This window comes from Schistocerca piceifrons, chromosome 2 (genome assembly GCF_021461385.2).
Source record: "Schistocerca piceifrons isolate TAMUIC-IGC-003096 chromosome 2, iqSchPice1.1, whole genome shotgun sequence".
Classification (NCBI taxonomy): Eukaryota; Metazoa; Arthropoda; class Insecta; order Orthoptera; family Acrididae; genus Schistocerca; species Schistocerca piceifrons.
Window position 1 is genome coordinate 18,315,498 of NC_060139.1, and position 72,089 is coordinate 18,387,586.

Below are 72,089 nucleotides of genomic sequence, written 5' to 3' on the forward strand. Positions count from 1 at the left end.
GGATATGATATGCTGGCGAAGCATACGCAGTAACGCTGACCAGCCACACTGCACGTCCCTGAGCGCCAACCTGTTCAAAAACGAATGGGCCAATGGTGACCGTAGGCGTGAAGCCATACCATTAGGTGGCACGTTCACCATCAAAGACGGCTATGAGAACCGGAAAATAACCGGCGTCGCCTTTATAGACTTGACAGCCGCATATGACACCGTCAACTTACGTCTGCTAATGAAGAAGCTGTATGCCATTACCAGGGACTTTAAATTCACATCTACAGTTATAAGTCTGTTAGAGAACCGTAGGTTCTCTGTGGAATTCCAAGAGATGCATAGCAGGTGGCGGGCCCAGAAAAATGGTCTCCCTGAAGGCAGCGTGCTGGCACCCTTAGTTTTTAACATATACACCAACGATCAACCACTGCCAGCTGGTACGGAAAACTATATCTACGCCGATGACCGTGCTATGGCCGTACAGGGTGACTTCTTTGAGGATGTTGAGACAAAGCTCACGGATGCGCTAGACATGCTCTGTCAGTACTACGCCGACAATCAACTCAAGCCGAACCCTAGCAAAACACAAGTTTGCGCCTTCCATCTCCGTAACAAGCAGGCATCCCGTAAGCTGCGTGTCTTCTGGAAGGACACACTCCTCGAACACTGCGTCAACCCCAAATACCTAGGAGTAACCCTAGACACGGCTCTGACGTATAAACAGCACTGTATTAACACCAAAATGAAGGTGAGCGGCAGAAATAATATTCTTCGGAAAATAACGAACTCCTCCTGGGGCGCAAAGCCAGAGGTAGTGAGGACCACAGCACCGGCAGTTTGCTTCCCAGCAGGCGAATATGCAAGCAGTGTCTGGTACAACTCTACCCACGCTAAACAGGTCGACATTGCTCTGAACGAGACCTGCAGGCTCGTCACTGGATGTCTGAAACCGACGCCAACAGACAAGCTCTACCATCTTGCTGGGATTGCACCTCCTGCAGTGCGAAGAGAAGCGGCAGCCTATAGTGAAAGAGAGAGGGCTGAGATGGCAGAGAGCCACCCCCTCCACAAAACTCAGCCAGCCACCAAACGCTTGAAATCTAGACGCAGTTTTCTCAGAGCAACCGAAGATTTTAGCGACCAACCTGGATCTAGGGTGGAGAGATGGAAGCGGTCGGGAGAAGGGCACTGGATGGAACCAAAGGAAGAATTGTCACCAGATTACGATGAGGACTGGGTGGTCTGGAGATCACTAAACAGGCTACGCATCAACACTGCACGGTCAAGAGATAACCTTCTGAAGTGGGGATGTTCTACTACATCTAACCTCTGCGACTGTGGAGAGGTGCAGACGACCCAGCACATGTATAACTGTCCTGAACGTCCTTCACACTGCACTTTAGAGGATCTGATGTTGGCAACCCCAAATGCTGTCGACGTAGCCCGCTTATGGGCCAAATGCCTATAACATTTTGTTTCTGTGCACACATATTTGTATATATATTTCATATATATTTTCATATGCTTGTAATTAATTTTTTTTCTGTGTGCTATTCATGTTTTTATATTCCTGTATCCATGGTGCTTCTGACACGAATAAAAAAAAACATCAAAGGAACTTTATGCAAAGTGACTGGAGGTGAAGATCTCCGCACACGGCATTTCTCACCTCGCCCGTCAGAGAAAAATGAGCTTCGTCTGCCCATAGGATGGTGGAAGGCCAGACGTCGTCAACTTCAATCCTTGCAAGAAAGTGGAGGGCGAAATCAACACGTCGTTGCGCGTCCTGTGCTGCAAGCTGCTGTACGATGTGGGCCTTGTACAGATACCACTTGAGAATGGTTCGACGCACCTTCCGTACAGTGGACTATGGGATGTTTAACTGTCGTGACACAGCACGCGCACTGCCATAGCAACAGCGATTTCACCAACCACCTGTGGTGCAACCGGTCGTTGGCCTCTTCCCGGAGCGACGTGCAGTTCTCCTGATGATTCTAATTTCTTCATCATGCTTCGCACAGCTGGTGGAGAAAGAAGAGCCTTCCGTAATCCTTGCATCCGGCATTATTCTCGAAGTGCAACTGCAACATCACTGTTGTTTTAATAATAGAACTTCGCCGGTAATGGCCTGCTCCTTTTGTCCAAGCTCATGTTGAGACGTCAACAAGTGCACTGCGACTGGCCAGGTGTGTGAGACTATTAATCAGGATGACTGATCACAGCATGGAACTGTACGTTGGCGCTGTGACACATGGAAATCATGCACCCCATACTCTGGACGTTAATGCTACCAAGTTCGGTACTAGTACAGTAATTAGTTTCCGTGTTATAACGTGCTAAATAGGTAAAGTTTACTTATAATAACCACCAGGTATATATGTGCGGAGTTGGTCGATAAAAGTAATATAAACTTCATTAGCCTTATTAACTTCGCTACTGTTGCCTAATTGGAGAATCCTTGACACACGCAGTATTGGTGGTAGATGTTGCTACCTTGTAAAAATTGCAGAGACCGTTCCATCTGCGCTGTAATTTGTCTAACCTTGCCTGCGCGTTCCAAATGTGCGCAGCATATAGCGTGGGATAGTTGGCCTCTATCTTCAGTTCAGTTTCTCCAGTGTCTCCGCTACGCTCACCCACGAGCCAAACAGACCTGTGTACCTCCAATATTCCCTGTTAGTCCTCTCTGGCGTGCGTCCATCACACATTAGCAATAAGCCACTGCGGGTTGACTGAGTGTTTTGTAAGCAGTCTCTTTTGTGCACTGACTGCACTTTCCCAATATTCTGCTTTACCTGCAACTAAACCTATGTGATCATTTTAAAAGAAAAAGAATGAAATTAAAAGAAAAGCCGACGCACCTCGAAGGAATTATTCAAATAGGACGAAAATCGGTAGACGTGGTGTACATGAACAGACAAATAAATGAATACAATTGGATAATTTATTCAAGGGTAAGGGTGTCACAAACTGAGCAAGTCAATAACGCACTGGTCCACCTATGGCCATTATGCAAGCAGTTATTCGGCTTGGCGTTGATTGACGGAGTTGCTGGATGATCACCTGAGGAATATCGTGTCAGATGGTGTCCATTTGGAGCATTATATCGTCAAAAGGCCGAGACGTTAGAGGACTACGCCCTTAATGCTCCAAACGTTCTTAATTGCGGAGAAAGCAAACTTGCTGGCCAAGGTAGGGTCTAGCAAGCACAAAGACAAGCGGCAGATAGTCTCGCCATGTAATTCCACTACGGCTTCCCATGAGGAGCAACAACATGGAGCGTAGAATATCGTTGACGTACCGCTGTGTGCTGAGACTGCCGCAGATTTCAACCAAAGCGGTCCTGCTATGAAATGAAATGGGATCCGACGCCATCACTCCTGCTTGTCAGGCCGTATGGCGAGCAACGATCAGGTTGGTATCCAGCCGCTATCCAGAGCGTCTCCAGACACGTCTTCGGCCTGGAATCTCATTGCCTGCAATATAAGTGTCTTCAGTGATATGTCCCGCTTCGAACTGACCCTAGATTACAGCGAATAAACCTTAGTATAATGACAAAACATGGATAACGCGTTATTCACTTGCTCAGTTTGTGGAGCTCTTTCTCTTGAAAAAATCATCCAAATTTTCTGAAATCGTAATCATTTGTTTTCCTTTACATGTACATCACAAATATCAATTTCCGTCCCATTCCGAGAATTTCTTCGTAGTGCGTCTCTTTTTTCTTTTTCGTATTGCAATGTATTTCATTTCATGACAATTGTTACGCCCATGTATTTGTTGATTTTAACTGTGTCTCCTCGATACTGTTGTCATAGGATAGTACGTTAACGCTTGTTTTGAAGTGAACGTTTATTGATATATGAACGTTTAAAGTAAGTTGTCAGGCTTAGCACCACTTTGAAATCTTATTAAGACCTGAACGAATTGCGCATGTGGGGCAGCCAGATTGGATATTTTTTCAGAGATGCTGTGAAACAATTCATTCGAAAGTGCAAGCTCTGTCTTTGTGTCAGGGTGTGTCCTTTGTAATCAACAGTTCAGTCAAGTCGTGTTATAAATTTTTATGATGTTAGGATGCTGATAATTATGGATAATTATATGTAATGCTTTTACGAATTTTAGCGGAGGCTATGCAAGTAATATTAACACTTTAAATACCCGGCTGCTGCAATGTATGGATAACGTAGAAAATGGCATGGTTTTAGATGGTTTAAATTAATCAGGACGGCAAGTTCAGCTAAAATGCAATTTTTCTGTTGAACGTATTGAAGACGTTGTGGCGAAACATGTGCTGTATCGTGTGTGAGATACAGAGGCGAGCGAGTGTACCATGTCACCACAACGCATCTGTGCGTAGCACACAAGTATGGAACCATTATTTAAGAATGAAATTGAAAATGAAAGTTGGTTTTTCAAACTTTGTCAGTATGTGCTGTAGTATATTAATTTTTAACTGTCAAATCTCAAATTTATCAGATGAATATTTTTCCCTAAATACATCGTTTGAAGAAAAAAATAAGTGGCGCTAAATAATAAGGTCAGGAACCAAAAAACTGGTCATAATGTGCAGATGTAAGTCAAAACTGGTACAGGTCTCAACGTGATTAAAGCAATATTTTGGTCAGAATCCACGTTTTTAAGAAAAATTGAAGGCGCTAAATATTAGACTTACAAATACGAAAATTTGTATGAAGCTTCAGTTCAACATAAAAATAATAGCTACGTCACCCCACTGAGCCACCTCTAATAGTATTTGAGTAATTTACTGAAAACTAAATTTGGAACAAAAGTCCGCATTTGTAGTAGATTAAGTATCTGTTATATTAATACTAGAAAGTTCTGATTACAGCACGTGATGATACCTATTAAATAATAAAGCTAAAACAAGTTTCAAGGTCTGGATGTAAATAATAACAAACACAATGTCTCTTAAATTTGTATTTCAGAGATCATTTTCTACTGTTAGTTCCATTCTAAAAATTCTAGATGGCTAAGTTTAAATACAGGAGAGCTAAAAAAAATTCTGTGATTTTAACCAACAGAACTAAATTCGTACAAAAATTACGAAAATTCAAAATTAATACACAACAGTGTTATAAAATATTATGGGTCTGAAAAAGCGGCCGTTTAGAGGATACTACCAATGCTGACAGCAGGTGTTCCCTTGGCCGTCCGCTGCGCCCGTATATTAACACGGCCTGAGAGGCAAGGTTTCACTTCGCTTTGCACACAGCCACCGTACGATCTGCGTCAGTCAAACGCCGGAGTACCTGCTGCCTCGGATGACGTCAGAGACAGGTTGTTACTAAACGTATGCTTTCAGTAATAATAGAAAGTGAACTCGAGAGGACTGTAAACAATCGTGGACAGCTTAGATTTCGTGGAAGTGTCTCTTAGTGTGCTGCCCATAATCTTAACAAACCTCGTGGCAAGTGGTGATAATTATTTTCCACTTTTGGGGCGAGTATTTTTATCAGAAGGCAGGGCTAAGGACAGTTTAATAGGAACTTACAATATAGGTCGCTTAGAATAGAGGGATTAACATAGAGAATATTACAATGTTGTGCGTGTGATACTTTATCAAATACACCTATAATTAGAAAATATCTTCACTTATAATCATACTCCTGATCCCGCGGAGCTAATAGAGAATAGAAATATTTGTTTCAGTGGGATTAACAGGAATGTTGACTTGCAGTCTGGAAACTATAGTCAGTATGTTTTCTATCGTTTTCTGGGTGACCAAAGAAACAGTTTCGAGGCCCTCGTAAAAGACGGCAAACAATATTCAAATATTTCCTCCTATTACTTTTGATTGAATATTAAATTTATTATTAACATACCACCCCACAACGTGTACATTAAATGACAAGAAAAGGCAAAATTTATGTTTGCAATGACTATAAAAGTAATTAAATTTGACGGATTATGACGAGTCGGTAGCCTTTGACTATATTCGTTGGGGCTTGTAAATATATCACACGTGGATTAGCTTCCTGCATCTTCTGCACTCAGATTCATCTCTCCATCGGCGTAATGTAGAGAGCGTTACGGTATAACGCCATCCATGTGCTGTCGGTACTTTCAACATGGTTCTTTTTGAATAGTTGATAGGTGTGAAGCACCACTTGTCAGTAATGTATTATGAAAATAACTAGCCATTGGTGGAAGACGACACGCAGCTACACAAGGAAGTGGTCCTAGCTTCTAGGACCTCAGTTTCATTGTATTCCTTGGATACCTCTGTTACTCTTCAAAGAGCAAGAGCGATGGCGATCTAGTACGACCACTGTACTGTTTCCTCATAAGGATAATTTTACAGTCGGTAACAATACCCATCTATTGCTATTGGGAATATTCAGGAGTCACCATTTCTGAACATTCCTAATAATAGGAACTCGGTATGATGTACAAGCATGCGGATACTAGCGTGGCGCGACCTCCATCCACCGTAAGAGTCATATAACTTTCCGTATTTCTTATCTTCTTTCGAGAGGAGGGAGTTGGAAATGTCTGTCATTTCACATACATTTACTTTTACATGGTTGTCCTACATTATTTGACGTAACTACCCACGTGGATTCTTCTACGACACAGCTGATTTGGTTCCTCATCTTTGTCCATTCGAAGCTAATGATTCCGACATAGACGAGATGGTTTCGTCCAGCTTCCATTTTGAGAATATTTCAGTACTGCATCACGCTATACTCATATGAGTCAGTTAGAATGTTTGATTCGATTGAGAATCAATTCCCAAACGCAACGTTTATTCTGCAGCATAATGGCGAATAAGAGAACCTTCGTGTCATGGACATAGTTTTCCTGACAGTGGTTCGAACTTAGTACATTTCCCCGTGGAGCGAAGAAGCCGTAATTCAGATATGAACAAACAATTTATGAACACAAGAAGTCAGAAAACTATGATGTAATGTGTAGCAGAATTTCACGTTTCTTCTGGTATTCAGTCTTTATGGTAAAACCTACAAACAATACCGGAATATGTGAGAAGATCGTCTTACAGAACTAAGAGACTGGCATCTAGCAACGTTTAAAAGCAGATATTTGTGAGTTACGCAAATTAATGTAATACCTTCATTATTCTGCCCCTTCTTTGTCCAGAAATGCGAAATAATTAAATAAAATATAGACAAGCAAAAATACTCCATTTCCGCGGCACGGCACTGTCGAGGTGACGAAGTAAACTAGATGATGGCTAAAGTGGAAGCATTGAATAAGAAAACCCACAGACAAAACTTTTAGACAAAGTGACACAAACGTCTTGAGAACTGCGTTGACAGGAACAATCTAATTCGACAAGATCGATGTGGTTGAGACAAGTCTTTCTCATATAGCGCTATGAATCGTGAAGGGGAAATGTAAGAACCCAAGAAGAGCCTGGAGGAGTTGTCCCCCCAGGGAACCTCTCCGGCGGCAGTGAGGAAGCCATATTCCCGTGAGGGCGGAACTTTTATTCTGTTCGCTAGAAGCAGCTACGTCGTTTCCCCGAAGTACCTTGCGGACAAATAATTTATTATATGAAGGAGCGACCTGTGCTGCTCGTTGGTCGCTGCTCTTCTTTTCTGCCATTGATCCTCGCCGACACTTGTAGCTATGAATACCAAAGCGGATAACACAATACACTTTCAGTTTGCGAATGTGACCCGCAGCAGTCGTCTGTTTTCCTCGTACATCGAGGCTGTTTCGTCATCGCATTGTGTTTGATGACTTATACTTCACAACACTATAGTGTTCCACATTATTTTTATCTTTTGTTTCATTCAGCATTCATGTCTGATTTAGGTCACGGAGCACGCAGATGCTTATCGCAGTAGCGGTTACAGCTCGACGTGTGCATTAACGATGCGTTGGGATAAACTACACGACAATAACGTAGTTCGGTTACGTATTCAGAGCATTCTCTTGTCCTTAGGGAGGGAAACTGTCCCTAAAAGGCGGAAAATCAGGAAACATCAACGGCATGAGGATTCAGAGGACAATGGAAACCACTGCTTTAAAGACACATGATGTGTACCCATAGGTCATCTGGCCCGTAACTGAAAAAGTGTCATGAGGACCTCCCCATTGGCAAAAGACTCCGAATTACTCCTGACTTCGGATCTGCAGGAGGGGACTGCCAAGGAGGAGGTGACCATGAGAAAAGACAGAGTAACCAACGAAAGGATAACATCCCTCGAGTCGGAGCGTGCAATGTCACAAGTTTAAACATGGTAGGGAAACTAGAAAATCTGAAAAATGAAATCCTAATGCTCAATCTAGGTAAAATATGGTGATCCGTGATTTGAAATGTAAAGAAAACAAGGATTTCTGATCAGACGAGTGTAAAAACCAGTAAAAAATGCTATAACGGGAGTAGGGTTTCTATGAATAGGAAGGTAGCGCAGAAAGTGAGTTACTGCGAGCAGTACTGTGATAGGGTCCTTCTCATCAGAACACATAGCAAACCATCCCCGAAATCAATATTTCAGGTATACAAGTTGTAAATAGAGGATGAAGAGATAGAGAATGCATATGAGGACATTGTCGAGATATCGTTAAGATTGTAGTAAGATTACATAATCGTCAGGCATTCCGAAAACAGATACTGCATTATAAAGCGTACCCAGGAGCAGATGTAGACTCAGATCACAATTTAGTAATCATTAAGAGCACGATACAGTTTAATATAATATTCAGGAAGAATCAAGACGGAAAAATGTGTGATACAGAAGTACTATGAAATGAAAAGATACGCTTGAAGTTCTCTCGGGATATATATGTTACGATACGGAATAGGTCAGTAACCAGTTAAATTGAAGAGGAATAGAAATTCTAAAAAGGGCAATTACAGATGTTGGACAGAAAAACATAGATACAAGGAAGGTAACTGCAAAAAAAAAAAAAAAAAAAAAATCGGCAGCAGTAGATACACTTCAGTTGAAGTACACAGATTTTCAGGGAAGCTCAGGAATACAGAAATACAAGTCGCTTATGAATGAAAAAAATTAAGTGCAGCAACCCAAGGCGAAATGGCTGCTTGAAGAATGTAAGAAGCAGAAAAAGAAATGATTGTCAGAAAGACTGACTCAACATGTAGAAAAGTCTTAACAACCTTAGGTGAAATTAAAAGCAAGGTCAATGAGAATCCCACTGATAAATGTAAAGGAGAGAGTGAAAAGGTGGAAAGAGTATATTGAAAGCCTCTATGAAGCGGACGACTTGGCTAACGACGTGATAGAAGAAAAATGAGGAGTCGATAGGCAAGATACAGGGCACCCAGTGTTACACCAGAATTTAAAAGAGATTTGGACGACTCAAGAGCAAATAAGACAGAAGGGATACATAACATTACATTAGAATTTAAATTAAACTTCATCATAATTTCTAAAATCATTTGGAGGAAGTGGCACCTAATCGGCTATACACGTTGTCGTATAGTATGTATGAGGCTAGCGATAAACATGTCAACTTATGGAAGAAAACGTTATCCACAGAATTCCGAAGCTTGCAAGGGCCGACAAGTGCGAGAAGTACCGTACAGTCAGCTCAGAAGCTCATGCATCCTATTTTGTGACAAAAATAATGTACTGAAGAATGGAAAAGAGAATTAAGAACCTGTTAGATTGCGATCAGTTTGGCTTTAGGAAAGGTAAAGGCATCAGAGAGGCAGTTCTGACGCTATACTTCCTGGTGGAAGCAAGACTGAATAAAAATCGTGAAACGCTCATTCGATTTGTCGACCGGAAAAAAGTGTTCGACAATGTAAAATGGTGCTAGATGTTCTAAATTCTAAGAAAAACAGAGTATCTGTAGAGAAAGACGGGTGATTTACAAGAACCAAGAGGGAACAGTAAGACCCAGAACTAAGGGCCAGGAAGATAGGACATTTGTTTAAACATCAGGGAATAACTTCCATGTTCTTGGGGCAACTATGGAGAGTAAACACCATAGAAGATGGGAGAGACTGGAATACTTCCAGCAAATAATTGAGGACGTATGTTGCAAGTGGTACTCTGAGACGAAAACGTTGCCAGAGGAGAGGAGCACTCTTTGAGTGGCAAAAAAGAATGGAACATTAAGTCTTTCTTAGGGTGAAAACATTACGCAGATATCCAGCCTGTAGTATCGCCACAGTAAGGGCACACTTCCATTATCACAGAAAGGGAAGTCCCACTGTTGTTAGGATAAGGTTTAACCATGGCAGTTTACCTTAGCATTTCAACAGAATTCATGTATTAAATTCCGCCAACTGAGATAATAGTTTGATGGGAGATTTTCATTTTACGACAGTCGTTCAGCGAACAACGGTTCACAGTTTTTTTTGTTTTTTGAGAATACATTTTCTTGATTACTACCTCTACATCTAATCTACATCTATACTACTTAATCCACCGTATGGCGTGTTGCGGGACGTACCACCTACCACTACTTGTAATTTGCTTTCCTGTTCGACTCGAAGATAGAACGAAGGAAAAACGACTGTTTATATGTCTCCGCATGAGCCCTAATTTTTGGTATCTTCTCTTCGTGGTCCTTACGCGAAATGTACGTTGGAAGCAACAGAATCGTTCTGCAATCAGCTTCAAATGGCGGTTCTCTAAATTTTCTCAACTGCGTTCCCTGAAAAGAACGGCGCCTTCCATCCAGGGATTTCCATTTGAGTTCCCGAAGCATCTCTGTAACACTTGCGTATTGTTCGAACCTACCACTAACAAATCTAGCAGCCCGCCTCTGAACATTGCTACTGTGTCTTCCTTTATCCGCCCTGGTATGGATCACAAACATTTGATCGCATTAGTGTCCTATATGTGATCTTTACAAATGAACAACACTTTCCTAGACCTCTCCCAATAAACCGAAATCGACAATTCTCCCCTTATTACTACAATCCTCATATGATCGTTCCATTTCTTACCGCTTTGCAACGTTTCGGCAAGATATTTAAACGACTTGACTATGTCAAGCAGCAGAATATTAATGCTGCATCCGAATAATATGGGTTCGTTTTTCCTACTCATCCGCAATAACTAAGATTTTTCTACATTTAGAGTTGGCTCCCATTCATAGCACCCTCTAGTTTGTCACTGAACTAATGGATGAACTTAAATGCAACACATCCATGAGAATGACATCATCACTATCTCGAAAGACTGCTAGCAGAGGGAGCTGACTTGAATTGCTTCTGTTATGGTACCTGTAAGTATCGCCAGTCCACTGACTGCCTTTTTATTTCCGTCTCAAAATAATGCACCTAGGGTTCGTCAACTGTAAACATCCGTGACGTGGAGGCCTCTCCATTGGCCTCAAACTGCTCTTATAGTTAAGGTGAAACGGCATCATTTTGAAATCTTGTTATTTGCTGTGAGCGTCTGTGGAACACACCGTGGGCACACCTCTGAATATCCTCGATCTCAATCATTGCACACGCCCTCCCAATGGTCACCGATAGTCCAATACTGAGTTGCGATGCGCCGATCTGCAAGAATATTGGCGTCCATTCGAGTCACCATGTCGGGAGTAGTGACTGTGGCAGGTGTCCCTAATGTGGCCGATCACGGAGTTTCGTTTTCGCACCATCTGTCGCTTCAACTCTCTTTATCCGTGCTCCAACAAACCTCGTATCTCCTGCATCATTACCAAGCATCCTTCGGGGAGCCTATAACGTCTCAGAAGGCTCGCAACACATATCATGACTATGGATAAAGGCTTTCAAGGGTCAATAGTGTGCCCGCATCTCGTGGTCGTGCGGTAGCGTTCTCGCTTCCCACGCCCGGGTTCCCGCGTTCGATTACCGGCGGGGTCAGGGATTTTCTCTGCCTCGTGATGGCTGGGTGTTGTGTGATGTCCTTAGGTTAGTTAGGTTTAAGTAGTTCTACGTTCTAGGGGACTGATGACCATAGATGTTAAGTCCCATAGTGCTCAGAGCCATTTGAACCATTTTTTTGGTCAATAGTGATCGCGGCGCTGTTCCATCAGGCGCGGTAACAGGGGAACATCATGCACTTCATCTCGGTCGCTATGCTCCACAGCACTAAAATGCTACGTTTCCCGACACTCAGTCAAAGGTACAAGGTAATAGTAGTTACATAGAAACTACTGTTAGTAAATTTGTCAATCCTAGCCTCGCCATTGACATTTCAGTCGTACTGGAGACGCCACTGATTGTCTAGATCCTTGTTCTGAAAAAAAATTATTTTAAGCGCAGTGACAACAATGTGCTGTTATGGTTTCGGACGTCATTTTCCATCTGAGAGAAGTGCTGTAATTTACACCAACCACTGAGAAAAACCTCACTGTCAATCAGCTGTCAGTGAAAATGAAATTTTTATCATTCTGGTTTTGTTATGTTCGTATTTAGAACTTACACAAATCAAAGTGTTATGCTTGCTGCTCACTTTACTTGTGATAACTCTTACAGCCTATGCCACAATGTAAGCGCATAGCCGAAATTTGTACCTAGGATAACGCTTGTAAGTTACTGACCTGAACTCAAGGTTATCTGGATGCACTGAACTTTAACAGTGAACTTATTGACAAAATTATGCTCTGAAATTGAAACTTTTTTTTTTTTACTGGGCCTGTTAAAATGTACAGCGGACGTTATCTATTCCCTGTCTGTCTTGCTTCTCGTAGAATCGTACGGTGAAGAACGTACCTGGTGCGATAAAAATGAACACATTTTGATTTCCAATGGCAGTCTGTGTAGCGTTGTATGTTGCAAACGTGTGTAACCGAAAGTTTGGGGAGTCATGGCAGGAAAGGTACGGAAATTATTGGCTTGGATACCAGAAACCGCTAACGATCTATAAATCACAACACCGTAAGTCAAATTGGAAAAAATAGTGTGGGTTGTACTTACAGACAGTATACATACACATGTGGCCGAATTGTGAGGCGTACCAAGTGTGATCACATATTAGTGAAAGTTCAAGTCTCATGCAATCATACGCTAATTAGAAATGTAAAATGCACTGAGAGAGTATAAATATCTATAAGGAAAAACGTCGGGATGCAAGGACGTCCTTGTGGGTCTCAATACGCATTGAATTATTAGATGACAAATACATATGGTGAGATTCAAGTGCAAGAACCACGAAACTCAACTAATCGAAATTTCGCGGCCATAATACGTCCAGAATGTGGCTCTTATCTCGAATGATAGTTAACGCAAAGAGTGGAGATGATTACGGAAAATACAAGCCCCACAAAACATAGCAATATACTGCCAAGTGCTTGCTATAATTTGCTTATGACAAGGCTGTAGCGACAGTAAAGTCGTACTTCCAAAAGCCTGACATTCACTCGATACATGTCCAAGAGAAATGAAATCTTTTGTCTGTAGTTCAACTGCACGAACCGCTTTTAAGGTGACTTTAAAAGGACTGGCTCGAAAACGAACTTTATAGTTTCAAACTGGTGCCCAGCATAATATAACACAACTGAGACGGAATTATAATAAAGAATATGCAAGGGCTGGAACTTTAATAGTGGCAGCTATTTATTTACACCTCGTACAAAATAGATCGTGTTTCAAAGTTTTACTGACCTTCAAAGTAGTCACAAGTATTGTGTATCACCCGTTGCCAGCAATGTGGAAGTCGTAGGATACTCTAGGCAGTGCCAGCTGTGTTGACAGTTTGAGCGGCGCGGTATAATGCCCAGCGAATTTGTAGCAGTTCTGAAGTGAATGCCGTGAAGTGCTTCCTTCAGTGTATAAATCGAGCTGAACTTAAGCCCCGAGGGCTTCAGTCAGGGGAGTGTGGTAGGTGGTATAGCACTTAGCAGACCCATCAGTCAAACAAATGGTTCAAATGGCTCAGAGCACCATGGGACTTAACATCTGAGGTCATCAGTCCCCTAGAATTTAGAACTACTTAAACCTAACTAACCTATGAACATCACACACATCCATGCCTGAGGCAGGATTCGAACCCGCGACAGGAGCGGACGCGCGGTTCCAGACTGAAGCGCCTAGAATCGCTCGGCCACACCGGCCGGCAGTCAAACAAATCAGTAACAGCTTGCGCTATATGTGCTTGAGCATTTTCCTGCAAAACAATGGTCAGGTCCTGCAGAATGTGTAACCACTTCTTTCTCTACACTGTTCATTTTTAGAACACAAACTACGATCAGCTTAGAGACAGAAGTGATTACACTTTCTGCAGGACATGCCCTTCCTTTTGCAGGACAATGCTCAAGCACGTACAGAGCAAGCTGTTACTGATTGGTTTGAATGACAGGTCTGATAAGTGAGTTCAACTCGATTTCTAAACTGAAGGAAACACTTCACGGCATTCGCTTCAGAACTGCTACAAATTCGTCGGGCAATAGACCGCGCCGCTCGAACTGTCAACACAACTGGCACTGCTAAGAGTATCCTACGACTTCCACATTGCAGGCAACGGGTTATACACAATGCTGGTGACTACTTTGAAGGTCAGTAAAACTTTGAAAAACGTATTTACTTTGTACGAGCTGTAAACAAATAGTTGCCACTATTAAAGTTCCAACCCTCGTATACTATCTAAGTTACTGGTTCTGCCTGACTTTGTGTCGGAAATGCGTAATAACAAAGGTTTCTGCTACCACCTCCACAGATCGCACCATGGTCCAGCTGACATGCTGCCAACCAGTTTTCTTTGTCTCAAGCTCTAAACACAATGTCCGCTCAAACAAAGAGTACTATCTACGTTTCCAATAACGGTGTTCCCGTCTCATGTCTTGCCGAACTTCAGCAGAGAAAACAAAAGTACTCCCCACCTGGCCTGGGCCCCAAAGACTTTCCTGCGTCAGGTATACCTCAGGTATATCGACAGTGTCAGAGTATCTTTGCTTCAACAAATACTTCGTGTGCTGGGGGTTGAAACAGTGCTGACAGCATGATGGAAATTAGGATGATAAAATTTGTTGCCGGATATACAGGCTACTCAGCCAACTTTCAAAGCACAGAGTTTGCCTTGTTGTTGTTGTTGTGGTCTTCAGTCTTGAGACTGGTTTGATGCAGCTCTCCATGCTACTCTATCCTGTGCAAGCTCCTTCATCTCCCAGCACCTACTGCAACCTACCTCTTTCTGAATCTGCTTAGTGTATTCATCTCTTGGTCTCCCTCTACTATTTTTACCTTCCACACTGCCCTCCAATGCTAAATATGTGATCCCTTGATGCCTCAGAACATGTCCTACCAACCGATCCCTTCTTCTTGTCAAGTTGTGCCACAAATTTCTCTTCTCCCCAATCCTACTCAATACCTCCTCATTAGTTACGTGATCTACCCACCTAATCTTCAACATTCTTCTGTAGCACCACATTTCGAAAGCTTCTATTCTCTTCTTTGCCTTATCATCTGAAGAATGCTTATGACGGACAAAATTTCCGACATCATACTGGAGTATTTGTGGCTCGGCTGAAAATAAGCTATATTCAAAAGAAAACAAAAATTTAAATTATGTTCTTGATCAAACATCTCTGCGATCAGGGTTAAATTACACTATATAACATTTCAACAGGGCTCTGACCCAGTAGCAACACGGAATCCTGATGAAGGCCAGTTATACACTACTGGCCATTAAAATTGCTACACCAAGAAGAAATGCAGATGTTAAACGGATATTCATTGGACAAATATATTATACTAGAACTGACATGTGATTACATTTTCATGCAATTTGGGTGCATAGATCCTGAGAAATCAGTACCCAGAACAACTTCCTCTGACCGTAAGAACGGCCTTGATACTCCTGGGCCTTGAGACAAACAGAGCTTGGATGGCGTGTACAGGTACAGCTGCCCATGCAGCTTCAACACGATACCACAGTTCATCAAGAGTAGTGACTGGCGTATTGTGACGAGCCAGTTGCTCGGCCGCTATCGACCAGACGTTTTCAGTTGGTGAGAGATCTGGAGAACGTGCAGGCCAGGGCAGCAGTCCAACATTTTCTGTATCCAGAAAGGACCGTACAGGACCTGCAGCATGCGGTCGTGCATTGTCCTGCTGAAATGTGGGGTTTCGCAGGGATCGAATGAAGGGTAGAGCCACGGGTCGTACCACATCTGAAAAGTAACGTCCATTGTTCAAAGTGCCGCCAATGCGAACAAGAGGTGACCGAGACGTGTAACCAATCGCACCCCAAACCATCACGCCGGGTGATACGCCAGTATGGCGATGGCGAATACACGCTTCCAATGTGCGTTCACCGCGATGTCACCAAACACGGATGCGACCATCATGATGCTGTAAACAGAACCTCGATTGATCCGAAAAAAACGACGTTTTGCCATTCGTGCACCCAGGTTCGTCGTTGAGTACACCATCGCAGGCGCTCCTGTCTGTGATGCAGCGTCAAGGGTAACCGCAGCCACGGTCTCCGAACTGATAGGGCATGCTGCTGCAAACGTCGTCGAACTGTTCGTGGAGATGGTTGTTGTCTTGCAAGCGTCCCCATCTGTTGACTCAGGGATCGAGACGTGGCTGCACGATCCGTTACAGCCATGCGGATAAAATGCCTGTCATCTCGACTGCTAGTGATACGAAGCCGTTGGGATCCAGCACGGCGTTCCGTATTACCCTCCTGAACCCACCGATTCCATATTCTGCTAATAGTCATTGGATCTCGACCAGCGCGAGCAGCAATGTCACGATACGATATACCGCAATCGCGATAGGCTACAATCCGACCATTATCAAAGTCGGAAAGGTGATGGTACGCATTTCTCCTCCTTACACGAGGCATCACAACATTTCACCAGGCAACGCCGGTCAACTGCTGTTTGTGTATGAGAAATCGGTTGGAAACTTTCCTCATGTCAGCACGTTGTAGTGTAGCCACCGGCGCCAACCTTGTGTGAATGCTCTGAAATGCTAATCATTTGCATATGACAGCATCTTCTTCCTGTCAGTTAAATTTCGCGTCTGTAGCCCATCATCTTTGTGGTGTAGCAATTTTAACGGCCAGTAGTTAGTAGAGGCCAAAACATTAGTCTATAAACAACAAGTCAGCGATGTCCTTTACACGGAAACATTTCACTGAACTTCAGGCACGTTTCAGGGGTATTTATGTTTTTAGCAGTGGGTGAAATTGATCCCTGATAAACACGCAATGCATCTGCATCTGGCCGTATGACATTCTGGCCTTCGACATGACGAGACACAGCACCCTATTACGAAGATCTTCGCTGTCGTCTGTCAGAAGGCCGATGACGAAGTAGAGGACATTCCCAAAGAGCTCCGGAGTGCTTTTTGTAGAGCCTCCTCTCTCCTTGGAGAGGTACAAGCACCTTCGGCAGGCAATCTGCATAAAACGCGAGCGCTCTGTCAGCCGAGTGCTCCAGGGCCGTCCTTCTGTTGCCTCATTCACTCCGACCGCCCACGGGCGCTGCACTCTCAGAGCGAACAGCAGGCTATTCTCTGGTGGGCATTACACAGATCTCTGGACACGGCTAATTCTTGTCACAGATAATGTAGCAAAATGGCAAGAACACTGCTGACGCCACAATCTCTCTGCGATAATCTCTCTTTTAATGTCGTGTATTGTTTGCTCTTAACTGAAATAAAAGGGTATTTATTGTGTTAAATAGTCTTCTGTACTGATGTTTCACGAAAATTTGGCGCTGAAACCTGAGATGGGGACAGAATTTTTTTTGTGAGAAAGCAGTACGGAAGAGGTTTTAACACAATACTTACAAGGGAACCTCCCCATCGCACCCCCCTCAGATTTAGTTATAAGTTGGCACAGTGGATAGGCCTTGAAAAACTGATCACAGATCAATCGAGAAAACAGGAAGAAGTTGTGGGGAACTATGAAAAAACGAAGCAAAATATACAAACTGAGTAGTCCATGTGCAAGATAGGCAACATGTAGGAGTACGCCGGATCAGGAGCGCCGTGGTTCCGTGGTTAGCGTGAGCAACTGCGGAAGGAGAGGTTCTTGCTTCAAATCTTCCCTAGAGTGAAATATTTACTTTCCTTATTTTTGCAAAGTTATGATCTGTCCATTCGTTCATTGACGTCTCTGTTCAGTGTAATAAGTTTAGTGTCTGTGTTTTGCGACTGCACCGCAAAACCGTGCGATTAATAGCCGAAAGGACGTGCCTGTCCAATGGAAACCGAAAACATTTGATTGCAAGGTCATGGGTCAACCGATTCCTCCACAGGAAAACACGTCTGATACATTCTATACGACACTGGTGACGGCATGTGCGTCACATGAGAGGAATATGTTGTCGACCCACCTAGCTTGTACACTTGGTGAATGGGTAAAAAGATTCTTCTACCCTGTCCAATTTAGGTTCTCTTGTGGATGTGATAATCACTCCCAAAAAAGTGTGAAAACATGAGTTTGTCACATAAACTGCAACAAATGAATGCAACAGTTTCACAGTCGCACAGTTTTCCCTGTGCTCTGTCAAAACATATGTTTTTAATCCTGCATATGTCCAAGCAAATCTGAACATGTCCTGGAATTTTGGAGAGCGAAGTTGATTATATGTGAGTGCCTGAACTTTGATAATTGTCTGAAAATAAAAAATTAAAATTTTCCCCCGAGGTAAAACTTGAACCAAGGACCTACCGTTCCACAGCTCCACACACTAACCACAGGACCACGGCGCTCATGGGTTTACATCCACCTGGATGTTACCTATCTTACACATGGACTACTCAGTTTGTATATTTTGCTTATTTCTTCATAGTTCCACACAACTTCTTCCTGTTTTCTCGATTGATCTGTGTTCAGTTTTTCAAGGCCTATCCACTGTACCAACTTATAAGTAATTCTGAGGGGGGTGCGATGGGGAGGTTCCCTTGTTAGAGCAACGAATGCAGATTCACAACAATAACAAAGCTGCGATGTCAGAGAGGTTCCATCGTTCTTGTCATTCTTCACGATCATCCCTGACACTGCCTGAACAAGTAGAGTAGTTTAATCAGCGCTTCTATATTGAGTTTTGGAAACTCCCTCGTAGCAGATAAAAAAATTTCCCAAAATTATAACACTTCAAGCAGCTTTTCCCTAAATATCTTAAGCCTACATATTCCTTTGAAATATTATTTGTTATCAGGCGCCGGCCGGAGTGGCCGAGCGGTTAAAGGCGCTACAGTCTGGAACCGCACGACCGCTACGGTCGCAGGTTCGAATCCTGCCTCGGGCATGGCTGTGTGTGATGTCCTTAGGTTAGTTAGGTTTAAGTAGTTCTAAGTTCTAGGGGACTTATGACCACAGCAGTTGAGTCCCGTAGTGCTCAGAGCCATTTGAACCATTTGTTATCAGGCTTGACACCTTGAAGAGCTGGAATTATTTGTTCAGGGCGCTATGTCAAACAAGTGTAGTACATAAACTAAAACTTTTAACTTGTAAATAAAACTAATAGCCTGAATCGAAAAATAAAAAATAGTCTGCTCTAGGGCACCATCTTTGCTTTAGTCTTGCTTTATTATTGTTCTATTGATTTACCATTACTGCACCACTTACATCTCCAGAATGAAATTTTCACTCTGCAGCGGAGTGTGCGCTGATATCAAACTTCCTGGCAGATTAAAACTGTGTATCGAACCGAGACTCGAATTCGGGACCCTTGCATTTCGCGGGCAAGTACTGAGCTTTCTGAGTTACCCAAGCAGGACTCACGCCCCGTCCTCACAGCTTTACTTCTGCCGGTACGGCTTTTCCTACCTTCCAAACTTCACAGAAGCTCTCCTGTGAACTTTGCAGAAATAGAACTCCTGGAAGAAAGGATGTTGCGGAGCCATGGCTTAGCCACAGTGGGGCGTGTTTACAGAATGAAAGTTTATAAGGTAGGAGGCGAGGTACTGGCGGAAGTTAGACTGTAAGGAGGGAACCTGAGTCGTGTTTGGGTATCTGAGGCAGTAGAGCACTTGCCCACGAGAGGCAAAGGTCCCGAGTTCAAGTCTCGTCCAGCATACCGTTTTAATCTGCCAGGAAGTTTCACTTAGATCTCACTTAACATCTCGAGAGCCCTCATCGACTAAACTATTGTGAACGTATAAATATCCGGGCCTGTGTTTTCTGCTTACACATCCTGAAGGCTCTTCGCCGCCGATCTGATATCACCTAGCATTTAATTTTAACAAATCATATCAACAACGATGCGTTTTCGGGAGAGCCAAAAAAGTTTGGAACAGCATGTATTCATAGGACATATGTTATAGCCTAAAACCCATCAAATACAAGTTTCTACTTAAACAACTAAATACAAAATGGCGTCTCCCCAGAAATGTATAATACCACGAAAGCCGATAGATATGCCACACGATTTTAAATTTGCACGTACACGTCATAGTGATGTCACGGAGAAATATCACCCCGGCGAGCCCAACGCCCCCTGCGGAAGGAAACCTGTATCGATTGATCTGAAGAAAGTGACGGCTAGTTAATATCTAGAAAACCAGTTATTTCTTATCTGAACTAAGATACCAGCGACGGCATTTCTAGTAAGACTAGGCACATCAAATACTTCCCATATTTCCGGGATAGCAATATTTTTCCCCAAACATTTCCCCACGGTTTCCATTTCCCCAAAAATACCCTCCACCTAAAAAATCCGGAGTCGCTGAGGTCAAGCGTCATGTCAAGAAATTTCGGGCTTTCCATGAGCTTTCGATTGATGCCCAATATAGTCACCCGCGTTGGTACTACACTCCTGGAAATGGAAAAAAGAACACATTGACACAGGTGTGTCAGACCCACCATACTTGCTCCGGACACTGCGAGAGGGCTGTACAAGCAATGATCACACGCACGGCACAGCGGACACACCAGAAACCGCGGTGTTGGCCGTCGAATGGCGCTAGCTGCGCAGCATTTGTGCACCGCCGCCGTCAGTGTCAGCCAGTTTGCCGTGGCATACGGAGCTCCATCGCAGTCTTTAACACTGGTAGCATGCCGCGACAGCGTGGACGTGAACCGTATGTGCAGTTGACGGACTTTGAGCGAGGGCGTGTAGTGGGCATGCGGGAGGCCGGGTGGACGTACCGCCGAATTGCTCAACACGTGGGGCGTGAGGTCTCCACAGTACATCGATGTTGTCGCCAGTGGTCGGCGGAAGGTGCACGTGCCCGTCGACCTGGGACCGGACCGCAGCGACGTACGGATGCACGCCAAGACCGTAGGATCCTACGCAGTGCCGTAGGGGACCGCACCGCCACTTCACAGCAAATTAGGGACACTGTTGCTCCTGGGGTATCGGCGAGGACCATTCGCAACCGTCTCCATGAAGCTGAGCTACGGTCCCGCACACCGTTAGGCCGTCTTCCGCTCACGCCCCAACATCGTGCAGCCCGCCTCCAGTGGTGTCGCGACAGGCGTGAATGGAGGGACGAATGGAGACGTGTCGTCTTCAGCGATGAGAGTCGCTTCTGCTTGGTGCCAATGATGGTCGTATGCGTGTTTGGCGCCGTGCAGGTGAGCGCCACAATCAGGACTGCATACGACCGAGGCACACAGGGCCAACACCCGGCATCATGGTGTGGGGAGCGATCTCCTACACTGGCCGTACACCACTGGTGATCGTCGAGGGGACACTGAATAGTGCACGGTACATCCAAACCGTCATCGAACCCATCGTTCTACCATTCCTAGACCGGCAAGGGAACTTGCTGTTCCAACAGGACAATGCACGTCCGCATGTATCCCGTGCCACCCAACGTGCTCTAGAAGGTGTAAGTCAACTGCCCTGCCCAGCAAGATCTCCGGATCTGTCCCCCATTGAGCATGTTTGGGACTGGATGAAGCGTCGTCTCACGCGGTCTGCACGTCCAGCACGAACGCTGGTCCAACTGAGGCGCCAGGTGGAAATGGCGTGGCAAGCCGTTCCACAGGACTACATCCAGCATCTCTACGATCGTCTCGATGGGAGAATAGCAGCCTGCATTGCTGCGAAAGGTGGATATACACTGTACTAGTGCCGACATTGTGCATGCTCTGTTGCCTGTGTCTATGTGCCTGTGGTTCTGTCAGTGTGATCATGTGATGTATCTGACCCCAGGAATGTGTCAATAAAGTTTCCCCTTCCTGGGACAATGAATTCACGGTGTTCTTATTTCAATTTCCAGGAGTGTATATGCGTGACGTGTCTTGTGTTATTAATGTACTATGGATTTTAATAAAAAATCTTACACAAAGTGTAATGCCTTCGAGGATGCAGTTCATATGATTAAACAGCAACTAAGAAATACATAAAATATCGCAATCGTTATTCAATCCAAGTCTCAAGTCTGATGGTACCATTTTCACGACGGGTGCTGCCACTGTAACGTACTCTCGCGACTACAGTTACTTTCAGTTCAATATAATTTATTGCGTTTATTATTCATTTTATGTCCAATTAATTTGCTTTGTTGTTTCAGCTGCATGTTATCATTATGTTTCCAAGAAGATTAAAAGCTGAAAACTTTAACCACTTGCAGTAGCATGTGAATTGGGATCGAAATGCTCATTTGCCACCCGCTTTTTAAATCGTTGTAGTCAAATGACATGCGGTTCTTCGTGGAGCTCTCGATACCGTATCGACCACAGATCTTTCACAAAGAAATTTGATACTGAAACCCAGCCACGTGGTCTCAGGCGACTTGCCACTGTTCGCGGGGCTGCCCCGCTATCCTTTTCGGAAGTTAATTAAAGTAGTGTGTAAGCCTACCGACCGATGACCTCAGAAGTTTGGTCCCATAGCAACTTACCACCACTGAAATCCAGTATCGAACCGTGGGAGCAGAAAAGGATTCAACACAACATTCGAAGCAACGAATTATTTCGGTTGGAGCGAAGAATTCTGGGTACGCTGAATGGATAACGTTACGAATACTTTGCGCTGAAGAGGTCGTGAAGACATTTATGGAGTGTACGGTAGTGGCCTGGCACGGAAGTCATCTGCAGTTTGGTCGCTCAGTATTCAGTTAATACCTACATGCCGCTACTGCGGTTTTTCTTCTTCATTCGTTTTTGCGTACACCGCTTAGGACATGTAGCCAGTAGAGTATCGCTTGTCGCTGCGTTGTAAGTACCACGTACCTGTACTGCTGATGTGTACTGCTTTCCGTTATCGGAATACTGTTGGAACTAAAGCGAAGGATTTATTGACTTATGAAAGAGTGCAAGCAAAGAGTAACGAAATTCCCACCGCTTTTCTGCAACTTCAATACTGCAGCGCCGCCAAGCGGCTAGCATGTATAAAAACAATGCGAAACCAGACTATATCGTTTATATAGAGTGGAGAAGCACATTCAAAATGTAGATGAGGTCGCATTTCGGAGTTTGTGGTGGCGCTGTAAAGGGGTTTTACAACTGAGATGAAGTAAAATAATTTTACAATGAAATGAACACCCTTAGCTGCTTACAGGCGTTGAGATACGTCAACGGGGACAGATGAAAATGTGTGCCCCGACCGGGACTCGAACCCGGGATCTCGTGCTTACATGGCAGACGCTCTATCCATCTGAGCAGGGATTTATCACTGGCACGCCTCCCGCGAAACCCGCTTTCTCAACGTATTGTCCCGCACTACATTCGTAGTGCCCCCGCCCATTATACTCATTACTCGCGGCGCGTTGCCGATTCCCGTAAGAGTTCGGGCACTGTTTGTGTATTCGCACAGAAGAAGAAATTGTTCAATGGCCGTTGAGCTTTTACTACAGAAATAATTAGAAAATAAGTTAGAACAAGGAGATGTTTAAAGCAGTAATTGATTAGCAATTACATCTCATTAAACCTGTAATTATCGTAAAATATACAACAAAGAATGATATCACTTTCTGCCTAAGGACCAGTCGGAAGGAGCGTCAAAGGATAACAGAGCAGCAGAAGATAGTGTGGCTCCAGCATTTTTCCTTTGAACAAAATGCGAATGAAAAGTTAACACAGAGTACTTGAGCTTTAACTATATATATATATATATATATATATATATATATAGTTAAAGCTCAACGGCCATTTTTACGCATTATGGTATCGATAACAGTCTTCCTTCAAAGCGAATTGAGATATTTGTATAAGAAGTCAAAATCAGGATAGGAGTGAGGCACGTTCATCGTCACTACTGATTACAATTACGTCCAAGAAAAATTTGCGAGGATCCGTGGCAGGCTGAAAAGACCCAAACTGGTCAGGTGCGTACCAGAGAGTAACATCTGAAGTACCAATAGCAAGATGCGTTGACGACAAAAACAAAATCCAAATGGTAGTTAGCACGGTGTCATTTGGTCCGTGTGTCCCAAAGGAAAAAGAGAAGCTTTTGGATATTGTAGCAACTGTTACTCAGTTCAGCATGGGATGTTTGAAGACTGAAGAAAGCATCAGTTCCAGCACTCCTTTGTGATCCTCCCAAAAGATATGCGTATGTAGAGATCAACGACGGATCGAGCAGTGTACAAGCTAAATTTTTGGGTGCAGTCTCCCCTTAAATGTGACACACAAACATAACTTTACAAGAACTGCTACTAACGTGTAATGTGGAACCACGTTGGAAGCGGCTGCCGCGATGTATGACGGAAACGCCAAACACTCGGTCGACAACTTATTTTAAGTTACCAATGAGTGAACTGCGGCAGACGACGCGTTTTGTAGTTCCAGATTTACACTCAGGTCATAATTCAGCCACAGTCAATTGATGCGCAGTGTGTCCGAGAAAAAGGGAGCCAACAAACTACGGCAGAATTATTAATCACATCAGCTTTGTTCACGGCGATCATACCTAGCCTTTACGAGCAAACTCAAGACAGAAAAATTTCAGTTCCAGCGCTAAAAGCAAACTCTAATTTCTTGCTTTCATTGGTTACTTGAAACTATCTTCATACAAACAACTCTAGCTGACGCATTATCAACCGATGAGCAGTATTGACTGGCACAAAGTTACACGGGTTATAGGTGACGCTGGTAGATTCCAACAACAACAAAATGATAGGAGGAAAAGATAAAAGCAAATAAAAAAATCAGTGAGGTGATGAGGATGACGTGGCGAAGGATTAGAAATAAAAAATATAGTTTAACTAATTAAATGAATAGAAACATCAATCAAAGTCATTTTGATAAAGCATTAAAAATGAAAAAATCATGGCGTCTTACTAGATTTGAACATCTGAACGACCGTCTGTGCGTCTGGAATGTTCGTGGACCAAAATCGCGACGTTACACCAGCACTTTACACTACAGTGTCGCATGTATGACTGGTCAGAACCAGTTGCAACGCTGATTTGCTGCCTTCCAAAATTTCGATCTCATGCAGCGTCCTGTGAAGCTTATCTAACGTAGGCTGATCTCTGTGATGAGAGTAGATGTATATGTGAAGCCTAATCTCGTCTTGTGCAAAAGGATCCAGTACTATTTCGCTAGTGCTGTGTATAAAACTTGTGTATTTATTTACCATCGTTATGAGTGTGTTGTTTTTGACGTGGTTATCATGTCTCACGAGACGCCAAGTAAAATGATTCGACAGTAATCTACCCTACCTGTTCTGAAATTTTGAATGTTGTTGTGAAGAAAATGAACTGAGAAAGGGCAGATGACAACTGACTGATGGAGAGGACAAGGATCAGTGTAAATAGTGGTAGTCGTTGCGTCGTTAATAAAGTGATGCGTGACCGTGAGAAGGCAATAAAGTATTTCAATGCCGGTATTGGCTTTATAAAAAAATGACTCTTCAAAATAATACCGGACTTGGTAGAAAAAGGCTAAGTGAAAGCAAGTACTAACATTGATCTTGTGATACAAAGTAAAAGTTGCTACAGTGGTTGCTGATCAATGGCATCACCATATTAAGACGACCGACTTTACTATCGTTTTCCAACAACTTTTACTACAGAAATAATTAGAAAATAAGTTAGAACAAGGAGATGTTTAAAGCAGTAATTGATTAGCAATTACATCTCATTAAACCTGTAATTATCGTAAAATATACAACAAAGAATGATATCACTTTCTGCCTAAGGAACAGTCAGAAGGAGCGCCAAAGGAAAACAGAGCAGCAGATACTGTGGCTCCAGCATTCTTCCTTTGAACAAAATGCGAATGAAAAGTTAACACAGAGTACTTTTACACTACAGATACGTATAATCATATTTCCTATGAGCTTGGGAAGCTGTCAAATGTCAACATTAGTCTGTAATGTTTTCTTACAAGATCCAGAATTCTATATCCAAACACATGGAACAAGAAATAAAGCCAGACAGGAAACTGGAAATGAACTGAGCATTTGCTGTCACAGTCTGGCAACGTCGAGTATATTGGACTTGACGTTGAGGCCTCTGATTGGAGAAAACCAGCTCCAGCGTGTGAAGTGTCAAACAACAAGTAACTTTAATCTGACTACAGTTACAGTGTTGTTTCGCCCATGGAAGAACTGCACCTTTATGTGACACAGTCAGAAAGTCCCTTATGACTGCGTCACAGGTCCCTTTACAATGTTCGGTCTGGAACTGGTTAAGATGTACCTGCAGTTACAGACAGTAGCAATTCCTATCGGATGTGAAACTTTTTAACTGACTCTCGGTCGGGAGTCAGAACAAGACTGCGGAACCTGACTGCGACACTGAGAGACGCCCTAGAGCCGCCTGAACTGATGCGTCAGAGACTTGGAAACATTTCGGCTAATCTGGACTTAGCCGCTGGCAAGGGTCTCTGATTCCGTCATTGATCGATCCTGCAGCCACTTCAGTCACCACTTGCTACATTATTGTGAGATTGTGCTGCAGCCGCGAGACGAGATGTACGGAAATTATAGTCGCTTTTTTGCAATCTGACTACTTCCAGCTTCGATCTGAAGACTTGCATTTTTACAGTACTGAATAGCTTGCTTTCAGCTTTGCCCACAGTTGTGACGTAATCCTTCATGTAGTGCTACCACATTTTACGGACTGTAAGAAGCAGTTTTTTCTTCGAAAAATTGCATCCGAAATTCAGGTGCGTCTTATACTCGAAGTTAACATAAAAATGTCCAGTGTTTGATTTAAAATTCACGCCAGTCTTAAAAATGATGGTATACTCGAATCTACGGTAAACCTATTTGTATCTGGCAACATTGGGTTCAACTGGCAGCAGCAGTGCACGCTCTCCATGGCAGTGATGACAATCTTATACAGGGTGATTCATGAAGATATACAAATATTTTAATATGTTATTCTACAACTAGAACTAAAAAAAAGTTCATATAAGCATAGGTTACAAAGTTAGTAGTTACAGAGTAACGGCTAACAAAGGATTTTGCCTGAGATTTAAGAACTTCGCTAACAGGAAGCCATCGCAAACTGTACGAGGTTAAAGTAAAGCACGATTTCCATTTATTTTGTTGTTATTGGTCTTGTGAATCTAATAAAACATGTCCCAGACATGAATCTGCAGTAGTTTTCCAGAACATCCAGAGAGGCAAAGATTATTATAAAAGTAAATTTGTTTACTTTCCATTAAGAATGTAGAAACGTTTATGTCATTGTTGCCAACCGTTAGTGAGTTGTTGCAGTCGTTTCCTAACCTTGAAAAGAGTTAGTTTTCTGTATTGTCCAGTGACAGAACATAATAAACGTCATTTTCTCCGGTATAAGATGAATTCACGTGTGCTATGTTATCAATAAAAGCATGTTATCTGACAACATAAAGTTTCAGTTAATGTTATTACCATCACTTTTCGAAAATTTAATCCTCTACAACTTCTGTTGAAAACTTCGTACAATTGTCTGGAATTTAAAAAACAGATTGGACCAAGTAGTTACTAAATTAAACATTTTAAGAAATTACCTCTTTGCTTCTCTGGATGTTTTGACTGCAGATACACATCTGGGACATGTTTTATTAGAGTCACCATATCAATAACAACAAAATAAATGGAAATAGTGCTTTACTTTAACCTTGTACAGTTTTGCAATGGCTTCATATTAGCGAAGTTGCTGAATTTCAGGTAAAATCTTCTATTAGCATTTGCAGAACTATGTTTATATCAAATTTTTTCCTATAGTTTTTCTTGTACAATAGCATATTAAAATATTTGCATACCTTCGTGGGTCGCCCTGTATATGAAGATGACAAGGACACCAACGAAGAGGAAGAAGAAGAAGAACTAGAAGGAAGTTCAGATGACGATTTTCAGGTATTTTGAAGGTTAGTTATGGTTCATAAACTAAGATTTTTTTAGCCCGGCTTTGCAATCTAACAATAAAAATAATATTTAAAAAAAAATCTTAAAAATTAAGGTGAGTCTTTCTGTAGCGTCTTATTGTCCGTAAAATACGGGCTACCCGGCCGCTGTGACCGAGCGGTTCTAGGCGCTTCAGTCCGGAACCGCGCGACTGCTATGGTCACAGGTTCGAATCAGGCCTCAGGCATGGATGTGTGTGATGTCCTTAGATCAGTTTGGTTTAAGTAGTTCTAAGTTATAGGGGACTGATGACCTCAGATATTAAGTCCCATAGTGCTTACATTCATTTGAACCATTTTATGGACGACGTGACCCACCGACTACTCTGAGGGATCTACCCCGAATCGCCATTGAGGAGTGGGACAATCTGGAACAACAGTGCCTTGATGAACTTGTGGATAGTATACCACGACAAATACAGGTATGCATCAGTGCCATTTGAACCATATGAACCATATTTGAACCATATGAACACGGTCAATTTCTATTAATTTTATGACAACCACTAGGCAACCTATCATTCCGTCTTCAGGCACAAGTGGCCCATCGGGACCATCGAACTGCCGTGTCATCCTCGGTGGAGGGTGCGGATAGGAGGGGCGTGGGGCAGCATTCTGCTCTCCTGGTCGTTACGATGGTATTCTTGACCGAAGCCACTACTAACCGGTCGAGTAGCTCCTCAATTGACATCACGAGGCTGAGCACACCTCGAAAAATGGCAACAGCGCATGGCGGCCCATTCAAGTGCCGACCACACCAGACAGCGCTTAACTTCGGTGATCTCACGGGAAGCGGTGTATCCACTGCGGAAAGGCTGTTGCCACTACGCAACCTATCATTATAAAAAATTTTCTTTTTCATTATTGGCATATTTAACCCCGACCCTCTACGCCAGATACACCAGGGATTTAATGTTGCCACGTGTTGGCATATATTTATCCATGGTTGTATCTTGTTAATGCTGTCATTGTTTGCCACTTACTTCGCAATCGTTTTCATTCTAATAAATCAAAATCTTATAAACCCTCGTTTTCATTTAATAGTCGAAAGTTTTCTCGTTTACAGTTCTAAAGAGTACATTTGCATACGTTTATCGACGCCTACGATAATACTTCTGCACTTTCAACCCCACCCCCCAGCACATATTTATCGGCGCCTGCCATGGTTCATTTCACTAGCCCCATAGGGTCCTACTGAGCGAGGTGGCGCAGTGGTTAGCACACTGGACTCGCATTCGGGAAGACAACGGTTCAATCCCATCTCCAGCCATCCTGATTTAGGTTTTCCGTGATTTCCCTAAATCGTTTCAGGCAAATGCCGGGATGGTTCCTTTGAAAGGGCACGGCCGATTTCCTTCCCCATCCTTCCCTAACCCGAGCTTGCGCTCCGTCTCTAATGACCTCGTTGTCGACGGGACGTTAAACACTAACCTCCTCCTCCTCCGTAGGCTCCTACCTATAAAACCCATCGTCCATTCACATCTGGTACTAGTTCCTCATCACCTACAGTGGTCCAAAGCGACCAGTGTGCTGGTTCGAGGTTGTGCCTACCGCTTTGTTCGGTGAGCTCGTGTGTCTCCCGTCCTCCCTGTCGCGCAGTGTGTGTCTCACGTGCACCAGCGGGCCGTGGCCTGGCTCGGCCCTGCCGGTCCCACCTCCTCGCATTGATCCCGGACCGGCGGCGGCGGCTGTGGTGCTGCTTCCAGTGGGGGCGGCCCGCCCGGCGCCCGGCGCCCGCTGCCGCTGACAGCGCCGCCGCGCCGCGCTGATGGATGCGTCGCGCGGCCCGTGCGGACGTGCGCCGCCGACCGCAGCCCCCACACCCCCACTCCAGCGCCGCCCCCCGTATCGGAAAGTGGCGGTACGGCCGCGTGACCGGAATATGCCGCTCGGTGGAATATGTGCCGAATACTGGAAAAGGCAGTAGCTGGGTATATCCTGTTTCGTGGTACTACGTGGTACCGTAGAGCAATTTAGACCGATTAATTTTTTGACAAACACGCTAAACACGAGCCGTATTCGAAAAACAGATGACCTTCTGTCATGTACAGGGTGTTTCACGGTGTCCATATTCTGGTGTGTGTGTGTGTGTGTGTGTGTGTGTGTGTGTGTGTGTGTGTGTGGTTTGAGGTTTTCGGGCGCTAAACAGCATGGTCATCAGCGTCCAAACGTAAAGAAACAGGAACACATGCGGTGAAGGGACGAAGACGGACAGCGAACAAGGAGAATGGCTAAAAGATACAGACCTGACGCAGTTTCACATACAGAGACAAAACAAGAGGAGAAGAAACGCACTAAAAAAGGAAAGGAAACACAAGGAAAAGAGAACAGAAATCGAAGTGAAACAAGTAGGTAATCGTGACTGGCGTATCTCTTGCCTAAAACCTGGGTGAGCCAGTCACCCAGCAGCACATTAAAATCCTCTCCCTAAAATTCGAGGCAACAAAATGGACAGGTCACAAAACCGTAAAACCTTAACCACAGTCGTTGCGTCGTCTTGCAAAATAGAGGGCAAATCCGGTGGCAAGGAAACCGCCGCCCTCTGGTCAGAGAATAAAAGTCAAGTAAAATGTGGCGGACAGTAATCTGGACGCCACGAGCACTGCAGATTGGGGGTTCCTCCCGCCGGAGTAAAAAGCCGTGCGTTAAGGGACTGTGCCCGATGTGGAGGCGATTGAGGGGAACCTCATCCCGCCTGCATGACTGGTAGGACGTACGCCATGGTCTCGTGGTGGCCTTGACCAGACGCAGATTATTTTCACTGACTGCCAGCCACTCCTCTTCCCATTGACGCATAACACGAAAACGCAAAAGGGAGGTAACAGCATGGAGTGGGACGACACATTCAACAACGTTAGGGAGGGAACATGCATCTTTGGCAGCCACATCCGCCAGTTCGTTTCCCCTAATACCCACGTGCCCCAGCACCCAGCAGTAAGAAACCTCCTGCCCCTGCCGTTGCAGGTGGAGTAGGGCATCATGGATGTTCTGGACGACCGTATCCGCTGGGTACAAGTGTTGCATGGTCTGAAGGGCACTCACAGAGTCAGAACAGATGAGAAACTTAAGACTGGGAACACATCTCATCTGCTCCAATGCCCGCAAGATCGCAAACAATTCGGCATCAAAGATGGTAAACGCTGCAGGGGCCGTAACTTGATATCTCGATCAGGGAAACCAACAGCACAACCAACAGTGTCCCCCTGTTTAGAGCCATCCGTAAATATGGGTACATGGTCGGGATGCTGGTTTAAAATATCGTAAAATAAGGAGGTGTCCATATTCATGGATATGACAGGAACGCATAGTATATGACAGGCTTCGTATGGACATCTGAACATTTCCAAATGTTTCCGAGAAAGGACACATTTAATGTACATTATTATCTGTTTTCTATGTTATACGTGTCATGCACGGCGGAACTGGCCATCCGTCCTGGAACACGTTGTACAATAAAGAGCTAATGAAACTCGTACTCCTGCCTTATGTAGTGTAGGACCTCCGCGAGCACGCAGAAGTTCCGCAGCATGATGGGACATGCACTCAACTAATGTCTGAACTCTTCGTACATCCATAGTTGAAATGGAGGACAGTGGGACGTTAGCTGTTATAAATTTATATTACAAATGAAGAAATTAGTTGCTATCTCACCACTGACTTCTAGTATCAGCTGCACGCAGGTGACGTCAACAAGTGTATGAGCCTGAAGATAACGTTGTTACAACGTTGAAACTACTTGCCAAAATAAACTCAACACCTTAAATACACCTGGAGGAATTTCTTAATTTTTAATATATGTCTGAATTAGTGCTGGAGGGAATTGACACCATGAATCCTGCTGCGATCTCCATAAATCCGTAAGAGTACGACGGGGTGGAGATCTATCCTGAACAGCACGTTGCAAGGCATCCCAGATATGCTCAATAATGTTCATGTCTAGGGAGAACGGTAGCCAGCGGAAGTGTTTAAACTCCAACGAGTGTTCCCGGAGCCACACTGTAGCAATTCTGGATCTGTGGGGTGTCTCAATGTCCTGTTGAAATAGCCCAAGTCCGTCGAAATGCACAATTGACATGAATGGATGTAGGTGATAAGACAGGATGATTACGTACGTGTCACCCATGAGAGTTCGTATCTACAGCCGCGCGGGTTTAGCTGAGCGGTCTAGGGTGCTGAAGTCATGGACTGTGCAGCTGGTCCCGGTGGAGGTTCGAGTCCTCCCTCGGGCACGGGTGTGTGTGTTTGTCCTTAGGACAATTTAGGTTAAGTAGTGTGTAAGCTTAGGGACTGATGACCTTAGCAGTTAAGTCCCATAAGATTTCACACACATTTGAAAATTTTTTTTCGTATTTAGATGTTTCAGTGGTCCCACATCACTCCAACTGCACGCGCCCCGCACCATTGCAGAGCCTCCACCAGCTTGAAGAGTCCACTGCTAACATACAGGGTCCATGGATTCATGACGTTGTCTCCATACCAACATACGTCCACCTGATCGATATACATCTACATCTACATGGATACTGTGCAATTCACACTTAAGTGCCTGGCAGAGGGTTCATCGAACCATTTTCATACTACTTCTCTACCATTCCACTCTCGAATGGCACGTAGGAAAAAGGAACACCTAAATCTTTCCCTTCGAGCTCTTATTTCTCTTATTTTATTATGATGATCATTCCTCCCTACGAAGGTGGGTGTCAAAAAAATATTTTCGCATTCGGAAGAGAAAGTTCGTGATTGGAATTTCGTAAATAGATCTCGCCGCAAAGAAAACCGCCTTTGTTTCAGTGACTGGCAACCCAACTCGCTATCATATCAGTGACACTCTCACCCCTATTGCGCGATAACACGAAACTGGCTGCCCTTCTTTGCACTTTTTCGATGTCCTCCGTCAATGCCAACTCGTAAGGATCCCACACCACGCAGCAACATTCCAGCGGAGGGCAGACAAGTGTAATGTAGGCTGTCTCTTTAGTGGGATTGTCGCATCTTCTAAGTGTTCTGCCAACAAAGTGCAGTCTTTGTTTCGCCCTCCCCACAATGTTATCTATGTGGTCTTTCCATTTTAAGTTGGTTGTAATTGCAATTCCTAGGTATTTAGTCGAATTGACAGCCCTTAGATTTGTGCGATTTATCGTATACCCAAAATTTATCGTATTTCTTTTAGTACCCATGTGGATGACCTCGTACTTTTCTTTGTTTAGAGCCAATTGCCACTTTTCGCACCGTATAGAAATCTCTCTAGATAACTTTGTAATTGGATTTAATCGTCTCATGATTACGATTTTACTAGACGGTATATTACAACATCGTCTGCAAACAATCTTAGGGGACTGCTCAGATTATTACCTAGATCATTTATGTAAATTGGGAACAGCAGAGGGCCTATGACTCTACCTTGCGGAACGCCACATATCACTTCTGTTCTACTCGATGATTTGAAACGAGACTCGTCCGACTAGGCAACATGTTTCCAGTCATCAACAGTCCAATGTCGGTGTTGACGGGCCAAGACGAGGCTAAAGCTTTGTATTCTGCAGTCATCAAAGGTACACGAACGGGCCTTTGGCTCCGAAAGCGGATATGGGTGATGTTTCGTTGGTTCGCACTCTGACACTTGTTGATGGTCCAGCATTTAAATCTCTAGCAATTTGCGGAAGGGTTGCACTTCTGTCACGTTGAAAGATTCTGTTCTGCCGTCGTTGGTCCCCTTTTCGCAGGATCTTTTTCCGGCCGCAGCGATGTCGCAGATTCGGTGTTTTCCTTGATTCCTGATATTCATGGTAGGCTTGTGACATGGTCGTACGGGAAAATCTCCGCTGTATCACTACCTCTAAGATTCTGTGTCCCATGGTTCGTGCGCCGACTATAACACCACGTCCAAACTCAGTTAAATTTCTGTTAACCTGCTACTGAAGCAGCAATAATGGATCTAACAACTGCGGCAGGCACTTGCTGTGTTATACAATCGTTCACGAACGCGGCCCGTATTCTCCCTGTTTACTTGTCTCTTTACTTGAAAATGCATGCCTATACCAGTTTTTTTGGCACTTCGGTGTATATACGAGGGCTAATCGGAAAGTAAGGCACGATGTGTTGCGAAACTGAAACTACAGTGAAGATTCGATGTAGTTTTGCACAGATGTGTTGCGTAACGTGTCTAGTATGCCTGTCGATAACGCCAGTTCACTCTATTCACTTCTGGGCGCACAGTGAGGGGTTAAGATGACTACATAAATGGTGTCTCCCGCCAAGAATGAGAGACTAGTGAGAGATGGCGACTGAGATAATGCAGCACACATATCGTAACTGCCATGCGTTTCCTCATAAAAGTTTATCTGCCGCACTCTGCACAAGCAATGAAGATGCTCCTGCAGCGTTTACGATGGGAAGTGATTGATCACCCACACTACAGCTCGTAACTGGCTTTCCCTGCATTTCGTCTCTGCTCACGTGACTCGTTGGATATGAAGACAACATTTTGGCACAGACAACGTGCTGCTGGCCAGCGTAAGAACTAGCTGAAAGCACAGGCGGCTGCCTTATACGACAAGGTTATTGGGAAGTTTTACAACACTAGGACAAATTTCTAAGTCGGAGCGGTGACTATGTAGAAATGTAAGTGGAAGATGTGGTTAATTGTTACAAACAAAACATTTTTGATTTTCACAGTGGTTTCTATTCCATGACCGGCCGGACTTTACTTTACGAACAGTGCTCGCATACAAAATACACAGGCAATTTCAAAATGAATATACAGGATTTAAGAGTCTGTAGCATTTACTACATTCAACTTACAACCATAAACAATACATCAAATGAAAGAGGAAATAAAATAGTTTTGTTTGTGTACCTCTGCGATAAAGGGAAGACCCAGCAGCGATTGAAGAACACGTTGAGCGGGTGAGAGTCTTCCACGTGTAGACCCAAGAAATCGTTTCGAAATGCTAGTCGTGAATTAACAATTGAGGTGACGTCTGTATGGAGACTTTTTAAGGAGACGCTTACAGCTACCTCCTTCTCGTCTGCAGTTGTTACAAACTCTAAGCCCTACACACTACGGTTTAAGTTCCACCTTTGCAGACGAAATGTTGGTCCATAATGATGCAGTGATGAATCGACATTTCACTTAGCTGGAAATGTGAACACGCACAATATTGGCATCTGGAAGTGAGCAAATCGCCACGAGATCGTACAGTTGAAATGTTTTTTGTGTCATATCCCAACGGAAAGTTTATGGGCCTTTATTTTTCGGTGAAGCAACAATAACCAGCTAATCTAGCCGACTTTAGAAACAGCACTGTTTCAACAATTACTCCAGGCACGCTCATGAAGGTTTGGGAAGAACTCGCCTATAGACTCGAAGTCTATAGGCTGACACTGAAACCTTGTAAGAAAACCTCTTTATGTCTATTTTTCATTTGACGTATTATTTACAATTGCAAGCAGAATATAAAAAGTGCTATTAAGTCCCAAAAATTCATATCGAAACACACTGTGTTTTGTGTTGTATTATGATCTGTAACAGTAGGTTCAAATGGCTCTGAGCACTATGGGATTTAGCTTCTGAGGTCATCAGTCCCCTAGAACTTAGAACTACTTAAACCTAACCAACCTAAGGACATCACACACATCCATGCCCGAGGCAGGATTCGAACCTGCGACCGCAGCGGTCACGCAGCTCCAGACTGTAGCGTCTAGAACCGCTCGGCTACCCCGGCCGGCTCTAACAGTACGGAAAGGACCAATAGATACAAAGTAAGCGAGAATTAGTTACTAGCTGCCAGTGGCCATCGAAAAAAGTGAATAGGGAAAGATATACACATGTGCCGGACCAGAACTCGAACCAGGATTTACTACCTCTCATGAGCGGTTGCCTCATCCGCTTTGGTCATCCGGACACGGTCCCTTGACCGATTCATATTTTCAACTTATCCACACACTACTGACGTCGTGCCCCTGCCCATTATCCTGAATACTCGAACATATCGCTTGTTCCCCTGCGAGGTCGAGAGATCGAGGGATCAACAACCGTCTCGCAGAGAGAGAGAGAGAGAGAGAGAGAGCAGCAACTAAAGATGTACAACAGAGGCACCCAGCAAGAGCCCATAACAGTCAAGCGCCTAACTCTTCAAGAAAGAAGTAGATATACAGGCCATTCGGTCATTTTATATGTACACCATGTGTCTCTTCTAAGTCTCCAGGAGCATTTACGCTGGTGTTTTGGAAGATATTTGGAATTTAGTTTCTCAAGTGCGTAGCTGGAGTCGGCCCAAACAACTACTGCTAATCACATGATTCATGCGATGTCGATTGTCAACGCAAACCGTCGGTTCGATTCCAATTACAAAATAACGATTTTTAAAGTGGAATTTTACGTGTTCATTCGACTGGGCGGTCGCAAGTTATTCTAGTGCAATATTGGTTTCAAGGATACGTTTTAGCAGGGGCAGTAAAAAACAAGGAATAACCAGTGCTTCGGCAGAGGTAGCATCCCCGTAGCCCGCACTGACTGCTATCATTGCAGCAGCGCTACTCAGTAGCTAGCGCAGTAGTGGTTATTCTCCGTGTTTTAATGTCCCTGCCAATACATTACGTGAATATCAGACTGTAAGTTCCCCACTATGTTTTCCTGTAGAAATTTAGCCAAAATTTACATCCCCCTCTCTAAAATGTGCAACCGAAATGAAACAGTTATCTAGCCTTAATCGAAAATTTCACTTATGAAGCGTCTTGACAACATTTTTGCGAATTTGTCTAAAGCATAACAACAAACATCAAGCAGACAAAGGCTAAGTAGAGTTCTATTTTTAAATAAAATTTGGAAATAATATTCATACACTTCCATGCCATATGGTGCAATGCGGTAAAGCGTCATGACAAACCTTCTTCAAATAGTGCGATGGAGAGAGTAACTGTTCCTATGAAATTATATTCCAAGATAACGATATTAGAATGAAGTATGTATTCAAAAAGATAGAGTAAAACTTCGTGTGATCTTCACACATACAGTGGGCTGAACAATACTATACTTAACAAATTGAGCAATGATTTAAGAATGGCATAATGTTAGCAGAGAATTTCTATTAAAACCAAACAGCTTGATCAGTTGATGAGTTAATGCTTGGCTCGGGGAAGTGGGGAAATCTTTCTCACAGCTCTGAGCAAGACATACATACAAGTTCCGTAGGACCAAATTGAAGAGCAAATCTCCAAGCTCATGGAACGTGTCAGTACATGAAATTACAACGCAGAAGAAATAACAGATAAAAATAAAATGTTTATGGACCCATAAAAGTGAATCCATAAGTGTAAGTAAACGCAATCAGCAATACAACATAAGTAGCAGCTTAATTTTTCAAGCAACTCCTCGAGAGAATAGAAGGAATGACCCACTAGGAAACTCTTGTGGTAGCTTACTGAAAATGGATGCAACAGTATACTGTACACCTTTCTGCACAAGAGTTAAGGAAGTCCGATCCAAATGCAGGTTTGATCTCTGCCTAGTACTAACTCAGTGAAAGCTGCTTATTATTAGGAACAAGCGGATATTGTTAACAATGTGAAAAATTCCGGAGTTTAATCTTCCCCTCATTCGGATCTCTGGGAGGGAAATACATTGAGAGTAGACATATTTGAAAGGAAGAAAGGGAGAGTGAAGGGAGGAAATACATGGATTGGAGCATGGAATGTATGGTCACTACTGCAAGCAAGAAACCTAGAGAATGCAAAACAGGAGATGAAAAGGAACAGATTAGATGCCCTCGGTTTGTGTGAAGTGAGATGGGGAGAGAATGGGGAGACAGAAAGTGGTGATTATAAGCTCTTTTACTCAGGGGAAATCAAGAGTGGTGAAAACGGAGTAGGAATATTTAAAGGGCAAAAGTTGACAAATAAGTTAATGAAGGTACAATATATTGATGGAAGACTGATGATGATACGACTGAAGGGTAGTTCAAAATATTTGGTGTTAATACAGGTATATATGCAAACCAGCCAGCATAGAGATGAGGGAGTGGAAGAATATTATGAGAAAATACAAGAACTCATCGAGAAAGAAAATAGAAATGCCTGTGTTATCATCATGGGGGACTGGAATGCAGTGGTGGGTGAAGGAAGAGATGAAGATGCAATAGGAAAATTTGGATTAGGAATAACAAATGAGAGAGGTGAACGACTAATCAGTTTCTGTAAAGAAAATTTATTAGCAGTGGGTAACACATTATTTGAACACCACAAAAGGAGACGTTACATATGGATATCAAATTTGAATACGGAAAGATATCAGTTGGACTACACCCTGGTAGAAAAAAAGGTTTAGGAACTATTTGAAGAATGCTATAGCTTATCCAGGAGCGAATATAAATTCAGACCACACCTAGTAATGAGAGAAATACAAGGGAAGTTGAAAAAAGTCTGGAGAGGTAAAGCAAAGGAAAGACTAACCATTGAAAGACTCAAAGAGGTAGGAAAGGCATCAGATTTGGAGAACAGATTTATGGAAAAATGGCAAAGAGGTAGTGTTGGTGAAAGTGTTAATGGCAAATGCATAAAAATGAGGGAAGGACTCGTGGACTCTGCCAAAGAATTACTAGGAATTAGAGTATCCCAAAGGATCAGGAAAGAATGGATAACAGAAAACACATTGAAAAAATGGAACAGCGGAGAAAGTGGAAAAGTGTAGAAATTGAAGAATGTAAAAAGAGGTACAAAAAACTGAATAATGAATTAAGAAGAGAAACTGAAGAAGCAAGGGAAAAATGGATGAAACAGAAATGCGACAAAATAGAGAAAATGGAGAAAGAGGGAAATTGTGAAATGATGTATAGACTGGCTAGTGAGATAGTTTTTGAACGTAAAAGATAGAGGATGGTACTCTAGCAGAAGAACCACAGGAGGTTTTGAACAGATGACAAGAATATATTGAATATCTGTATAAGGGGGATGAAATGCAAAGCGAAATTAAGGTTGAAGAAGAGTAATACATGCCGGAAGATGGAAACGGATTCACCATCTTGGAAGCAGAAGTAGAAAAGGCGCTGAAGGAAATGAAGTACAGGAAGGCATGTGCAATTGATGATTTGCCAGCAGAACTGTTGAAGAGTCTGGGAAACAAGGCAAGAAAAGAAATAGTCTACCTCTGTAACGGGATATATGGCAGAGGGGAATGACCTGAGGACTTCCTTGCAACAGTTATGATTCCAATAGAGAAAAAGAGAAACACTAAAAAATGTGAAGCGTATCGGACCTTTAGTTCGTTTTCTCATGCAGCTTAAGTCTTGCTGAGATTGTTGAAGATAAGGCTTTTTTGGAAAGCTGGATAGAGGGACTGCAGAGGAGCATTCGGATTTAGAAGAGGAAAAGGAACAAGAGTTGCTATTGGCCTGTTAAGAACTATAGGGGAAAGATATATGGAAAAAGGTAGATAAATCGTTGCTGTTTTTATAGATTTAGAAAAGGTTTTTGACAGAGTTCAGTGGAACAAGCTGATGGATATTTTGAAGAGGAAAGGAGTAGATTGGAAAGAGAGACGACTGATACAGAATCTATATTTACACCAGAAAGTAAGGAAAGGATTGGAAATGAAATGCCAGAAGGAAGCAGCATTGGACGAGGTGTTAGACAAGGTTGTTGCCTTTCCCAACTGTTGTTTAATGCATACCTTGAAGAGATTATTGCAAGAGGTTTAGATGGTAAAAGAGGAATATGTAATGGTGGAAAGAGAGTAGAATGTATACGATTTACTGATGACATGGTATTAGTGGCAGAAAGTGAGCGGACAGTGAATAACATGCTGAAAGAGCTGAATGAAGCTTGTGTGGAATATGGGATGCAAATAAACACAGCAAAATCAAAGAGTGTGGTCATCAGTACAAGACACAGACTGTCCAATATTAAAATAGGACAATCTACCAATAGTCAAGTAAGTGCATTTAAATATGTTGGTAGCACAATAACTGAAGACTTGAGATGTGATCAGGAGGTGAAAACTCGAATTGCCATAGCGAATGAGGCATTCAAGAGAAAGAGGAGACTCTTATGTGGCAAATTAGATAGAGGTCTAAGGAGAAGACTTTTCAAATGTTTTTTCTGAAGTGTGGCACTATATGGGGCAGAAACATGGACGCTGAGAGGATAGGATGAAAAAAGGTTAGAAGCATTTGATACGTGGATGTGGAGGAGAATGGAAAGCGTGAGTAATGAAAGAGTATTGGAAAGGATTGGTGAGAGAAGATGTCTGCTAAAGGTTGTAAGAGAAAGGAAAAATAACTGTTTGGGACATACATTGAAAAGGGAGTGCTTGCTAGGAGATGCTTTGGAAGGATTGGTTTGTGGGAGAAGACTGAGAGGAAGAAGGAGACACAAGATGATAGACGACATAAAGGGAAGAGGAAATTATGCAGGTCTGAAGAGGATGGCAGAATACCGGACAGCCTGGAGAACTACCATGTTGAAACCTGCCTTTTGGCAGAACACTGATGATGATGTTAACAAAAAATGACAGTGGTGAACATATATATTGTCAATCACACAGACTAGTGAACACAAGTCGACAAGAGGCTCGCGAACTTACCCCACTTATTGCCCAAACCGCCCATTTCTGAGCCAAAAACATCCTTTTAGAATGGGAAGAGTTACCCCAAAATATAATACCATATGACATAAGCGAATTAAAATAAGTAAGTAGACTAACTTTCGTGTCGAACGACCACTTACTTCTAATACTGTTCGAATAGTAAAATGGCAGCAATAAGTCTTTGAACAAGATCCTGAACATGGGCTTTCCTCGGCAGTTTACTATCTGAACACCTAGTAATCTGAACTGTTCAGTTTCACTAATCATACGCCCATTCTGTGAAATTAAAAAGTCGGATTTTGTTGAATTGAGTGTCAGAAACCGTAAAAAATGTGTCTTACTGTGATTTAGAGTTAATTTATTTTCTACAAGTCATGAACTTATGTCATGAACTGCACTACTGAAACCGAGCCAGTGTTGCACACAACATCCTTTACTACCATGGCAGTGTCGTCAGCGAACAGAAATTTTAGCATTACCCATAATATTAGAGGTCATATCATTTATAAAAATAAGGCACAGGAGTGGACCCAACACTCATCCCTGGGGCACTTTCCATTTGACTGTAGCCCACTCAGACCCCACATCACAGCAACTCTCAACACTGTGAATAATGACCTTTTGCTGTCTGTTGCTGAAGTAAGAGGTGAACCAATTGTGAGCTATTCTCTGCATTCCATAATGGTCCAACTTCTGGAGCAATATTTTGTGATCAACACAATCAAAAGCATTAGTTAAATCAAAAAAATATGCATAATGTTCAAGACGTTTTGTTTAACCCTTCCAGTACCTCACAGAGAAAAGAAAATGTAGCATTTTCAGTTGTCATCCGACTTCTAAAGCCCAAATATACATTTGATAGCAAATTGTGTGACATAAAATGATCAATTATCCTTACATACACAACCTTTTCAGTAACTTTAGCAAACACTGACGGCATAGAAACAGGTCTAAAATTGTCTGCATTAGCCCGTTCTCTCTTTCAATAAAGCAGCTTTACTATTACTTTAATCATTCAGGAAACTGACCATTCCTAAAGGAAAAATTACAAATATGGTTAAATACAGGGCTAACATGTGCAGCACAGTACTTTAATATTCTGCTAGGCACTCCATCATATCCATGAGAGTCCTTAGTCTTAAGTGATTCAATTACTGACTCAGTCTCCCCCTTGTCTGTGTCATAGAGGAATATTTCAGACATCAATTTTGGAAGGCATTTGCCAAGAGAATTATATGATTCCCTGCTGAAACTGAATTTTTATCTAAGTCACCAGCAATTCTCAGGACGTGATTGTTAAATACCGTCCATGTATGTCATTTGTCAGAAACAGAAATATTTTTACTACGAACAGACTTTATATCGTCGACCTTCGGCTGCTGACCAGACTCTTCCTTCACAACTGATCATATGGTTTTAAGCTGCTGACCAGACGCTTCCTTCACAACTGACCATATGGTTTTAATTTTATCCTGTGAATTAGCTATTCAATTTGCGTACCACATACTCTTTGTCTTTCCAAGAACATTTTTAAGCACCTTACAGTACTGTTTGTAATGGGCTACCGTAGCTTGATTGAGACTACTTCTAACACTTTGATATAATTCCCGCTTTGTTCTACATTATATCCCACTAGTCAGGCATCCAGGCTCCCTTTTACTGATAGTACCCCGTTTAGAACGTTTTAGTGGAAAGCAACTCTGAAAGAGGTTTAGACATATGTTAAGGAAAGCGTTATATTTGTCTTCTATGTTATCAGCACTATAAACATCCTGCAACTCTTGTTCATTAATGAGGTTTAAAAAACTCTCTATTTCCTTTGGACTAGCTTTCCTGCATAGTTTGTAATTGTATGTGACATTTCTTTGAGCACAGTAGCCTTTTATTTTAAAATTGGTGCATCATGTTCTGAAAGGCCATTCGCCCGTATAGTAGCACAATGCCCATCTAGTAACGGAGAATGAATAAAAATATTGTCTATGGCTGTGATGCTGTTTCTCTGCACCCTAGTTGGAAAAAACACAATCTGCGTATATCATATAAATTTAGGAGATCTACCAACATCCTTTTTCTCGCACAATTATACACAAAATTGATATTGAAGTCACCACATATAACTAATTTCTGGTACTTCCTATGAAGTGAATCAAGAACCCTGTCTACCTTGAGCAGAACTACTCTGAAGTCAAAGTTAGTTGACCTATAAACAAAAAAAAAAATAAAACCAGTATGAGATATTCACTGTGCACCGAAGTGTGCGCTGATATGTAACTTCCTGGAAGATTAAAACTGTGTGCTGGACCTTTTTTTTTTGTAACCATATGTATTTATTTAAATATATTAACAATGATACATTTTAAAAAAAAGACATTTTATTCTATTAATCTATTGTATTCCTAGTGATGGTTAATATTACTGTCATTTTATATGTTTTCGTTTTTATATTTTCCTTTTTCGTTTTTCTCTTATTGTTTGTTCCTTAAACCCTTTTACATGGCCATTTGTCGTCTTTTTTTTTTTTTTTTTGAGGGGGGTAGACATTGCAGGACAGGCGTAACAGTTTATATTTGGCATCGATGCATTGATTTTGAGTTTATGTTTCTGTATGTGATGCACTTGTGATGCCACAGGCAGATTGTGTATTCTGGTTTGATCTCTTCCTCTAGTTACACTGTTAAGTGGGACAGTATGAAGGAAACGTCACCATGATAGGTGGAGCAGAAGTGGAAGAAACTTTTTTTTTACATATACTACAGAATATACCTAAATTGAAGAAGAGAGAAAATTTTTGTCATATTACATAAGAGAAGCAGAAAGGATAGTGTGACTAATCAATAGAATTTTATAGGCACAAAGTAAAGGAAATCATTTAAAAAATATATCTAATAATAATAATGAGTAATTGGAACTTTCCACTAAGGAGCACTTTGTGTCACTGATTCCACTAGGAAGAAACACTTTATACTACTATACTTCACTATTTGATGCGAGAAGAGAAAGCTCTTTATCTTTTGTGTTGCACTTGTTCACTATCACTGCACACGTTATTCTTGTGGTGAGTGTGGTGGGGTGAGGTGGCTGGTGGCGGTGCTGAGGGTCACAGGCTGGGAAGGACTCTGGCGATTGCTGTCTGCAGTGGAATGTGCAGGAAGTTTTTCAAGTTCTCGTGGTATCGCCTGTGCTGCTGGGCTGTCTTGTTCTCCTCCCAGAGGTCCATCAGGAAGGCCACCTGGTCGGTCTGCCTCCGCGCTACGATGGCGTGTGCCGTCATGGCGAGGATCCAGAGAGTCGCCAGTCGCTTGGGCCGTGGAAATGGGTTGCAGTCTGGGGCGGTGATTACTTCCACTGTGATGCTTCCCGGCACCATTCTGTTGATGTGGGCCACCATCTGCTGGCACGCTTCCCAGATGTTGATGGCATTCCCGCACGTGAATCGGTGCTCGAGGGTGTCGGTCATGCCACATACGTCACACTTGTCACTTGCGACGAGTTTTATCTCCGCCAGTCTTTGGTTGGTTGGTACCGTTCTGTTAATTATTTTGTACCGTGTCTCCTTCGCATGTTTAGGCAACACGTTTTCCGAGACGTTCCCCCATATTTGTCTCCAATTGTATTGTTCAATTTTGTTTTTTGCCAGCTTACCCCTGAGGGCCCAGTATATTCTCTCGGCTGTTCTGTGGCTGGGGTTCGCCACGGTGTCCAGAACGTAACTATTGTTGGCGTAGTGCAGCCTGACGTGTCGCATTCTGAAGGGACTGTGTCTCGTGTCGACCGGCGCTTCTTGTGATGCGGGCTTGTATCTTCCAATTATCTTGGCTGTCACGCTGTCAGGGTTTTTGTCCTGGATGGCGAGCGTTCGTTTCAGTAGAAGGGCTGCACATTTGGTCTTTATATCAATTAGACCTAGTCCCCCTTCTTTCGTTGGCTTGCGCCACTTTGAATGTACACTCCTGGAAATTGAAATAAGAACACCGTGAATTCATTGTCCCAGGAAGTGGAAACTTTATTGACACATTCCTGGGGTCAGATACATCACATGATCACACTGACAGAACCACAGGCACATAGACACAGGCAACAGAGCATGCACAATGTCGGCACTAGTACAGTGTATATCCACCTTTCGCAGCAATGCAGGCTGCTATTCTACCATGGAGACGATCGTAGAGATGCTGGATGTAGTCCTGTGGAACGGCTTGCCATGCCACTTCCACCTGGCGCCTCAGTTGGACCAGCGTTCGTGCTGGACGGGCAGACCGCGTGAGGCGACGCTTCATCCAGTCCCAAACATGCTCAATGGGGGACAGATCCGGAGATCTTGCTGGCCAGGGTAGTTGACTTACACCTTCTAGAGCACGTTGGGTGGCACGGGATACATGCGGACGTGCATTGTCCTGTTGGAACAGCAAGTTCCCTTGCCGGTCTAGGAATGGTAGAACGATGGGTTCGATGACGGTTTGGATGTACCGTGCACTATTCAGTGTCCCCTCGACGATCACCAGTGGTGTACGGCCAGTGTAGGAGATCGCTCCCCACACCATGATGCCGGGTGTTGGCCCTGTGTGCCTCGGTCGTATGCAGTCCTGATTGTGGCGCTCACCTGCACGGCGCCAAACACGCATACGACCATCATTGGCACCAAGGCAGAAGCGACTCTCATCGCTGAAGACGACACGTCTCCATTCGTCCCTCCATTCACGGCTGTCGCGACACCACTGGAGGCGGGCTGCACGATGTTGGGGCGTGAGCGGAAGACGGCCTAACGGTGTGCGGGACCGTAGCCCAGCTGCATGGAGACTGTTGCGAATGTACTGTGGAGACCTCACGCCCCACGTGTTGAGCAATTCGGCGGTACGTCCACCCGGCCTCCCGCGTGCCCACTATACGCCCTCGCTCAAAGTCCGTCAACTGCACATACGGTTCACGTCGACGCTGTCGCGGCATGCTACCAGTGTTAAAGACTGCGATGGAGCTCCGTATGCCACGGCAAACTGGCTGACACTGACGGCGGCGGTGCACAAATGCTGCGCAGCTAGCGCCATTCGACGGCCAACACCGCGGTTCCTGGTGTGTCCGCTGTGCCGTGCGTGTGATCATTGCTTGTACAGCCCTCTCGCAGTGTCCGGAGCAAGTATGGTGGGTCTGACACCCCGGTGTCAATGTGTTCTTTTTTCCATTTCCAGGAGTGTATTTCGACGCCACAACAGGTAGTACACTGCGCTCGTTAGTGCTCGCGCAATTTCTGTCGGGATGCTTAAGATTTGCGCCAGGTACCAAGCTTTCGACAGGATCGTAGTGTTTATCAGTTCTGTTTTCTGGTGGATTGTTAGCTTCCGGTTCGCGTGCTGTCTGGAGAGACCTCTTATGGTGTGTAGCACGTCCCTCCAGTTGTATGCGCCCATTCTAAGTGGACAGGGCTGTATATATATTCCGAGAACTTTATGGCTTTCTGCTATTTTATACCACTGGCTGTCTGGTTTGAGTCGTTGATTCCCTATCGGCAGTAGCACTGTTTTTCTGGGGTTGGTTTGGGCGCCTGACGCTTTTTGGAATGTATTCATGATGGTTTCTACTCTCCCAATATATTCCTGGTCTTCAATAAAGATGCCTAGGTCGTCAGCGTAGGCTATACATGCTACTGCTTTGCCTCTTACGGAGAAGCCTCTGATGTCGTTAGTGAGTTTCCGCAGCAGCGGGTCCAGTGCTATAGCGAATAGAGCCATTGACAGTGGACAGCCTTGCCTCACGGATCTGTCCACTTTTATCAGTTTTGTTTCCCAACTATTGATTATTACTGTCGATCTCGCAGTACTTAGTATCTTCTGGATGATTGCGATGAATTTTTGCCCAATCCCGAGTCTGTTTAGTGTCTCTACGAGATATTTGTGGTCGATCCTGTCGAAGGCTTTGTTGTAGTCCACCGAAATTATGGCACCTGCGCTTCTGGTGGTGGCTGCCTGTGCTATTATGTCCCTGTAGATGCATGTGGCGTCAAATATTTTTCCCTGGTACCGCACATGTTTGCCACGGACTGATGACTTTCCTCATCGCCGATTTCAGGTTGTTTGCGATGCATTTCGCTATTATTTTATAGTCGGCGTTGAGGAGCGTAATCGGACGAAACTCTTCAATGCGGCGGGCGGCTCTCTTCTTAGGGATGAGTGTTATGGTCCCTTCGGTCAGCCCAGGTGGAATTTCCGCCCCATCGAGTATCTCGTTCACCATTTCCGTGAATTACTCTCCTAGCACGTCCCAATATGCGAGGTAGAACTCGAGCGGGATGCCGTCGGCGCCGGGTGCTCTTCCTCTTGCGCTGGTCCTCATCGTTTCTTTGATGTCATCCACGTCGACATTTTCTGTCAGCAACGCCCTGTCTGTGTCTGTGAGCACGCTCCTCGTCTGCTGGAGGATTTCAGCAGTTGCCGCGTCGTCTGTCGCTTCTCGACGGAACATGTCTCGGAAATAGTCCTCGATGTGTTTTGTTAACTCCGTTTTCGTCGTGAGCGTCTTCCCTTGCTTGTCCTGAAGCTCATTTACGCACTTTCCTGCGCCTCTCTCCCTTTCCCTATTTAGGTGGTGCATGGTGAGTGGCTCTTCATCCACATCGCCATATGTTTTACTTCTTGTGAGGACGCCTCTTATTTGCTGTTTCTTTATTTGAAGGAATTTTGCCTTGATTCCCCTCACTCGCGGCAGGTATTGCTGGTCGTCTGCTGGTGCGTCGAGTGCGTCTTTCAGGCACTGCTGGTAGAACTCGGCCGTGGTTCGCCTCCAGAATGACTTTTCCGCGCTGTATCTTATCAACAGGCTGCGCATTGTCGGCTTCGCTCGTGCCAGCCACCACTCGGTCGTGCTGTTGTAGCGTGCGCGCTGTGCCAGGCATTCTTGCCACGTTTCCACTATTTGCTTGCGCAGTTCCGCGTCCTGCAGGTGTTCCGTATTTAGCTTCCACGTGCTTCTTGTGCTGACGTTCTTTCCTTTTTGAAGATGCAGGCTGCATTCGTATCTGCAGTGGTCCGAAAAGATGACAGGATTGACTTCGACGTGCGGAACATTTTTAGTTGCTGCTCTGCTGATATATATACGGTCCAGTCTGCTTTTACCATTTTTGTGGTGGTATGTAAATTCAGTGTGTGTTGGATGGAGAAGGCGCCACGAATCTTCTATTTTCAGTCGTCGGATCAGTTCTTGCAGTTCTGGGCACATGTTTGCTACAGGTATTTGGTCTTCAGCTGCAGCGACACAGTTAAAATCTCCTCCAATGATGATGTTGTTATTGTTCTGCATCAGCAGTTTGGCTACTACTTCATTATAGAAGGTGCTTCTTGCTCGCTTGTTGTATGTGCCAGAAGGTGCGTATATGTTGATAAAGAGCGTCTTTTCTATGTTCAGCGCTATCCCTCGGGCTCACAGCTTTACTTCTGCCAGTACCTCGTCCCCTACCTTCCAAACTTTACAGAAGCTCTCCTGCGAATGTAGGGGACGAGGTACTGGCGGAAGTAAAGTTGTGAGGACGGGGCGTGCTTGGGTAGCTCAGTTGTTAGAGCACTTGCCCGCAAAAGGCAAAGGTACCGAGTTCTTGTCTCGGTACGGCACACAGTTTTAATCTGCCAGGAAGTTTCAAAAATAATAAAAGTTTATTTTCACCAACTTCAACTGCCCCTACACAACATTCAAATATCTGTTCAGCGCAGTGCCGTGATACGGCTATGGACTCAAATGTAATACTGTTTTTTACGTACATGGCCACTCCCCCACGCCACAAGATACTCTTTCAATAACAGCCAGCTAATCTGTATCCTGCAAAAGGAAGCCTCTGAATTGTCGCATTATTTAAGTGGTGCTCTGATATACCAACCATTTCAGAGTCAACGTCTATAAGCAGTTGACTAACCTTATCTGTAATATCTCTTAAATTTTGATGAAATATGCTAATTACTTCTCTAGTTGAAACATGGTATCCTCTGAGAGTGATTCCTTTGTTAGAGTGAATTCCTTTAAGCAGGTATACCTATCAACTGACTTCAAACTATAAATGATGCACCTCTAACGCCAACTACTACAGGAATTGTTCCATAAAAACACGGGACAACTGCCGGATATCAGTAACGTCCTGTCACGATATTTCGGCGCAGAGTCTTCTGGTCATCTTCAGGTGAGTTCCACTTTAGTAGTACTGAGCTCCGCTATTTAAAGCCATACTGAGGTGACATTGCGCATGCGCTGCTCAGCGTGCGCGTTCATAACGGCTCCGGGCGCTGCGCCTCGCGCCCTCCACTGTGAAAGCCTGGTGTATCGGTATCAGGTCGATTTTCATCTTTATGCAGATAACTAGGTCGACTACGAAGTTTCTCTATAACAGGATTCCAAATAGAGTTTAGCTGATAAGCGCTATCTCCATTGATGAGAGTCTCGTTGTCAGACAATCTTATTTCCACAGATTCATTGATAATCGAGCTCCAAAAGTTTGATGTATGGGCCAAAATTTTTGTGTCGTAATTCATGCAATGGTCTGTGGAAATACAATGTTTGGTCATTGCGGACTTGGTGGGTTGGAGAAGGCGAGTATGTCGTTGGTGTTCCACAATGCGTTCCTGCACAGTTCGTGTTGTTTGCCCTATATATGATTTGCCGCATTCACACGGAACTTTGTAAACACCTGATTTACGCAGGCCCAGGTCGTCTTTAACGAATCCCACCAGTGACGAAATTCTGGGAGAAGGGCGAAAGATTTTCTCAGTTACCTGCCTATCTGTGAAGAAATATCCCAATAAATGGTAGATAAGCAGTCGACCTGAAGGCCTCTTCCTCTTCCTCGTTCCGTCGTTTGTAGGTCTTCATCACTCTGTTCACTTGCCTAGGTGAAAAGCCACTCTTCAGAAATACTTTTTGCAGGTGTTCCAGTTCCGCTTGAAGACTGTTGGCTTCAGAGATGGTATGGGCACGGTGGATCAAGGTTTTGAGAACGCACATTGTTTGTGCTGGATGGTGGCAACTAGTAGCTTGTAGATACAGGTCTGTATGAGTGGGCTTTCTGTACACCGAGTGACCAAGTGTGCCATCACTCTTCCGTCGCACCAAGACGTCTAAAAATGGCTGACAACCATCTCTCTCTATCTCCATGGTAAACTTCGTGTTTTCATGTATGGAGTTCATGTGACGTAAAAAATCTTGGAGGCGGTCAAGACCATGAGGCCACACTATAAAAGTGTCGTCAACGTACCGCCAAAATACTATCGGTTTAAAAGTGGCAGAGTCGAGTGCTCTCTCCTCAAAATCTTCCATAAAAGATTGGCCACCAGGGGAGACAAAGGACTCCCAATGGCGTCACCGTCAGATTGTTCGTAGAATTAATTGTTAAATATAAAATATGTAGAGGAGACAGTGTGCTCAAACAACGTTGTAATGTCTGCATCAAACATATTGCCAACGAGGTGTAGTGAGTCCACCAGAGGCACCTTTGTGAAAAGTGAAACCACATCAAGACTGAGCAATAAGTCGTTACTTTGCGGTTGTAGTGACTGAAGTCGGCTGATAAAATCACCAGAATTCTTTATGTGATGTGCACACTTACCTATCATTGGTTTGAGCAAAGATGCCAAGAATTTTGCTAGGTCGTAGGTGGCAGCTCCAATGTTACTCACAATTGGACGTAATGGCACATTTTCCTTCTGAATCTTAGGCAGTCCAGATAGCCTAGGTGGAACTGAACTGTTTGGTTTCAGTCTCTTGATGAGCTTCTTCGGTAGATAACTATTTGATAAAAGTTCTGCTGTTTTTCGCACCACTCGGCTCGTGGGATCCTTATCGATTTTGCGATACGTTGAGTCACATAATAAAACATTGATCTTATTAATATAGACATCCCTTGGTATGAGGACAGTAGCGTTTCCTTTGTCAGATTTTAGGACTACTGTGTCCACATCTGCTCGTAAGTTACGGAGGGCTATCCTCTCCATGGGAGAGATGTTACTCTTCATTGGTGCACCTCTGGTCAACACACGGGAAGACTCTCGACGAACTTCCTCCACTTCATCTGTATGAAGACGGCGTACAGCTTCTTCGATGGCACTGATGGAATCCACTAGTGTGGCAGCAAAATTCAGTCCTTTTGCTAGCACAGACACAGTCGCGTCATATAAAGTTTTCTCTGTCAAATTAACAACATATCGTCGAGTTGGAACTTCCTGCTGCATCTGTGTAGAAAGTCTGTCAATCTTGGCAGTTTGCCTCGTCACGGCTTTATCATGGGTCCTGGCCTGCACCTCAATAGGTATGGGAAGGGGAGGCTCCCGGGTTCGATTCCCGGCGGGGTCAGGGATTTTCTCTGCCTCGTGATGGCTGGGTGTTGTGTGCTGTCCTTAGGTTAGTTAGGTTTAAGTAGTTCTAGGTTCTAGGGGACTGATGACCATAGATGTTAAGTCCCATAGTGCTCAGAGCCATTTGAACCATTTGAAGGGGAGGGTGGCAAAGGTTATAGGTGACAGTGTAGTGGGTGGTGGTGGGATAAGTCATGGAAAAATTCCTGTAGCAGTTGGTGTTAGAGGTGCACCATATCCTTGTTGACCTTCACAATAAATACTACTGAATACGCCTATCGCCTACTACACTTCAACTAAGAATGTATCAGATTGTGCAGAGGCAAAGACTGTGCCACAACAGGACCAAAGATTGTTCAACGGTAACATGAACTGCTCTCTCTCTGAAGCGCACGTTTATAACTTACGAAAATGAAAATGACATTCCCACCTTAAAACGTAAGAAAGTCTTGTTTGACACGGGAAGCCAACCAACGTTATCTGTCGACAATGTTGGTCGCAGGATAGACGTGATCAGCAGTATTTATTTGGGCCGACTTCAGCTACACATTGCAAAAACCAAGTTGCAGATAACTGCCAGAATTCGAGAGAAAATCCATCTGATTACTGTTAGGAGAGACACGCAGTAGATACAGAGTGTCTCAGGAGAAACAGTCAATATTCAGGGATTTGAAAATAACGGTCGTTCGAAACAAAAAAGTCGAATAAAAGGGCTCCAAACGCATTGCTTAACAGCTGTGAGCACTTTCTCATCTTCACTATTGTGAAACACATCCCTCCTAACGCAAGTTCTTTGTTATTACGAACTGGTACAGAATGCAGTAACAAATAGACAAACAACAGCACAACGTTCTATTATTGTGAAACAGAAGAACGTCTAATAAAATCTGCTGCTGGCTATCACATTCCGCCAGCTCTTGTGCGGCATCGCTAAACAAGGTGTACAACATGGTATCCTCTCAAACAAAGGCATGTTTCTGTTCTACGTCTTCGGAAATCACACACTCTTTCTTGTAAAACTCCAGGTTGGTCACGGAGGCACTGATGACGTTGTCCTGTAATGTTTATACATCGTTAATGGGGCTCACATACACCATAGATTTCAAGTCCCGACAACCAAAATTCCAAGGGGTTAAGACCGGGTTAACGAGATGGCCAATGAGATTGTAGTAGAAGACATGTGTCTCACAATAGGGAAGACGAGCTGGTGCTCATGGCTTTTAAGGTATGCATTTTACAGCCCACGTGTGGTGCAAATTTTTGTCTACTTTTGGTCTCTACCACCACCTCTCACAATATGAAGTACATTTTTAACACTCTTCTACGTTTCTAAGCCACCCACAAAAAAATCATTACATTACATTATTAGATGAGAATGTGGCCCTACACTGATGTGTGACTATGACTTTTAAAAAAATAGATCCTAGGCAGCCGATCTGGTCTCTTCATCGCCAAAAAGGAAGTTCGTGCAATCTGCAGACCACTGTGTGTAGGATGCTAGTGGTGACTCTAGCGTGATTGTTTCACTAATACTAACGAATGGTATACAAAATACTCTGTTCTAATTCAAGTGGTTAGCCACCATTTATTTTTAGTAACGTGTACTACGATACACATACAAAAGATTGTTTGTAACATATGTCTGAAATAGAGTTCATATGACACGATGTTTATCTTGAGCTGCTGAAAATGAGAATGTTGTCCTACGCTAGACTAGTAAATTTTAATAGTAACACTAGTAAATCCGATACTGCTAATGTCGACATTTAGTGACCAAAAACTAAGTTTCAGAGTATCGTGAGATCTGCAGACAACCGCCTGTATAAAATACGTATTGTGAAGTGTAAAAAACCCTGCAACGCTCCTTTGTGGCATTCAGAATTACGGTCATGTCTGAATATCTTGCCTCTCGTAAGAAAGATGTGTCGCAACCTATTCACTGTGAAGTTCGTAATCCATTCACAAATCTGCTTCGATATTTCATAAGCTTACATTTTGTTTAATAACAGCGCGCAGCCGTATCGGATGCACCCTGTAAGTTAACAAACACCTCATCAGCCTCGGCGACGTTGTCTACGGAACTGTGGATCCTACAGACGAGCGGAAGGAGAACTTTCCCAGGATCCATGTTTGTGGAATCCATGTTGATTCTCACAGAGGAGACCTTCGAACTTTGAACTGTGTTCGTAAATCGTGTTCTATAATTTTATAAAAGATGTCGTTCGCGACATCTTCGGCTTACTCTAAGCTCTCTGAAGTAATTCACAGATCAGTTTTATTTACGTGTTAGATTCAATACAGATATTAATAGTCTACATTCTGCCCAGTCGCACTGTTGTTTTTGGAATATGACAAACGCGTATGTGCTGATGACTAAGCACTCTCGGTTTCGCTGGAAGGGAAGGGTGAGTCGTCAGTGAGTCAGGGGAAACGAGACGGTGGAGTTCCTTGCATCAGCTTGCGGCTTACGAAGAAAATCTTCCTTTGAGGATGGAAACTTTCATGTATTACGCAGTCAAGATGTCTTATTCAAAAGTTGTACCTTGAAATATAAAACGAAATAACACAAGACATGTCGACGATCTAAGGGAAAAGGCGATATACACTCCTGGAAATTGAAATAAGAACACCGTGAATTCATTGTCCCAGGAAGGGGAAACTTTATTGACACATTCCTGGGGTCAGATACATCACATGATCACACTGACAGAACCACAGGCACATAGACACAGGCAACAGAGCATGCACAATGTCGGCACTAGTACAGTGTATATCCACCTTTCGCAGCAATGCAGGCTGCTATTCTCCCATGGAGACGATCGTAGAGATGCTGGATGTAGTCCTGTGGAACGGCTTGCCATGCCATTTCCACCTGGCGCCTCAGTTGGACCAGCGTTCGTGCTGGACGTGCAGACCGCGTGAGACGACGCTTCATCCAGTCCCAAACATGCTCAATGGGGGACAGATCCGGAGATCTTGCTGGCCAGGGTAGTTGACTTACACCTTCTAGAGCACGTTGGGTGGCACGGGATACATGCGGACGTGCATTGTCCTGTTGGAACAGCAAGTTTCCTTGCCGGTCTAGGAATGGTAGAACGATGGGTTCGATGACGGTTTGGATGTACCGTGCACTATTCAGTGTCCCCTCGACGATCACCAGTGGTGTACGGCCAGTGTAGGAGATCGCTCCCCACACCATGATGCCGGGTGTTGGCCCTGTGTGCCTCGGTCGTATGCAGTCCTGATTGTGGCGCTCACCTGCACGGCGCCAAACACGCATACGACCATCATTGGCACCAAGGCAGAAGCGACTCTCATCGCTGAAGACGACACGTCTCCATTCGTCCCTCCATTCACGCCTGTCGCGACACCACTGGAGGCGGGCTGCACGATGTTGGGGCGTGAGCGGAAGACGGCCTAACGGTGTGCGGGACCGTAGCCCAGCTTCATGGAGACGGTTGCGAATGGTCCTCGCCGATACCCCAGGAGCAACAGTGTCCCTAATTTGCTGGGAAGTGGCGGTGCGGTCCCCTACGGCACTGCGTAGGATCCTACGGTCTTGGCGTGCATCCGTGCGTCGCTGCGGTCCGGTCCCAGGTCGACGGGCACGTGCACCTTCCGCTGACCACTGGCGACAACATCGATGTACTGTGGAGACCTCACGCCCCACGTGTTGAGCAATTCGGCGGTACGTCCACCCGGCCTCCCGCATGCCCACTATACGCCCTCGCTCAAAGTCCGTCAACTGCACATACGGTTCACGTCCACGCTGTCGCGGCATGCTACCAGTGTTAAAGACTGCGATGGAGCTCCGTATGCCACGGCAAACTGGCTGACACTGACGGCGGCGGTGCACAAATGCTGCGCAGCTAGCGCCATTCGACGGCCAACACCGCGGTTCCTGGTGTGTCCGCTGTGCCGTGCGTGTGATCATTGCTTGTACAGCCCTCTCGCAGTGTCCGGAGCAAGTATGGTGGGTCTGACACACCGGTGTCAATGTGTTCTTTTTTCCATTTCCAGGAGTGTATTTGCAGTTGTGAGAGACAGGTTTTGCCTCAAATTTTCTGTAGAAAATATTTATTAAAGACAAGGTCAACTCTTATCGTTAACCAATCTCTTTCCCGAAGTTGCCTTTATAGATTATCCGTTCTCATCCACTACAATGGCTCCACTAGCTAAAAATAATGTATCACATTATGTGGTTTTAGTACCTCATATCCACGTGCACTGGGAATGATCAGACCACGTGACGTTTCCCCATGTTTCGAGCACTGAACCATGGTGTACTTGCTTTCATAAAAATCTCTGCGCTTTATAGAACGCGTTGTCATAAGCACATGTCTGAGGCAGTCGTTCTGTTCCCAGTAATGAGGAGGCCATGCTGCTTCTATTTTACAATCCAGGACCAAATTGCCGAGTGATCTATTTTCATTGCGGACTCTCGATTCTGCAAAAATTGAAAGAAGTCACTAATCTCGCAACAACTGCTGACTAAAAGCGGCAGTTTTTCTCTCGTGGAGGTACTCGCGGTACACCCATTATACGATTGGACAGAAAAAAAAAGATGCACGCACCAGAAAGGAATTTTCCAAATATGATCCAAATAGGAAAGAAATCTGTAGCTGTGATGTGCATGTGCACACGAACAAATGATCACAATTTTAGAAACATTGGATGATTTAAGCCGGTCAGTGTGGCCGAGCGGTTCTAGGTGATTCAGTCTGGAACCGGGTGACTGCTACGGTCACAGGTTCGAATCCTGCCTCGGGCATGGATCTGTGTGTTGTCCTTCGGTTGGTTAGCTTTAAGTAGTTCTGAGTTCTAGGGGACTGATTTCCTCAGATGTTAAGTCCCATAGTGCTCAGATCCATTTGAGCCATTTTGGATGATTTATTGAAGAGAAAGAGCTTCACAAATTGAGCACGTCGTTAACGCGTCTGTCCATCTCTGGCCCTCATGGAAGCAGTTATTCAGCTTGACATTGATTGAAAGAGTTACTGGGCGTCTTCCAGCGGTATAGTGACAAATTCTGTCCAATTGGCGCGCTAGATCGTCAAAATCCTGAGCTCGTTGGAGGGTCGTGCCCACGATGCTCGGAACGTTCTCAATACAGGAGAGATCCGGAGACCTGTCTGGCTAAGATAGGGTTTGGCAAACACGAAGACAAGTAGTAGAAGCTCTCGCCGTGTGCGGACGGTCATTATCTTGCGAAGTGTGAGACCAGAATGGCTTGCCCTGTAGGGCAGCAAAAGGGGGCGTAGAATACGGTGGACGTACCGCTGTACTGTAGGGATTTCGCGGATGACAGCCAAAGGGCTCCTGGCTGTTGGGCTGTTTTACGGGTGACAGTCCGGTTGATATCCCGCCATTCTCCAGGACGTCTTCAGGCACGTCTTCGCTGGTCGTCACTGAAGACGGTTCTATTCCAGCCAATGAGATTGCAGGCCGAAGACGTCTGGAGACACCCCAGACGACGGTGGGATACCAACCTGACTGTCGGCCGCAATCCGCCCGACAGTCAGGACTGATGGTGTGCGGTACCATTTCTTTCCACAGCAGGGGCCATTTCGTTGTCAACCGCGGCACATTGACGGCTCTGCGATACGTCGATATCGTACGCCCCGCTTGCATTTTAGGAAGCTATTTCTCGTCTGCACATGGGGAGAATTTTTACTGCTGTCTTCGTGACTGTCAAACCCTGTCTTGGCCGGTGAGGTAGCCTGATGTCTCGCCAACTGAGGACATGTGGATCATCAAGCGCAGGACCCTTCAACCTTCTTGGAATTTTGACGATCTAACACGCCAATTGAATATAATTACGCGTGATGTCCCACAGGAGGACAGCGAATAACTCTATCAATCATTGCCAAGCCGAATAACTGCTTGCGCAAGGGACAGAGGTTGACCAACGCGCTACCGACATGATCAATTTGTGAAGCTCTTTCTTTTGAAAAAAATCAATCAATTTTTCTGAAACTGTTATCATTGATTTGTCGGTCCATGCACCTTAATCCACCGATATCCGTCCCATTTGGATAACTTCTTCGTTGTGCGACAGCTTTATTTTCTTATTTTATTCTCTTTTATTCTTTTTCTTTTTGTCTTGGAGTGTAAAATCATCACATAGGATCAGTTGTAGGTAAATCAGCACGATTCCGTTCATTGGCATGGTATTGGCAAAATGCAGTCACTGCACAAAGGAGACTGCTTACAAAACATTCATGCGACCCATAGCAGTTTATTGCTAATGTGTGATTTTTGTCTTAATGTGTATATAGAAGAATAAGAAAGGAAGTTGAGGAGCTGTTAGACGAGATACAATTTGGTTTTCAGGTAGGTTGCATTCACCAGACCGGCATTTCTCACATTGCGCTTGATAATGGAAAGAATAATGAAGAAACATCACGACATTTCAAAATAATTTACCTACGTAGAAAAAGTGTTCGACAGTGTGGAATGGTGAAAGATGTTGGAAATAGTAACAAGCCAAGAGAGAAAAATAAGAACGAAGAACCAAGGTCGAAATGTTCGGATTAAAAAGATGTGAGACGTGGATGCCGTCTTTTGGCCTTCATCTCAAATGGAATGAACAGTCTAATGAGTATAGAATATGAATTTAGATTATACCGAAGAAAGAGGAAAGAACTGAAGCGTAGCGGAAATGAGATAAAGAGTAAAGCTGGTAACCGCGGAGTTGATGTATTTAAGGAATTCTGCTTCCTTGGCAGCGAAGTAAAATACGGCGGATGCCGCAAGACAGACATCAGAAGTAGACAAGCACTGGCCAAATGAGGTCTACTGGTATCAACCACGTGCTTTTAACCAGAGTAAGAAATTTCTGACATCGTGTGTCTAGAGGTCAGCGTTGTACGGAAGTGAATCATGAATCATCGGGAAAACCGTAAAAGAAGAGAAACCAAGCGTCGGGGATGGGATGAAACCGAAGGCTGTTGATACGTTACATAAGAAATGAAGGTAAAGTAAGGAATGAAGAGTTTCTTCATAGAATCGGCGAAAGAAGGAACTCATGGCGAACATAACAAGGAGAAGGGACTGGATGAAAAGGTATCAAGGAATAAGTTACAAGGTAACTATTAGAGGGAGTCGAAGAGGATGAAAAGTGTAGAGAAAAACAGAGATCGTTATAAATCCAGTTGGTACATTGACGGACAAAACGCAACACCAAAAAATAATTAATGTAGGGTACCGAAACTCCGGAAATACATTAGTCTAGGCAACGTATTTAAGTTACTAACATTGAAAGATCGCTGGTTAATGTAAGCGCGAGATAAGACGTTGGAAATGCGAGATGTTGGAACATTAATAACCACTGTGACCGCCAAAATGTAAACTGCAAGCATGCAATCGTACATGCATTGTATTGTACAAGTGCCGGATGTCAGTTTGTAGGATGGAGTTTCATTCCGGTTGCACTGATTCGGTCAGTACAGGGACGGTTACTGCTGTTTGCGGATGACCCTGGAGCTGCCGTCGGATGGTGTCCCAAATGTGCTCGATTGCATATAGATCTGGTTATCGAGTAGGCCAAGGAAGCATTTCGACGATCTGTAGAGCATGTTGTGGGCGAGCGTCATCCTGCTGGAAAGCACCCCCTGGAATCTGTTCTTGAATGTCACTACAACAGGTCGAATCACCGGACTGACTTAAAGTTTTGCAGCCAGGGTGCGTGGGATAACCACGAAAGTGCTGTCACGCGAAATCGCAGCGCAGACCATAACTCCGGGTGTGGGTCCGGTGTGTCTAGCACGCCAACAGGTTGGTTTCAGGCTCTCAACTCGCCTCCTTTTTAAACAGCACACTGCCCTCTCTGACATCGAGGCAGAATCAGCTTTCGTCAGAGAACAAAACAGATCGTGGCCTTCAACGAGCTCTCGCTTGACATTACTGAAGTCGCAAATGGCGTTGATTTGTGATCAGTGGATTGCACGCTACAGGGAGATTGTCTTGGAGCTGTCCTTGAAGTCACCGGTTTGTAACAGTTCGTTGTGCCACTGTGGTGCCCGCTGCTCCTAAAATTACTGCTGCAGATGCAGTACGTGCGTCCGAACTATACGCCGGACACGGTGGCCTTCGCTGCCGATAGCGCCACGTGGCTGTCCGAGTCCGGTGTTCTTGCGACCAGTCCTGTCACCAATTACGTGTAGTGGCTACGGTCCTACCGAGTCTGTCTGTAGTGACACAGAATGAACATCCAGCTTCGCGTAGCCTTATTACGTGACCTCGTTCAAACTCAGTGAGGCGTTGATAATGGCGTCTTTGTCGCATTTAAGGCAGCCTTAAGTAACATCAACCACTAGCGCTACTGTTATGCGACTGACGCGAAATTTGAGCAGACATCGTCCGTCAGTAGAAACACGCCTACTAACTTTCGTCTATGTCGCACAGTTCACGATTTGTTTTCGCCGGTATAACTGAGGACGTTGGATGTATTTGTCGCTCTGAGATGGGAAGGCTGCCACGGGAGAGCAATACGTGGCGCGCGACATCAAAGAAGTAAGAAGACTGAAGACTCAATAGCTGTACAATTTTGGGAAACGTATTATGTTCGAGTATAATGACTTTTCTGGAGACTAGAAATCTACTCTGTAGGAGTTAGCATGGTTTTCGAAAAAGACGGTCGTGTGAAACCCAGCTCGCGCTATTCGTCCACGAGACTCAGAGGGCCATAGACACGGGTTCACAGGTAGATGCCGTATTTCTTGACTTCCGCAAGGCGTTCGATACAGTTCCCCACAGTCGTTTAATGAACAAAGTAAGAGCACATGGACTATCAGACCAATTGTGTGATTGGATTGAGGAGTTCCTAGATAACAGAACGCAGCACGTCATTCTCAATGGAGAGAAGTCTTCCGAAGTAAGAGTGATTTCAGGTGTGCCACAGGGGAGTGTCATGGGACCGTTGCTGTTCACAATATACATAAATGACCTTGTGCATGACATCGGAAGTTCACTGAGGCTTTTTGCAGATGATGCTGTGTTATATCGAGAGGTTGTAACAATGGAAAATTGTACTGAAATGCAGGAGGATCTGCAGCAAATTGACGCATGGTGCACGGAATGGCAATTGAATCTCAATGTAGACAAGTGTAATGCGCTGCGAATACATAGAAAGAAATATCCCTTATCATTTAGCTACAATATAGCAGGTCAGCAACTGGAAGCAGTTAATTCCATAAATTATCTGGGAGTACGCATTAGGGGTCATTTAAAATGGAGTGGTGATATAAAGTTGATCGTCGGTAAAGCAGATGCCAGACTGAGATTCATTGGAAGAATCCTAAGGAAATGCAATTCGAAAACAAAGGAAGTAGGTTACAGTACGCTTGTTCGCCCACTGCTTGAATACTGCTCAGCGGTGTGGGATCCGTACCAGATAGCGTTGATAGAAGAGATAGAGAAGATCCAACGGAGAGCAGCGCGCTTCGTTACAGGATCATTTAGTAATCGCGAAAGCGTTACGGAGATGACAGACAAACTCCACTGGAAGACTCTGCAGGAGAGACGCTCAGTATCTCGGTACGGGCTTTTGTCAAAGTTTCGAGAACATACCTTCACCGAAGAGTCCAGTAGTATATTGCTCCCTCCTACGTATATCTCGCGAAGAGACCATGAGGATAAAGTCAGAGAGATTAGAGCCCGCACAGAAGCATGCAGACAATCCTTCTTTCCACGAGCAATACGAGACTGGAATAGAAGGGAGAACCGATAGAGGTACTCAGGGTACCCTCCGCCACACACCGTCAGGTGGCTTGCGGAGTATGGATGTAGATGTAGATGTCGACACGCCGGAAGTCCAGTGAATGTCCGGTACATGAATGTCCAGTGCCTGTTCCGTCTCGGAGTGTACCTATGAGGCGCACAGGTGAGCATGGCATGGCTACGACGAAATGCCCTGATATTCCTGGTGTTGTTCAACTTGCGCACGATAGTCGGCTGACAATATCCCAGTCACGTGACTAGGTGTATGGCGCCTTTTCACTACGCGGCGGGAAGGTCCGCCGCCGACACTGCAGCTGTCCCTAATTCAATCGCTCACGGGTGTTACGATTAAAGCGTCTCGTGTTCGGACAGTACGATTTTGCTGGCCACCATATCGACTGCAGCAGATGAGAGTCACAGATGCGAGGCGTGCTGCGTGCTGCGGCTGCAGCGGCGCATAACAATAGGCGTGGGCGCAGCGAGCATTGATCCCCGCTCCGCTCTGCGCCACGGACCCTCCTCTCTCTCTCTGTCTCTGTCTCTCTCTCTCTCTCTCTCTCAGCCGCTGCGGCTCCACCGGCGGTCTGCGCACAAACGTGGAGGCGAAGAAGAGGAGGCAACATCCAGCTGTCGGAAGTTACACAGCAAAATTTAAGGCCGAGATTGATAAAGTAACGTATTAACTACTCACTGAAACCGAATGAGCGTGCGGGAGCGTGTCGACAGGGCCAGAACGTAAGCGTGACTATAGCGCCAAATACAGCAGACACCGCAATATGACGCAGCTGAAGGAACGGGGAAAGAGAGCTGGTGTCAGTCAGCGAGCAGTTACCGTGCTCTGTGGCGGTGCTCTCCATCATTGCAACATGGCCTGTAGACAACATCTGGATGGCTTCTGAGGAGATAGAATCACCGGGAAAGGTGAAAGATTCAAATAGCTCTGAGCACTATGGGACTTAACATCTGTGGTCATCAGTCCCCTAGAACGGAGAACTACGTAAACCTAACTAACCTAAGGACATCACACACATCCATGCCCGAGGCAGGATTCGAACCTGCGACCGTAGCAGTCGCGCGGTTCCGGACTGAGCGCCTTAACCGCGAGACCACCGCAGCCGGCAAAGGTGAAAGATATGTGACGAGTGTAGCCCAGGAGTATAGTATTGCTGGCAGCTATGTTTCACACGCGTGGAAGAATCGCGAACCACAGGCATTGCTACTCGAAGGAGATGAGATGGTCGACCACGGTCAGTTACAGCTTGAGTTGTAAAACTAGCAGAGCTAGCGTAGACTACAGTAGTTTACCGAGTAGCTTTCACCGGTTAAGTTTGCATCGGCATTACTTCTAAGTTAGGTGTGTTGCATACCTATCGGGCGTTAGGTCATAACGATTTCTTTCTTCAGCTAAGCGATCAGTGTCTTACGAAATTCCCCAAAAAACCGGATATGGTGAACCGCCAAGAAACTGAGTAAGCATGTATAAAGGGCTAGGTAATCTACGGAACGTTTTTGTTTTACATAGTTGTCCTTCCGTCTGTTGCTTAAAAACATGGGGTATTTATAGCAAAATAGAAAATTTCCGTCTTTAATTCAGATTTTATTCGAAAATTGGTGATTTGTAACGTGAAACAGAGGGATATTGTAGTAAAAATAAAGGAAACAATACAGATTTATCACATAGCGCCACTAAACGCAATTTCCTCAACAAAAAGGTAAAATAGGAAAGAAAACACAAAAATATGGCAGGTATCTCTTGAATACTTCGTCGAACTTACATAAGCCATGTTTCTGTTATTCATAAACAACATTCGCATTTTATCAGTAATAACAAATTTTTGCTCTTCATCATGACGAAGAACGTTCTATTGAGTGTAAAATAATAACAGTAATGATATAAAATTTTATGTCCATGGCGTAAGTTGTACTTACATCAAAAGTAATTGCTTTGGTTACATAAAAGTGCAGAAATTAGGCGATCGACAGGATAAGTGCAATTTATATATGTAAAGATGTAAAATACACAATGGACTAATGCTAAATGACGTACAGTTCCCATGATGTGCAAAACAATCAAACGAACATAAAACAAAGAGGACTTGTCAGTTTCCGGCTTCTCTCTTTCACATTCATTTACGTTTCTTTCCTTATCAGTACTACCAGCAATCTTCCCATTTACTGCGTCATTCATGCAGTATACCAAAACTACTAAAACCGTGGTTCTGGTATAGCGCAACTCGAACTGCAGCAGCAGATGACAGCTTCATTGCGCAACAGGCAAGAAGGAACCGACAACGAACAGCGTGTGCAATTCCAACCACATTTAACAGTAATTTAAGGCACGCAATCTCACGTTTTTCAGTGGCACGGTGACCGCATGGTGGTTTCTCTCTTCGTCCAACGAGCAGCATATTGTGTTCCGTTGGCACATCGGCGCACCGTTTGCGACGCTGGCAAGAGCAGTGCTGGTTCGACGAAGAGTCAGGTCGCGTTCTCTTCTCGCATGAGACCAGATTCAGTCCGAGTATTAGTTGTGGAAGTATCGTCATACGGTGAGCAATGGGAAAACGTAATACACCCGGCAACATTGCCGAACCTGGCCGTTTTCGTGGTTCAGATGTTATGGTGTGAAGTAACATAATGTTGCGCGGGCGCACTGAGCTCCACAAATCTTCAAACAATGTACATTCACAGGTCAACGTTATTGTGACTGTGTGCACCTTCACCATGTCCATCTTTCCACGGGTACATTTGGCTCTGGTTTCAGTTTTACAGATGAGAATTCGTGCCAGCAGGTTGAGAAGTTGTAGGAACCGAGGATATTCGTTGAATGGAGTGACCTACCCGTACCACCGACTAAAATCCCATCGAGCATGGGTGAGATGCATTGGGGAGATGTACTGCAAAATGTCTACATGCGCCAACGAACGTTCAACAGTTGTTAGTCGTCCTGGTGCTTAGCATCTGTTGGCCAGTGTGAGGGTACAGTACAGATGATGCTTTGCTGTCTGTGGTGATCACACAGCTTTTGAAGAACCATATCCTGCCTTCTGTAATGTCCACAGGACTATCATAAATGGCGGTATTTCTATAAAAGTTCCATTTGTGTTCGTCTCGCAGCGTATCTCTGTCAATTAACTTCTGTGCTATGCTGTAGCAATCCTTTGTGTGTAAGGACCCAGTTCCATTCAGCTATGTTAGTAGTGTTAGTGTAGTTTAGTGGTTCGACTTGCTCATCATTCTTGTCACTTGCAAGTGTAGGCTTTTGCGACCATTGTAACAGTCAGTAAAATTCTTCTGAGTGTGTGACCACATGGTAAATTTGTAAAATTCTCCAATTTTCGGCCACTGTTACAAATGGCTATCGCCAGGGTCTTATTCCCTTTAGCAATAACACCCATAGGATGGCCATTTACAGCAGTTGCCGGAACGCCAGGGAATTTTAAACATTGACGTTGCAGCCTTATACCCAGGAGAATTTTATTGTCTCTTCCCACTTATTTGACGCTGCCAGTCACGAGTTTATCTCCGCTGTCAATTTCTTACTCTCTTAGTAACACTAACATCAACTGCTGTCAATAATTTGTTGGATGTAGTTCAAGGTCATTGCCAACGACCTTGCCGAAGTGGTAACGCCGGTTCCCGTCAGATCACCGACGTTAACCGCTATCGGGCTGGGCTAGCACTGGGGGATGGGTGACCATCCGGTCTGCCGAACGCTGTTGGCAAGTGAGCTGCACTCAGCGCTTGTGAGGCCAACTGAGGAGCTACTTGACTGAGAAGTAGCGGCTCTGGTCTCGTGTATTGACTCACGGCCGGAAGAGCGGTGTGCTGACCACATGCCTCTCCGTACCCGCATCAAGTCACACCTGTGGGTAGGACGACAACGCGGCCGGTCGGTACCTTTGGGCCCTCCGAGGCCTGTTCGGACGCAGTTTAGGTTTTAGTTCAAACACATTCTCCCGTTACAATTTTTCTGTAACTCCCTCTAGTGCCACTGCAGGTGTTCCCAACTTGTAACGTATTTTCCACACTCTTGTTCTTTTTATACACAAAGTTTTCCATATATCCCTTTCCTCCTCGGTACTGCAGAGAATCTCCTCTTTTGTAATTAGTCCACCTCGGATACAAAATATCTAATAAACCGATACGGAGGTTTCAGTTTGAAACAGTGCTGGGGCCTGACGGTCAGTTTTGAGGGACCTCATTGGCCATCTCACCAACGAGAGCTGGAAAACGCTGGATGTGTCTTTTACGGAATGCAAGTGCGGGCTGTGAAAATAAAAACGATATAGCATGTGCCAGGCGCAGAACTTAGATATAAATAGAAGCGCAACACAAACAAGGCATTCTGGCTTGAGTTCATTGAAGGGTACGCGTCGACCAAACTCGCAGAATCTGAAGAACACAACGGGGACGGGCTTTGAGACACTGTGCGTAAAATGCAATAAAAAGCTACGGTATGCACTCTAAAGCTCACGACTAAGATACTTTGTACGTTTTCATTGACAGATGTTGTGCGGTTTAATACACTATTAGAAAAGAAACTGCAATACCAAGAAATAGATGGACGACATAAACGAAAGTTGGTAGGCGTCTTTCTACCTCTGAATGATGATGTCTATACAGATTTTGACCACTCGTTTAGGAGTGGCTGTAGCAGCGCCCCAAAGAGAATGCAAATCACGTTTACTTTATACCCTGTGGTGGTCGTGAGCCTTAGTTACTTTTGAGACTAGACGTAGTATTTAGGCGCGCTAATCAGCTGCCCCGTATTGGTACGAGGTGAGACGAATTTGTTGTGTGGCTGAATGCTGGCGCACCCACGGCTCATGACGCGCTGAAGGAGGTCCGGCTAGGTGACCGGTACGTGCAAGTCCAGGTACCAAGACGAGCAGCGCGTCCAGAAATGGGTAAATCGCAAAGCTGGGAATCTGTACGCCTGTTACTCACGTGGCCTTTGTGCAGGACAGGCATCAAAAGTAGGGGAGTGTCAGATAAGGTGAAAGAAGGCTACGCACAGCTCTTTCAGAATCTGTAACAATTTACAGACAACTGTTAAAGCTAATCTGAATACAACTACTGTCTCAGACCCCCAGTGACAAAGCAAAATTTCAATGCCTTTGAAACTGCAGAAGTTAGTATTTCATAGTGAATAAATATTTTCACAATGAACCTCTGAATTAACAGCTTTTAAACGCTCCACGCAGTTTCAACACAAGATATTTCAGAGGGTAGCATTGCACTATAACTATAGTCCTGAAATCTACGTTTTTGTATCTACTTTATTTATTCGTTTATTACGGTTTTCCTACCTTTCTATTACGCAAATGTTTGTCAGAATATCGTTTTCACCTCAGTCACACAGCAAATGAATACAGCTCGAATATCTCATATTTTGTCATACTTGGGTATTTATTTAATGAACAGTTTACTATTTTGCCAGGCCCGTTATTCGAATACTGATTGCAAGTGCTATTTAAAAACTGTGCTAGTTTAAAAGTGGTCAGTCGCACGTGATAGCGAAGACCACAGTTGAAAAGAAAACCGAAAGACGCTTCTGTCAAGGAGCAGAAGTCCGGAACTGGGCCCTACGACTACATCCAGCTAATCTTTCAAATAGAGCCGCGCATAGCCCAAGTACCTACGGTAGGAGCAATACCAGGCAAAGCAGCAACAGGTTCACTCGTGTGGACTGTTGATTAGCTAGAGCCAGTACACTAGCAGTAACCGTTAGGTACCGCCGTAAGTTGTTAATCTAGAATGCCTCACTCAGTTTGAGCAAGATCATATAAAACGGCTAAGAGAAGGTGTACGTTCCTTCTGCGATACTGCAGAAAGACTTGGCAGGAATGTAGCCACTGTACATGTTTGCTGGCATCGGTGGACACGAGAATGTGCGGTCGCAAGAAAACCATGTTCCGGACGGCCGCTTGACATAACCGAGAAGGAAGACATTGTATTCGGCGTGTGGATCTGACACATCGTACTGCATCTGCAGCGACATAACGAACTGTTACAAACAGGTTACTTGAAGGACATCTGTGAGCCAAACGCCCTGTAGCGTGTATTCCTCTGACCCCATTTGCGACTTCAGTGGTATCAACCGAGAGTGGAGGTCTGTTGTGTTTCCTGAGGAAAATTGGTTCTGCTTCGGTATCAGTAATGGCTTTGTGTGGTTAGGAGGAGGTGAGTTGGGGTCCCTGCAACCAACCTGACTGGATGCTACATGCTGGACCTATACCTGGAGTTGAGATATGGGGTGCGATTTCATATGCCACCAGGAGCACTCTCGTGGCTGTACCATGCAGCCTGACGGCAAAAAATTCACGTCAGTCTGGTGATTCGACCTGTTATGCTGCCCCGTTCGTGAGCAGCATTCCAAGGAGTGTTTCCCAACAGGATAACGCTCGCCCACATACCAGTGTTGTAACCCAACATGCTGTACAAAATGTCGACATGTTGCCTTGGCCTACTCGATCACAAGACGTGACTCCAATCGAGCACATGAGGGACATCATCGCACGACAACTCCAGAGTCATCCACAAACAGCATTACCAATCCCTGTTCTGACCGACTGAGTGCAACAGTCATGGAACTCCATCCCACAAACTGACATGGAACAACTGAACATCACAACACTTGCACGTTTACACGCTTGCATTCAACATTCTGGCGGTTACACCGTTTATTAATGTGCCAGCATTCCACATTTGCAATGTCTTATCTCACGCTTACATTAACCTGTGATCTTGTAATGTTAATCACTTAAATATCTTATCTAGGAAGATCTGTTCCAGAAATTTCGTTACTCTGAATTTATTATTATTTTTGATTTTGGTGGTGAGATTGTTTTCCATCGGTGTATTTTATGGAAACGTCTTACTTCGGCGAAAGGATCCTCTGCGGAAAATAATTTATTAATAATAAAGTATTGGCTTTTCACGTGCACATATCGCGCGCATTTATTAAAGAATTTGGAATTACTGCCTTGCTCTACATTTACAGTAACATACAGACACAGGTGCAATGCATATGTCAAACAAGTCGCGGAGTTTCCTCTCTATCGACACTAATAAATACATATTCGGAGGATTAGCCGAGCGGTCTAAGGCGCTGCAGTCATGGACTGTGCGGCTGGTCCCGGCGGAAGTTCGAGTCCTCCCTCGGGCATGGGTGTGTGTGTTTGTCCTTAGGATAATTTAGGTTAAGTAGTGTGTAAGCTTAGGGACTGATGACCTTAGCAGTTAAATCCCATAAGATTACACACACATTTGAATTTTTTTAACATATGCACATGCACTTAGCTTTATCATTTTCTTTTTTGGGACGTGTCGTCGCAGAATTAAATTAAAAATAGTTTTCATTCCCTGTTTCTGACCAAGGAGGTCGGAACGCCACTCTCTTTGCAAGGCAAATGCCAGAAATGGAAAGCGTAGATTCACAAGAACTTTTATTCTCAGTCAGTTTTTCCTTGAAGAGAATACATTCAAAGGGACCGTCAGGCGTGCCGTGACGTCTGCTCGTTCTCGAGACCTCTTCTTATTTCCTGCGTTGGAAGAGTGCAACTGTATGGAAACCACTGTTTTCGTGCGAGACGGGGCAACACACGTCGCTCGCGCAGTGAATGGTCTGCTTAGTGCAACCTTCAACGAACGTGTTTTCTCACAGAGGTTTTCCAGATGCGTGACCTACAAGATCACCTGCTCTGAATCCATGTGACTTTTGGCTCACGGGATATCTGAAAGATTACGTTTACCGGTTACACGTTCGCCCTCTAAGTGATCTGAAGGACAGAGTACAGGAAAGCGTTGCTCAGATACAGCCTGAATTAGTGCGAGCAATTGTGGAAATACCCTCAGAGTTCAAGAAGAATATATTAATTCCAATCCCAAAGAAAGCAGGTATTGACAGATGTGAAAATTACCAAACTATCAGTTTAATAAGCCACAGCTGCAAAATACTAACGCGAATTCTTTGCAGACGAATAGAAAAACTGGGAGAAGCCGACCTCGGGGGAAGATCAGTTTGGATTCCGTAGAAATATTGGAACACGTGAGGCAATACTGACCCTACGACTTATCTCAGAAGCAAGATTAAGAAAAGGCAAACCTACGTTTCTACCATTTGTAGACTTAGAGAAAGCTTTTGACAACGTTAACTGGAATACTCTCTTTCAAATTCTGAAGGTGGCAGGGGTAAAATACAGGAAGCGACAGGCTATTTACAATTTGTACAGAAACCAGATGGCAGTTATAAGAGTCGAGGGACATGAAAGGGAAGCAGTGGTTGGGAAGGGAGTGAGACAGGGTTGTAGCCTCTCCCCGATGTTATTCAATCTGTAAATTGAGCAAGCAGTAAAGGAAACAATAGAAAAATTCGGTGTAGGTATTAAAATCCATGGAGAAGAAATAAAAAGAAGAATGCTGGAGATTAGATGGGTAGATCACATAACTAATGATGAAGTATTGAATAGAATTGGGGAAAAGAGGAGTATGTGGCACAACTTGACAAAAAGAAGGGACCGGTTAGTAGGACATGTTCTGAGGCATCAAGGGATCACGAATTTAGCATTGGAGGGCAGCTTGGAGGGTAAAAATCGTAGAGGGAGACCAAGATATGAATACACTAAGCAGATTCAGAAGGATGAGGTTGCAGTAGGTACTGGGAGATGAAGAAGCTTGCACAGGATAGGGTAGCATGGAGAGCTGCATCAAACCAGTCTCAGGACTGAAGACAACAACAACAACATAAATTGTGGATGATTTCGTTTTACGGCAGCAGCAACTCTTCGACATCTCCGGTGCTCATATTGAAGGAACTCTTGTAAGCAACAGTTGATAATGAAATCAGCTTTCTCACTTCTGTCCAAGTCCTTTTTAATACGTACTCTATACATCTTTCTTCCATTCACAGCTCCAGATTTGCACCTGCTGGTCAAAACTGTAACCAATATTTTTCCAGCGTAAACCGGTTCCGCATTAACGCATTAACATATCTACCACGTTTCGCTGCCATACGATAATTACAGGCGAAACTGGAGCTTTGTGAGCCGGCGGGGGTAGCCGAGCGGTTCTAGGCGCTATAGTCTGGAACCGCGCGACCGCTACGGTCGCAGGTTCGAATCCTGCCTCGGGTATGGATGTGTGTGATGTCCTTAGGTTAGTTAGGTTTAAGTAGTTCTAAGTTCTAGGGTACTGATGACCTCAGAAGTTAAGTCCCATAGTGCTGAGAGCCTTTTTTTTTTTTTTTTTTTTTATTTGGAGCTTTGTGAATAGCTGCACTTCAATTGCAGCCACCCGGTATGTGAATGACGATGTACGATAGTGCTCCTGAAGATAATGTCATTCAATAAAATGTCTCAATGGCAGCACCTGCTTCTAATATTGAAACATACTATAACTTCTCGTCACAAACTGAAGACGCCTGATGCCAACTGAAACCGATCAGTATTAGCATGGGGATATCAAAATCCTGCATTGCGTCCCACTGATGGAATATTTCCGTGGAAGTTGTAGGAACTAGACCAAGGCAAGGAAAAATATCGTGGAACGTTAAAGAACAGTGCTGACGCTCTCAAATCCCATCATGTGGAGATAGACGTTTCTCTTTTCTAGACAAAATACTATCTTCTTTGAAGCAACCAACATTCAAATGTGTTTTCTGAAATGCACTGCGTAATGTTTCTTTATTTACAGACACTAGGTAACTTACTCCTATATGCTTTGTCCGGTTGTGCTGAAATGGAAATTATCTTTATATCCAAGCACGAAGAACATTTCACGACTCAATGAAGTTTGTTACATTCTGTTGCCTTCACAATTTTTTAAATATTCAGCAATCTACTTGCCCATTACGACAAACAAGAGGAATTTATAGAATTGTGTTTGTGCGTAACAACTATTACTTCTGGATGTATTATTCTGATTGTTGAAGGTGGATTTTTCCCGTCACGCGTGAAGGTTTGATAAAAAAGTATGGGTTGAGCTATGCAGTGCTCGTGAAGATGATATCATTCAATAAAACGTCTCAATGATAGCGTTTGCTTCTAATATTGAAACATACTATTGCTCCTCCTCAAGAACTGAAGATGCCTTATTCGAAGCGAAACCGATTACTTTTATGAAATATTTCGTGTTTATTCTAGAAAACATTCTGTTTAAAAATTCCGAAAAATAACGATTTTTGTCTCGATGACGAAAATATATCTCAAAATTTCGCCTCCACCCTGAAGTATTTAAACCAAACATAGACAGTTAACGCAGTTCTCTACACGTAGAGTTATATTTCCGTACTTTTCGCTCAAATGTTTGAACGGAGCGGAAACAAGAGTCCCTAGAAAACACAATGGATTTCTGTCCTAATTTTCGTAGCCGAACAACACTGTGTAAGGATATCAAACTGCGTGATACCTAGCCCTGAAAAAGAGTCTTAACTTCTGTAAAATAATGAGGGTGATTAAGACAATCTAAATTAATAATTCGAGAGAAAATTGAAGTATTTTGCTATCAGCAGCTGCTAGATATGAAAATGAAGTGTCAAAATGTCATGTCTTCAAGGCCTAGCTGTACTGCACAAAAGAAGCCTTTTGACGAAAAAACTGTGGAATTCTTCCTTTCACGTTGAAAAATAAAATGAACATGAAATCGAAGTACTAACTGAAACTTCTGTGCCGACCGAGTTAGCCAAGCGGTTCTAGGCGGTACAGTCTGGAACCGCGTGACCGCAAGGGTCGCAGGTTCGAATCCTGCATCGGGCATGGATGTGTGTGATGTCCTTAGGTTAGTTAGGTTTAATTATTTCTAAGTTCTAGGGGACTGATGACCTCAGCAGTTAGGTCCCATAGTGCTCAGAGCCATTTGAGCCATTTTTTGAAACTTCTCTGCTCTTTCTTGATCTGTAAATCAAATACCTATACCTTGTTGTGAGACTTCTCATCTCCCCTATTTTATTATTATGATCGTTTTTCCCGGGTAGGTAGGTGTCAACAAAATATTTTCGAATTCGGAGAAGAAGGTTGATGATAGAAATTTCGTTCGAAGGTCTCGCCGCAACGAAAAACGCCTTTGTTTTCATGATGTCCACCGCAAGTCATGTATTCTGTCAGTGACACTCTCTGCCCTATTTCTCTATAGTACAAAACGTGCTGCTCTTCCTTGAAAAAAAAAAATGTTCAAATGTGTATGAATTTGTAAGGGGCCAACTGCTGACGTCATGAGACCCTACACTTATACACTAATTAAACTAACTGAAACCAACTTATGTTAAGAACAACACACACACATACCCTACGGAGGACTCGAACCTCCGGCCGGAGAGGCCGCGCAATCAGTTACATGGCGCTGCTAACT